The sequence below is a fragment of the Mercenaria mercenaria genome, chromosome 13 (genome assembly GCF_021730395.1).
Source record: "Mercenaria mercenaria strain notata chromosome 13, MADL_Memer_1, whole genome shotgun sequence".
Lineage (NCBI taxonomy): Eukaryota > Metazoa > Mollusca > Bivalvia > Venerida > Veneridae > Mercenaria > Mercenaria mercenaria.
Window position 1 is genome coordinate 51840083 of NC_069373.1, and position 60948 is coordinate 51901030.

A 60948-nucleotide genomic window follows, 5' to 3' on the forward strand; every position below is an offset into this window, starting at 1 on the left:
TTGACCTTGAAGCCAGTCATCCAAAACATGCGCTCTGCACGTCGCCTCAGTGTAGTGAACATTTGTGCTAAGTTTCTTTGAAATCCTTCAAGCACTTCAAGAGTTACAGAGCGGACACAGCAAAGTCATATATGACCTTTCACTCCTAAGTGTGACCTTGACCTTGAAGCTAGTCATCTGAAACAAGCGCTCTGCACGTCGTCTCAGTGTGGTGAATATTTGTGCCAAGTTTCTTTGAAATCCTTCAAGCAGTTCAAGAGTTACAGAGCGGACACGAAACACACTCATATGACCTTTGACCCCTAAGTGTGACATTGACCTTGAAATGAGATATCCAAAACATGCGCTCTGCACGTCGTCTCGGCGTGGTGAACATTTGTGTCAAGTTTCTTTGAAATCCTTCAAGGGGTTCAAGAGTTACAGAGCGGACACGAACTTGCTAACGGACGGACGGACGGACAGACGGACACCGGGACCATAACATAATACGTCCCTTCGGGTTTATAAAAAGTAACATATATTGCTCAATCAAAAAAGAAAAGAGGGCATTACTTTGTCAACAAGAGGGCTATGGTGGCCCTAGATTGCTCACTTGAGTTACACCGCTTGCTTGAACAGTTTTGGTAGATGGTTAAACAAGAACAAGAGGGTCATGATGACCCTGGATCGCTCACCTGAGTAATACGAACTACATGTTTCAAATGTCCACTTGATGCTAAAAAATTAAGAAAGTAGGTCAGTAGGGCACATTTATAGTCACTGAAAGTCAGTTTTAAGATCAATTTGCAAAACTGCATATGCCATCTATATTTCAAGACTGTATCTTAAAAAACAAGAAAGTAGGTCAGTAGGTCACATTCATGGTCAATGAAATCCAGTTTTAAGTTCAACCTGCAAAACTGTGCATGTCATCCATATTTCAAGGCTGTACCTTAAAAAAACAAGAAAGTAGGTCAGAAGGTCACATTCATGGTCACTGACAGTCAGTTTTAAGACCGGTGTGCAAAACTGTACATGTCATCCAAATTTCAAGGCTGTTTATTAAAAAACAAGAAAGTAGGTCATAGGCCACATTCAAAGTCACTGAAAGTCAGTTTTAAGATCGGTGTGCAAAACTGTACATGTCATCCAAATTTCAAGGCTGTATCTTAAAAAAACAAGAAAGTAGCTCAGTAGGTCACATTCCACATGACCCAGATTCGAACTTGATCTAAAGATCATCAAGGTTAACATTCTGACCAAGTTTCATGAACATATAGTTTTTGACACCACGTGACCCAGATTTGAACTTGACCTAAAGACCATCAAGATTAACATTCTGACCAAGTTTCATTAAGGTATGGTCATAAATGTGGCCTCTAGAGTGTTAACTAGCTTTTCCTTTGATTTGACCTGGTGACCTAGTTTTTGACCACACATGACCAAGATTTACATACCACTTGAAGACCATCAAGATTAACATTCTGACCAGGTTTCATTAAGATATGATCATGAATGTGGCCTCTAGAGTGTTTACAAGCTTTTTTCTTTGATTTGACCTGGCGACCTAGTTTTTGATCCCACCTGACCTAGATTTAAATTTGCCTTAAAGATCATCAAGATTAACATTCTGACCAAGTTTCATTAAAATATTCTTACAAATGTGGCCTCTAGAGTGTTAACTAGCTTTTCCTTTGAATTGACCTGTGGTGACCTAGTTTCTGACCCCACATGACCTAGATTCAAATCTGACCTAAAGATCATCAAGATTAACAGTCAAATTGTTGACGACGGACAACGACGACGGACACAAGGCGATCACAAAAGCTCACCTTGAGCACTTCGTGCTCAGGTGAGCTAAAAATGTCTGTGAAATTATCTTGAAATACTAGATACAATTATGTAATATCATTTTAAAGTCACAACCCAGTCTCTGACAAAGATACTCTGAAAGTTTCCACTATATACATATAGAGAACAGTGACCACGCTCCTGGGGGTCAACAGAATAACTTGAACAATCTTGATAGAGGGTTACCAAAGGAAAATTTGTGTATTTTTTTTAAATGGGGCCTGCTGTTTCTGACAAAAAGACTTTTAATATTTCCACTAAATACATATAGGAAAAAGTGACTTCGCGGCCCTGTTTTCTTTTTCTTTTTTTTTATCAAATAGGAATAGTTTGACCGTAATGTATGTGAAATTATTTAAAAATTGTGTCAGCAGCAGTTTCACATAAGATTTTTTTAATTTTCCACTGTTTACATACGTGGAAAAGTGACCATGGCCCCTGGTGGCCATATGCTTTGCCAAAATGGAACTATCTGACAATCTTGGCAGAGGTATAAAGAAGGGTCATTTGTGCGAAACCTATTTCAAATTGGACCAGTGGTTTGAGAGAAGATTTTCTTTGAAGAAGTTTTTCTATTTTTAGCTTTGGTAGCCCCTAATTGCAAATGAGCGGAACCGTTTGATCAATTCTTGAAGAAGAGCACAGAAGAAAAATTCACCAACCTTCACCACACGGTTTCCAAGGAGATGTCGTTTGAAGAAATGTGTGGACGAAACAAATCATTGAAACTGTGTGTAGCATGTCCCATTATCACAATTAGAAAGTGTATGAAGTTCAAATCCATGCTCGCCAGTGGTTACTGAGCTTACATATAGAAACAAGAGGACAATGATGGTCCTGAATCGCTCACCTCTTCCCACATGACCCAGTTTTGAGTATGACGTCGTTTTTTCTATTATCTGACATAGTGACCTAGTTTTTAAGCTCATATGAACCAGTTTTGAACTTGACCTAGATATTATCAAGATAAAAATTCTAACCAATTTTCATGAAGATCCATTGAAAAATATGGTCTCTAGAGAGGTCACAAGGTTTTTCTATTATTTGACCTATTGACCTAGTTTTCGAAGGTACGTGACCGTGTTTTGAATTTTACCTAGATATCATCAAGGTGAACATTCTCACTAATTATCATGAAGATCTCATGAAAAATATGGCCTCTAGAGAGGTCACAAGGTTTTTCTATTTTTATACCTACTGGCCTAGTTTTTGACCGCACATGACCCAATTTCAAAACTGACCTAGATATCATCAAGGTAAACATTCAGATCAATTTCCATGAAGATCCATTGAAAAATATGGCCTCTAGTGAGGTCAAAAGATTTTTCTAATTTTAGACCTGCTTACCTAGTGTTTGACCGCAGTTGACCCAGTTTCAAACTTGACCTAGATATCATCAAGTCGAACATTCAGACCAACTTTCATACAGATCCCATGAAAAGTATGGCCTCTAGAGAGGTCACAAGGTTTTTTATTATTTGACTACTGACCTAGTTTTTTAAGGCACGTGACCCAGTTTCAAACTTGACCTAGATATCATCAAGGTGAACATTCTGACCAATTTTCATGAAGATCCATTCAAGGGTATGGCCTCTAGAGAGGTCACAAGGTTTTTCTATTTTTAGACCTACTGACCTAGTTTATGACCGCACATGACTCTGTTTCGAACTTGACCTAGATATCATCAAGATAAGCATTCAGACCAACTTTCATACAGATCCCATTAAAAATATGGCCTTTAGAGAGGTCACAAGGTTTTTCTATTATTTGACCTACTGACCTAGTTTTTGAGGGCACGTGACCCACTTTCGAACTTGACCTAGATATCATCAAGATGAACATTCAGGCCAACTTTCATACAGATTCCATGAAAAATATGGCCTCTAGAGAGGTCACAAGGTTTTTCTATTATTTGACCTACTGACCTAGTTTTTAAAGGCATGTGACCCAGTTTCAAACCTGACCTAGATATCATCAAGGTGAACATTCTCACCAATTTTCATGAAGATCTCATGAAATATATGGCCTCTAGACAGGTCACAAGGTTTTTCTATTTTTAGACCTAATGACCTAGTTTTTGACCGCACGTGACCCAGTTTCGAAGTTAACCTAGATACCATCAAGATGAACATTCAGACCAACTTTCATACAGATCCCATGAAAAATATGGCCTTTAGAGAGATCACAAGGTTTTTCTATTATTTAAGCTACTGACCTAGTTTTTCATGGCATGTGACCCAGTTTCGAACTTGACCTAGATATCCTCAAGATGAACATTCAGGCCAACTTTCATACAGATCCCATGAAAAATATGGCCTTTAGAGAGGTCACAAGGGTTTTCTATTATTTGACCTACTGACCTAGTATTTGATGGCACGTGACCCAGTTTCAAACTTGACCTAGATATCATCAAGGTGAACCTTCTAACCAATTTTCATGAAGATCTTTTGAAATATATGGCCTCTAGAGAGGTCACAAGGTTTTTCTATTTTTAGACCTTCTGACCTACTTTTTGATGGCATGTGACCCAGTTTCGAACTTGACCTAGATATCATCAAGATGAACATTCAGACCAACTTTCATACAGATCCCATGAAAAATATGGCCTTTAGAGAGGTCACAAGGTTTTTCTATTATTTGACCTACTGACCTAGTTTTTGAGGGCATGTGACCCACTTTCGAACTTGATCTAGATATCATCAAGATGAACATTCAGACCAACTTTCATACTGATCCCATGAAAAATATGGCCTCTAGAGAGGTCACAAGGTTTTTCTATTATTTGACCTACTGACCTAGTTTTTAAAGGCACGTGACCCACTTTCGAACCTGACCTAGATATCATCAAGGTGAACATTCGGACCATTTTCATGAAGATCTCATGAAATATATGGCCTCTAGAGAGGTCACAAGGTTTTTCTATTTTTAGACCTACTGACCTAGTTTTTGACCGCACGTGACCCAGTTTCGAACTTGACCTAGATATTATCAAGATGAACGTTCTAACCAATTTTCATGAAGATCTTTTGAAATATATGGCCTCTAGAGAGGTCACAAGGTTTTTCTATTTTTAGACCTTCTGACCTAGTTTTTGACGGCACGTGACCCAGTTTCGAACTTGACCTAGATATCATCAAGATAAACATTCTGACCAATTTTCATGAAGATCTTGTGAAATATATGGCCTCTAGAGAGGTCACAAGGTTTTTCTATTTTTAGACCTACTGACCTAGTTTTTGATGGCACATGACCCAGTTTCGAACTTGACCTAGATATCATCAAGATGAACATTCTGACCAACTTTCATAAAGATCCCATGAAAAATGTGACCTCTAGAGTGGTCACAAGCGAAAGTTTACGGACTGACGCACGCACGCACGGACGGACGACGGACACTGCGCGATCACAAAAGCTCACCTTGTCACTTTGTGACAGGTGAGCTAAAAACGTAACCTAATCGGACTCCGAAGCCGATGAACAGCTGAATGCAATAGCTCCACCTATTCTTGGAATAGTATAACTAAAAAGAACGTTTTAAAGCTGTGTTTTCCGACGTGTCCCTCACACACGAGTACAGAAAAAATGCCCACTAAGGCGGCTATCTTTTTACAAGTCGCAACGGTCTGTGCAAAATCTTGATGAAATCTGACCAGCAGATTCACAAAAAAAGCTTTTTCTTCCGTAAAACTATATAAGGAAAAAATTCAAACTCTGAGTGGCCAAGTTTTAAAGGTACATTAGATCCTAATTGCATATTGGAAAAACAATTACTTCAAAGATCTATAGTTTATGTAAACAAAAAATTAATAAGTTTATATGTATTAACAGTACTAGACATTAGGTTAGAAATAGTACACACTATATACATGTTTAGATAAACACAGCATAAATGTGTACCACCACAAAAAAACTGGTTGTTTATTAACACAGTACATTAAATTATGAGGATAGTTCTATATGCAAACTTGATATAATATATGTTTAGTAAAGTTAAATATTGATAAGAATTTTATACATTTGACGTATAAAATATTTTAGTTAAAGATGGACATTGGATATCTTTAAACTAAATTGCGAATTACTTTGCTAGCAACAATATTTTTGATGAAATCATGTTGAAATTGAATAAACGTTTTCCAAGTACATTATATACATGTAGGGGGAAAAGACAACGCGCTCTGGTGGCGTTGCTTTTGACTTGACGAATCGTAATCAGAGATGTCGCCCAGCATTCATGTGAAATTTAATCTTACTAGGACCAGAAAATTGTATCAAGAATCATTACTAGTGGCCACTTGACAGCATGAATAATATGTCTTGGACAAGGGTCACCGACGCACAATTTTTGTAGAATTATATTACAATCGGACCAGCAATATAGAAGATGTCGTTTGATTTTGTTTTCTTTTTCTGTCTGGTCGCCCGGATTTTTAGCGGGACGGTGTATATCTGAACAACGCTGGAGGACGACGACCATCTTTAACAATATAAATGCTTCAACAAATTGGCAGACGAAGGGCGACTAACGGATAGGGGTCACAATAACTCATCTTGAGCACCATGAGCACTTGTAAGGTAAAAACTGATTATCAGTTACTAATCTATTATCATAATGCACTTACACGTGATCTATCAAAATTTAATAATAAAATATCGTGTTTTCAGTGGTTTATTGAAATACAACAATGAATTCCACCCTAAAAGGTTCACTGTTTCTAACAGCGAGCATTTCATTAAGGCGAAATGAAACACAAATATGGAATAATATGAATAATCCGAAATTCTTACAAACTCAAAAATTCTTAAGAATTAAAATGAATTTGTTCCTTTAAAATAGAAAAATGTGGAAACTCCACAGGTCGCTCAACACGACAAAAACGAATATATTGCAGTCTCGGTTTGATTAAGTCTGTTCACGGAGATAGTGGAAATGGATGTTACCGTCCACTCCCTCTAGTCCCGGGTTGAGCAGGACAAACAACGATTTAGAGACATCCGCATAATTATGTGTTCATATGGCGTGCAGATTTAAAACTAAACTTCGTTCTTTCTTTTTCTATTTAACAGTCAAAGGTATACATACCTAATAAGGATTAATTTTAATTCTTTTGTGACGTTGGCCACTGGTGAAAATGACATATTTGTCGAACTCAGGAAATATATGCGCTCTCCCAAGGCAACAACCTAATACCCACTTTATCTACACTGCGGTCAATACAAAAGAATGACAGTTAAAAACAAAACATTAATCAATGTAATGACATTTGTTTCAAAAGTATGGGACTACAAATTGTGTGCAGTAAGTGATGTTAACTGTATATTTAAAGGCAGGTGCATCTAATTTTATAGTAATTTCACAGTCAGTTAGACTGAAGTCTATTCTAAAACTACTTCAGTTAAAAGCTAGCAGTATTTATTCCTTTTCACACACTTAGTCTTCAATACCGTTCCATTAGAACAGAACAGAGGTAAAACTCGCCATAAAACAAAATTTTTACCTCTAAAATTGTATATATAAATAATACACTTACACAATAGTACGACAATAAACAAGTGAATGAAGTATTGCCGTGCAATACAAAGTCCCCTACTGGAAGGCACCTAATTTCCTCTACTGCAGTATAACATACTGAACCGATATCTGTCAATAATGTATAAACAATATTGTACTATATATACAATATGTTATTACAACACACTTGGATTAAAATGTGCATATATAAAAACCCAGTTGTTTTCATATTGAATTGTTTTGGCTGATTATAAAAATGTTATCATATAAGTTATTTATAGTAACAACAAAGGGAAATTAATCTTTAAAAAAAATCTACATAATATAAGTCCACAAGAAACTCTTTACCAGGTAGAGATAGGTCATAATACACCTAAATATTGGATGTAACATGCATGTTGTACCACAGAAAAGTGGTCTTGATTTTTCTCTACCGCTAGTAATAAAAAAGTTACAATAAAATCTATTTATAGTAATAACAAAGGGACGTAATTCTAAAAACAAGGGTGCCTCATGGTGGTGAACATTTGGTCCAAGGTACATCAAAATCCCTCCATGCATGAAGAAGAAATGCTCCGTATAAAGTCATTCTTGAATTTGACCTTTGACCTCTAAATATGACCTTGACCTTAGAGCTAGGGACATGGTTCTTGCGCACGACAATCCGTCTTATGTTGGTGAACATTTGTGCCAAGTTACATCACAATCCCTCCATACATGAAGAAGAAATGCTCCAGACAAAGTCAATCTTGTGTCTGACCTTTGGTCTCTAAGTGTGACCTTGACATTAGACCTTGGGCCTGGATTTTGCGCATGACATGTTGTCTCATCCAGGGGAATATTTGTGCCAACTGATATCTAAATCCTGTTTTGCATGACAAAGTTATAGGACGGACAGGAAAAAAATCCTCTTGATCTTTGATCTCAGTGTGACCTTGACCTTTAAGCTAGTGTACTGGGTGTTGCACACGACACGTCGTCTCATCATGGGGAACATTTATGCCAAGTAATATTGTAATCCCTTGATGGATGACAGAGTTCTGGATCGGACAGGAAAAAAACCTTATTGACCTTTGACCTCCAATTGTGACCTTGACCTTTGAGCTAAGGGTCTGGGCTTTGCGCATGACATGTTGTCTCATCATAGGGAACATTTGTGCCAAGTAATAATAAAATCCCTTCATGGAATGTAGAGTTATGGACGGGACAGGAAAAAACTCTGTTGATCTTTGACCCCAATTGCGACCTTGACCTTTGAGCTAGGGGTCCGGGATTTGCGCATGACATGTCGTCTCATCATGGGGAACATTTGTGCAAAGTGATATTAAAATCCCTTAATGAATGTTAGAGTTATGGACCGGACACGAAACAGACCCTGTTCATGCTATGTTAACATTTGGCTGCTAAGTGTGACCTTGACCTTTGAGCTAGGGGTCTGAAAGTTGTGCAAGATACATCGTCTTATTATGAGGTACATTTGTGCCAAGTAATATTAAAATCCCTTCATGGATGGGAGAGTTATGGACCGGACAGGAAAAAAAGCCTTGTTGACCTTTGACCTCAAATTGTGACCTTGATCTTTAAGCTAGGGGTCCGGGATTTGCGCATGACATGTCGTCTCATCATGGAGAACATTTTTGCCAAGTAATATTAAAATCCCTTCTTGGATGGGAGAGTTATGGACCAGACAGAAAAAAAACCCTGTTGACCTTTGACCTCCAATTGTGACCTTGACCTTTGAGCTAGGGGTCCGGCATTTGCGCATGACACGTCATCTCATGATGGGGAACATTTGTGCCAAGTAATACTAAAATCCCTTCAAGGATGGGAGAGTTATGGACCGGACAGTAAAATAGCCCTGTTGACCTTTGACCTCCAATTGTGACCTTGACCTTTTAGCTAGGGGTCCGGGTTTTGCGCATGACACGTCGTCTCATCATGTGGAACATTTGTGTCAAGTAATATTAAAATCCCTTCATGGATGACAGAGTTATGGACCGGACACGAAATTGCGGACGGACGGACAGACGGACGTTCTCACGAAACGGTATTTATGTGACACCCCCATTGTTCTCTCTACTGTTCTATCAGTCACATAAAAATAAAAAAAGGTCAGATAAACAGAACGGAATGAATGACATCAAAGAGAAAGTACCGTTATGAAGTCACTTAACCATCATTTCGCGGGCACGGACAGACCGACGGACGGAATGACAGAAAAGCGCATTCCTATAGTCCCCGAAACTGGTTTTCAACCAGTAGTGGACTAATAAATATCACATATTCTCAGGATACGCTATTACATTTGTAACTGGTCTATGATTAAATGAAAATGACTACTGGCTCTGATCCGCGAACTATTGACTGAGACCATGGCAATGTCAATATTTAACTCTTAAGAGTCAATACTAGTAGTCATTTTCCGAGGGTGAAGTATATCTGAGCCGTGCCATGGGAAAACCAACATAGTGGGTGTGCGACCAGCATGGATCCAGACCAGCCTGCGCATCCGCGCAGTCTGGTCAGGCTCCATGCTGTTCGCTTTTAAAGCCTATTGGAATTGGAGAAACTGTTAGCGAACAGCATGGATCCTGACCAGACTGCGCGGATGCGCAGGCTGGTCTGGATCCATGCTGGTCGCACACCCACTGTGTTGGTTTTCCCATGGCACGGCTCATATATCTAATGAATATATTAACGCATTATTCTGTTGACAGTATGGATGAATGAAAAAAATTAATTTTAGTCTTCCTCATTGTACATAGCTTTATATTAGTAGTAGTTTTCACAGCAATATGACATGTCGATATATACAAGCGTCAAATAGAAAATACAATTGCAGTCATTGTGACAACAGTATTAACGTCTGCTGCCCCTTGGAGACTTGCTATTTTTGATATAAGTTGTTAGACATTTGCATACGCGTTGCATTCATTTAACTAAGCACATAACAAACTGATTGAATGAAAGACTATTGACTCGTTTTCCAAAGTTAATACTTTCAGGGGTTAAAAGTCATTTCTGAAACACTATAGAGCCAATTAGTCATTGTTTTAGACTTTTTTTCTCCAATTTACAATCAATCCATATCAAAGGTGTCATTTACATACATAATAAACGACGTTCTAAGCATACATGAATTTTTATGTACTTCTTGTACAGGAGCAATCTAAATAAAATAAATTAAATACAACACTTAAGATCTAATAAAACTATGTATTTACATTCCAGTTCCACAGTATTACTGGGATAACACCGTTAAAGGCACATTGAATTATTTATGACAGCACGTGCATACATTTTCTAACTAGTATTTTACATGTATATACAATGTTTAACCACAAACGACTTTATATATGTATAACACAGTTGTGACACTCTAACAAAAAACAGCTTGTTTTAAATACACCCCACCCACCCGTATGTAATGGTCGCCTAAAATAATGCAACATATTCGCTTTAACTTCAGCACAACCTGCTCATCTAAAATAATTATCTTTCTTAGAAACCCTCGTTCTATGTCGATATCTGGCCATCCATTATACGTTTTTTTCTGCAATAATGTTTGGAATAGTCAATGATTCATTGGACAAATAATTTTTCAGTACGTTTAAAGAAAAAAGGAATGAATAAGACTATCTGGGCGATTTCACGTCATTTATTAATATATATGAAGAAAAAAAAAGAAAAGTTTTTTATTATATTTCCACTGAAAATATTACATATCAATTGAATCGCTTAGGAAATGTTCAGATTCCAACCCCCAACGAAAAGCCTTGTTTGGAAAGGTTATAATGGTAATAAATGCTACTCACTGAACCTTCAATGTTCAATCTGGGAAACATTTTTATCTTTATTCAAGAAGGAGTTACAATTCTTGTGATATTCTGTTTATTTCATTTTTATGTGTGTCTAGTTACACGGAATTCCATTAGTTGGCTTTGGATTATTGTCTTAAACCATAAAAGTGAAAATGTATATAGAAAGTATTTTACATAACAACAACAAAAATGTAACAAAAAGTCATGACAGAGTTATGGTTCTTCTGTTCTCCTACAGTTCACCGCCATCATTCACTGCGTAAGGTCGTATTAAATTCCCTTTAGCGGAGTCAGTTACTGCCTTTGAATTACAGACCAGAACAACAAACATCATTATTCAAGGCAGATTTATGGTAGGTGTGTCTTTCAACTGCTCTTAACGACATGTGTCGTTGCATCCGTTGTTGAATTAATTAAATTCTTTTCAATCCTGAATATGTAAAAAATAAAACAAGAGGGCCAAGATGGCCCTAGGTCGCTCACCTAAGAAACACACCATAACAGTTTAAAACATGTTTGACCTATTGATTTCATGGAAACAAATATTCTGACCAATTTTCATTAAGATTGGACCAAAAATTGGTCTCTTGCGATAAAACAAGCATTTTCTTAGATATGACCTAGTTTTTGACCCTAGATGACCCATGTTCAAACTCGACCTAGATTTTATCAAGGCAATCATTCTGACCAAAATTCATGAAGATCAATTGAAAAATACAGCCTCTATCACATACACAAGTTTTTTCTTTGATTTGACCAAGTGACCTAGTTTTTGACCTCAGATAACCCATATTCAAATTCGACCTAGATTTCATTAAGGCAATCATCCTGACAAAATTTCATAAAAATCAATTGAAAAAGACAGTCTCTATCGCATACACAAGATTTTTCTTTAATTTGACCTAGTGACCTAGTTTTTGATCTCAGATAACCCATATTTAAACTCGACCTAGATTTCATCAAGGCAATCACTCTGACTGAATTTCATGAAGATCAAATGAAAAATACATCCTCTATGCATAAAACTGATTATTTTCATTGCCTAGTCCTAGTATTATCCTGGATAGACCCGTTTTGAATCGGCACATAGATTATTTATCAGCAGTGCAATTTCTAACTAATTTCATGTAATACAAGTTGAACAAATACGACTTTATATTGCATACACACAGTTTTGACATTTGATATAAACCAGACCTTGTTTTAATGACCCCAGAGACCCACTTGAATTGGTCGCTAAAATCAATGCAACATCATTCTTACTCACACAACTGAACTCACATAATATCTTCTAAAACCTCGTATCGATATCGCATCATAACGTTTTTTCTGCATTGTTTGGAATAGTGACTATGTTTTGGACAATAATTTTTCAGTACGTTGATAGAACAAAAGGAATGATAAATCATCTGGGCGATTCCAGAATTATTAAATCAATATGAAAAAACAAAGAACAAAGTTTTCTTATATTGCCAGTGACTAATTTACAATGAACGCATTTGAATCGGCTTAGATTCCATCCCAACGAAAAGCATGTTGAAAGGTTATAATGTCATAAATGCTATCACTGAACATACATCTTCATCTGAACATTTTTCTTTATTCAGAAGAGTTACAATCTGTGACTTATTCTTTTATGTGTCTAGTTAGGATTCCCATTTTGGACTTTGGCTATTGTCTACATACAAAGCTGAAAATGTATGAAAGTATTTAATTTAAAAAAAAAATGTCTAAATCATGACAGAGTTTGTTCTTTGTTGACCTAGTTACCGATTTCACTGCGTAATGGATCATTTTCCCTTCGGCGATTCATCAAGTTACATGCCCTTCATGAAATTACAGACAGAACAGCCCATCCAAACCATCTAATGTTACAACGACAGACGCCACGACGGACGCCGGTCATTGACGATCGAAACTCACGACTGGCAGTTGCATCGTTTTGAGCTAAAATAACCTGAATTTTGTATAAAAAGCCAAGATGGAGGTCGTCACTAGCACCATACAGTGTCAACGTTTACCTTTTTTCATGGAAACAAACTGAAATTTCATATCCAATAAAATTGTTTTTTCATTAAAACAACTTTTCGAGAAGACTGTTTCCACAATAAATGGTTAACTCGACTTTAAAAACATTTACCAAAATATAGTTCATGAAAATTACAGTACCAAACAGTTTAATGTCATTCTTTGACCAATTACGGCCTCAGAAACCACATATTAACGACTAAGATTTCATAACAATCATCCGACAAAATTTGCATAAAAATCAATTGAGATAAGAAGTCTTTGATACAAGATTTTCTTTCAATTGACTTGACTAGTTTGATTATAATAATATAGAAGGAAATGTCAATTTTCAGCAATTTTCAAAAGGAAAACAATTTTGTCAAAACAAAAGTAAGAGTTATGGGACCCGATAGGTGAACAGGTCTTCTGGTCATTTCAACCTGTTTTGAAGTCCCAAATATAATACATTCATTTGTTTCATTAATGTTCAAGTAAAACACCAATTTAAAAAAAAATGGGAACACATTTGTCAAAACAAAGCAGAATTATGAAACTTGGTGTGTAAACTTAGTATCATGCTCTTCAATTTTTGTGTGAACTTTCAATCAAATGCATGAATAGGTTTCAGAAATATGGAAAGACATGTAAAGTTTGGGAAATGGGACAAAGGGACAAAATGATTCCTATACACCTCCAAACAAGGTTTGATATGGATATAAAAACTCATCAAGAGTATAAATCAGCATACTCATAGTGCTTAATGACAGTTAATTTGTCAGTGCACATAGTGAGGGCTACTAATTGAGGTACAGTATATCTTCTGATATATTTTATGACACCGATAACATAGTATATTTTATGAGGGTTACGGCTGAAGCTTTAGCGAGATATTTAAGCACATTGTAGGTGCCAATTACGTGTCATCCGGTTGCAGTCGTCTTTGGTCGCTGTCAAGTGAGCCCTCTATACGAAGGTTAGATGTTTCTGATAGAAACCTGCAACATAATAACATTCTTAAATACAATGTGTAAAATGTGAAGCACAAACTAAACTGATTGTAGAGTAAAAACTGTCAGGAGCACACAGTCTATTAAGAAGTAATAATTAACTAAAAGCACTACATGCCGGGACCTCCGGGACCGAGTGGTTTAGGTCTCTGACTTCGAACCACTTGCCCCTCGCCGATGGGCGTTCAAGCCTCACATGGGCATTGAATTCTTCATGTGAGGTAGCCATCCAGGTGTCAGGTCGGTTGTTCTACCGAGGTGCCCGCCCGTGACGAATAAATGCACAAAGTTTGAAAGTCGCCATATTACCTATAATTATGTCGGTGCGACGTTAAACCCGACTAAATGGCAACACATAGTTCATTCATTCAAAAGGCTTGGAATGAGATTTAATGAGCGCCTGTGAACTAGTTTAAATTCCCCAGTGTTGGTCTGGTCTTGTTTGTTTATGTTTGTTATTTGTATGGTTTTTTCGGAGAAGGCCGTCTAAATTCGTTTTCGTTACCTATGCCACGTGACTTCAGTTTGCAAATCAAACTACTTGATAACGCATTATAGATGATTATCAAAATGGAAGATTTAACAACACTCTGCCTGACTGGACGAGAGTGTCAATTTCTTTCACTCTGTTGATTGTGCTACGCTGAGTGAAATGTAGACAAAGCGTTTATCCTAAACGACGCTGTTCACAGTTTTAAAGCTAACTTTGGCTCAGTATATTTAGCAAGAATATTGATATATCTCAAAATGATAAGTAAGTTTAATAAATATGATAAAAACCTGTTCAAATACCAACATATGTCAAATTAAAGAAAGAGCTGAATACGGTCAGCATATCACATGAATAAGGGTGTGATAAGAGTCTTTTATGTAGAGAAGTGCTTTTTAAAAGATTTTCCTTGTTACTATTGTCGTCTGTATATGAAAAGGTTTCTTGCTTTTGTGACTTATTCAGATTGCATATTAAAATGAGTACTTGTTTGCTTTGATATATTTGTTATAAATTATTTAACTGATTTATTATATATGAATATTTTTATTTAGTATGGTATGCAAATATTGAACTCAGTTGAAATCTATTTTATTATATATATGCTATATAATGACTGAATCTCATTACACTGAAATGAAGGTACGCTGCATACAGTTTATCTCGTCACCTTGGCGCAAAAAGTGAATAAGTCCTTCTTTAAGTCAATGCAGTTATCCACTTCTTGCGCTGAGGTGACGATCTATGTGATATGACTACGGTCAAACTTTGTTTATGAAACAGAAATATTAAAATAATTACAATTGTATGTTTTGCTTGACCTTCACTTTTATATAGGTGACGTCATTGTCCAAATATTCATGAATAGCGAATATGCATTTGTTAAAGCGGGATCAGTTGGTCTATTTTAGAAATAAATAAAAATAAATAAAAAAAATCCTTTAATTGATTTTTTCTCATGTATTCTAATCAAACTTGATTTGTAGCATCTTTATTAGGCCCGCAGCCAACTTTGTTCAGCTGGGACATTTGACCCCTTTTAGGAGCTGCTAGAGCTAAACTAGAAATGCCTTTATACAGCGTCTCATGAACAGCTTGGTGGATCTTTGTCATACTTGGTCTGGAGCATCATTATAAAGTCCTCTTCCAAATTTATTTATATAGGAACTTGTGCCCTATTAGGGACCACTATAGCTAAAAGTAGATATCCCTTTCTTCGCATTAACCACTAAAATGTAATGGATTTTATCAAACTCGATGTGTAACAATATCGTAAGGTCTCCTGCTATTTTGTTACAAATGGGGATAGGGACCAATTTAGCTAAAAATATAAACACGTTTGATGACCTCTTCTTATGAACCGCTTCATGAACCTTCATCAAACTATTGCTGTAATTATTCGTCTAAGGATAAACGAAACAAAATTGCAACCCTACGAAACCTTTGCAAAAAATTAAAAGAGAACCATTTAAATTGTTAAAGTGCGGTGTTTAGTTTTGCAATTTGAAAAATGTTAGATGAAAGATGAATGTTAGATGAAAAATTCATAAACTTCTTTCCTTATTACAATTCGCCGACTATCATTTTTAAAGATATTTCTTGTTATAAGTGCACTCATTCGTGTTTATGAATACATGTGCCCAGCTGGTATGTGTGAATACACCTCTACATGTACCTCTCTTTCCCTTTGGGGTGCTAAACGGGCAGATGCAGCTTTTATCTATTTTTTCGTTTGCGGGGGGTGGGGGACGGGGCTTTCTTGCTGGACTTATTTCATTGTCTTTTGAATTTGATGCAATATTCGAATGTATATAAGTCCATCCTCCTCTATTCAGTCAATTATTATTCTAGGCACTGATTTACATTTCAACGTCTCCTTCTGTGACCAACTGTGATCGCTTTTCAGATGTACAGTTTTGAAAATCAATCGGTCTTGCGTGTGTTTCTAAGACAAATCTCACTGTAGCCAAGACGATAACATTCTATAAACATCCTTCCCTTGTAACTTCATCGTTTCCAAGTCATTTGTCATAATCATTATTGTTAATTGTCATTCTACTCGATTCATGAACAATGATTTAATTCATTCTGGGTCTAACAATCCATTCATCTTTCAGATAATCAAGCGAATAGTCAACAAGGATAAAAAGGCTTGACAAAGATATTTGGATCATCGATCCTCTCTCTTGTTTACTCGATAACAATCAAACGTGTTTTTAAGATATATGTTATTCGATTTATGAAGGCACAGGTGCTCCAGTAGCAGAGTTAATGACGCTGTTAATTGTAGACTTCTTGGAAATTTCTTACTTGTTAACATTATGTATATTTGAGAGAATGTGAACATTATTGAGAGAGTATGAAATTATCGCAGTCAATTAGCCGATGTAAATGTTAGGTTTGGTGAAGTTCCCTACTGAAATAACGTCTTGTTGGTGTATAATTGCGCTTCCAATACACAGAACATAATAAGACGTTGAAAACGAAATATTAACCGAGTTAATTGTATGACGTACTTCTTTTGTTTCTTCTAAAGGACAACATAATCTTACAAATGCGAAATATATGCTTATGATGTCATCATGCTTATATTAACCGGATTAAATGTAAAGGAAATAAGATTAGGATGTAAGAATTATGTTATGCATAAAAACAGTCATAAAATAATCATATGTCAGTGCTCTCACTATGTAAAAGAAATGAAGTAATTTTCATTGTAAATATTAAACAATAAAGAATAGATTAATATTTCATCAATTTACTCATATTATACCAACTTTCGAACCTAGATTGAACGAGTGTTAAAGCAAACAGCAGACTAGGTCTCACTAAATCTGTTCGCAAGAGGTAATAAATTGCACAATACCTCTCACGGCTCCTAGTAACTGTTTATGTAGATCTCTTTTGTACAGATATATTGAATGGACTCTACAGAAATATAAGAATGCATTTAAATATTTAGGACACTTACTTCTGCATAACGTCTCCGCTCTCAACGACCAATTTCTTCAACTCGTCACTATCAGTCTTCAATGATAACAATCTGTAAACACAAGGGGCTTTAACAAATATTTATGGATAACAAATGAAAAAGTTAAATGAAAAAGTTTGTTTATACAAACAATGGTACAATGGTCATAGATAAATAACAATACAATTTTCGCAAAAAATACTAGCTAATAATTATTCAGCGTTCATAACTATTGTGAAGGTATGCAAATAAAAATTGAGCCGTGCCATGAGAAAACCAACATAGTGCCTTTGCGACCAGCATGGATCCAGACCAGCCTGCGCATCCGCGCAATCTGGTCAGGATCCATACTATTCGCTAAAAGTTTCTTTAATTGCAATAGGCTTTGAAAGCAAACAGCATGGATCCTGACCAGACTGCGCGGATGCGCAGGCTGGTCTGGATCCATGCTGGTCGCAAACCCACTATGTTGGTTTTCTCATGACACGGCTCAAGTGTATCTAAAGTTACAGATACTTAAATAATGTCCAACCATAAATACTACAATTTCCATTGTTTTGTTATATATATAAAGCATGATCTTATACTAAGACATAAAAATTAGAAATGGTTTTCAATATCAAGCCCATATTATGAAGGCAATTTCCTAAAAATTCATAAGAATTATCACTTGATTGTTTATATCTCTCAACATCACATTTAAACATACTCTCTAGTTAGTTTATCAAGCAGCACTGTCCTTTGACGTTTGGGGGTTGAGCTGCCCTCTCGTCCCGAAGAATCACTTTCTGATGTCACGGACTCTTGCATATGTAACTCGGAGCGGATTGGTTCATATCCAACCTGTTCCTGCGTCTATGAAAAAAAACAACAAACAATATACCAGAATCAACTAACACTTACAGTTCAAAAAATAATTATTTCAACTTTTCAGTGTAGAAAATGTACCTAAAATTATACAGAAAATACTTCAGTTTAGTATACAACTGTGGCTGGCTTTGACGTTTTCGTGGGGTGTTTCAATAGGAAAAAAGTGTGTGTTAACAGAGAGATTCTCACACCCACGCGCTGTTAACACAAGTTTTTACATCTGTGCGTTCCGAGACAAAGCAAAACGTAAATTCAAAACAGAAGGACGTCAACGTGATCAAACAACGCTGACATTCCCGCGCATTTCAAACATATTATAACGCTGGTACATGTTTTTAAGCTTTCTTACACGATTTATGCTAAATCAGCGCATGTTCATACTGTGTTAAAACATCTACAGAATACATCGCGATACGCTGATACCCTCGCCCTCGGGATTCTGCAGATGTTATAACACGTAAAAACATGCGGTTATTCCTGCACTTTAAAATTCATGAGATAAAAAGCCTGGCCCTAATATGATAAGTTTTATATGTTTTTACCCTGTTTACAGACACAGCTAATACCATTCAAATACTGTTTAATGTAACCTACACTTCATTTGTAACATACGTGCTTTTTTATCAAAAAAGTTAGGGGCCTACGTGGTCGAAGTGGTTTAGGTCGATGACGAGAAATCACTTGCCCCTCACCAACGTGGGTGTAGAACTTTGAGGAAGCCATCCGGTTTGGTTAAAGAAGGCCGTTGGTTCTACCCAGGTACCCACTCATACCTGAAATAATGCCTGGAAGGGCATCGAGGGTTTTCCTTCAACAACAAGAGGACCATGATGGTCCTGAATCGCTCACCTGTCCCCATCCACATGAACTGAATATGCAGTCCGTTTTATTTACTAACCTATTTAGTTTTTTTTTTCTCATGAAATCCATTGAAATAAAATATGGCCTCTAGAGAGGTCGCAAGGTATTTCTATTATTTGACATAATGACCTAGTTTTTGACCGCACGTGATCCAGTTTTGAACTTGACCTAGATATCATCAAGGTGAACATTCTCACAAAAAGGTTTATCTATGTTTAGACCTAGTGACCTAGTTTTTGACGCAGTTGACCCGGTTTCAAACTTGACCTAGATATCATCAAGATAAACATTCAGACCAACTTTCATACAGATCGCATGAAAAATATGGCCTCTAGAGTGGTCACAAGGTTTTTCTATTATTTGACCTACTGACCTAGTTTTTGACCGCATGTGACACACTTTTGAACTTGACCTAAACATCATCAAGGTGAACATTCTGACCAATTTTCATGCAGATCTCATGAAAAATATGACCTCTAGAGAGGTCACAAGGTTTTTCTATTATTTGAGCTAATGACCTAGTTTTGGACCGCACGTGACCCAGTTTCAAATTTAATCTAGATATCATCAAGTTGAACATTCTGACCAATTTTCATGCAGATCCCATGAAAAGTATGGCCTCTACAGAGGTCACAAGGTTTTTCTATTATTTGACCTACTGACCTAGTTTTTGACAGCACATGACCCAGTTTCGAACCTGACCTAGATATATTCAAGATGAACACTCAGACCAATTTTCATGCAGATCCCATGAAAAATATGGCCTCTACAGAGGTCACAAGGTTTTTCTATTATTTGACCTACTGACCTAGTTTTTGACCGCACATGATCCAGTTTCGAACCTGACCTAGATACCATCAACGTGAACATTCAGACCAATTTTCATAAAGATCCCATGAAAAATATGGCCTCTAGAGAGGTCACAAGGTTTTTATCTATTTTTAAACCTACTGACCTAGTTTTGGACCGCACATGACCCAGTTTCGAATTTTAACTAGATATCATCAAGATAAACACTCTGACCAAATTTCATGAAGCTCTCATGAAAAATATGGCCTCTAGAGAGGTCACAAGGTTTTTCTATTATTTGACCTACTGACCTACTTTTTGACGACACGTGATCCACTTTTGAACTTGACCTAGATATCATCAAGGTGAACATTCTGACCAATTTTTATGAAGATCCATTCACAAGTATGGCCTCTAGAGAGGTCACAAGGTTTTTCTATTTTTAGACCTACTGACCTAGTTTTTGACCGCACGTGACCCAGTTTCGAACTTGACCTAGATATCATCAGGATGAACATTCAGACCAACTTCATACAGATCCCATGAAAAATATGGCCTCTAGAGAGGTCACATGGTTTTCTATTTTTAGACCTACTGACCTAGTTTTGGACCGCACATGACCCAGTTTCGAATTTTCACTAGATATCATCAAAATGAACATTCTGTCTAAATTTCATGAAGCTCTCATGAAAAATATGGCCTCTAAAGAGGTCACAAGGTTTTTTCATTATTTGACCTACTGACCTACTTTTTGAAGACACGTGACCCACTTTTGAATCTGAACTAGATATCATCAAGATGAACATTCTGGCAATTTTTTATGAAGATCCATTCACAAGTATGGCCACTAGAGAGGTCACAAGGTTTTTCTATTATTTGACCTACTGACCTAGTTTTTGACGGCACGTGACCTAGTTTCGAACTGGACCTAGATATTATCAAGGTGAACATTCTGACCAATTTTCATGAAGATCTTGTGAAATATATGGCCTCCAGAGAGGTCACAAGGGTTTTCTATTTTTAGACCTACTGACCTAGTTTTTGATCGCACATGACCCAGTTTCGAACTTGACCTAGATATCATCAAGGTGAACATTCTGACCAATTTTCATAAAGATCCCATGAAAAATGTGACCTCTAGAGTGGTCACAAGCAAAAGTTTACGCACGCACGCACGCACGCACGGACGACGGACGCTGCGCGATCCCAAAAGCTCACCTTGTCACTTTGTGACAGGTGAGCTAACAAAAGCTTGAAAAGCTGCCATACGACCTAAATTGTGTCAGTGTGACAAATAAATATCAAAACTAGTTCACATTTTCTCAAAGACAAAAAACACAACATGCAATTATCGAAGTCAATCATCCAAGATACAAATGTAAATGAAATAAACACATGAATTATGTAAATATACATAATACAATGTCCGTTAAATGTTGTACCTCTGCCCCTGGAGGCTGTCCACGTATATCCCCAATCGCAAGGGGTGAAATCTTCTTTCCTTTACCCTTCACTAATGTTTTCTCTAACAATTTTGTTATCCTTTCAACAATACCTCTGCATTTTTCTTCTTTCTGAAAGCATATAATGTTTTAAATCAATTCCAATTCAAAAACAATACGTCCTCAAATTTACTGACTTCATCAAATGCGGTTGACCTCTGTTGTATACCAAGCCTGAAACTTGATTACCTCCTGTCGTTTCTATTTTGTGTTTTCATCTACAGTTATCGTGCCTGTCAACAACGTGTTATAATAGGAATAGCCTGTGCACGGTCAATATGTACTTTAAAAATACTAAAACAATGAATTTGTATGAGAAAACACTGTACATGGGCGGTGACTAAGTGACGTTTTGCGCACAATTAACAGGCTTAGAACTGTGCATATGTACTTGTTCCAGATACCTTTTAGAGAGGCCGTTCTTTTAATTGTTAAAACAGATTTCAGTGAGAAACTGATGAGTTTCCACTTTTTCTATTTAATTCACTATCTATTTAATAACATGACCATTAACACGTGTCGATTATTGATGAACAAATTATGAACTCCTTTTATCATTTTACTTCTTTTCTGTTCATATCTAAGACAAGAAAATTAGTTATTGTATGTATTCCGTTAAAATTTAACATAATTGATCCATGTAAAGAATATGCATCAGATGTTTTATTTTCATTTTTATTATTTTTAGCACACGAAATCTTCTTGGTTTATTTAGGTAGTGGGCATATCACACATTTTTGTGATACGACCTTGAAAGGTACCAGAGTTTATAATGTTTTCGTGTGATATAACCATATTCGTGTGTGTAAAATACACATAGTACAAGGTCGCGGTATGGACTTGGTCACGTTAGGGGGAGAAGATGTACAGACCGTGTACTCGCCCTGTAAGCGAGCGGTCCTGGGTTTGGGCCCCGGACGGGACTGGCTGCATATTTTTCTCACCCTGTGACAACAAAAAACAGGGATCCTTTTCATGACAACAATCATCGTATCCTCCTGTAAAAAGTACTAGATTTCCTTTAATTTAACTTGTAACTACCTGTTTCAGCCGGTCGCTAAGTTGCACCAAGCTTTCTTTTACGGAAGAAATGTTTTGTTCAACTTTTTTAGTTCTTGTCAAATGTTTGGTCAGGTTTCTGAAAGTAAAAAAAGTAATTCTTCTTATCTTTGAAAAACCTATACAATAATTCACTTATCGTAATATTTATGAATGTGCTGAAGTTAAAACTCATGCAATAAACAACCACTTCTTTGGGGGCTTGTGGCTATTTTACAGCAAAATAGAAATGTTTGGTTGGGGTTTAAGTTATATCGACACGAATTGTATGTTATTGTGGAGACTTTCCGTATGGGGGAAGACTAATAACCACAAAGATTTTAAAGGAACAGGAAGGTCCAAGGTTCCACTTCGGACTTCATTTAATTCAATGGCGGCTAGCTGGCTAAAAGACAGTTGGATTGCTTCATCAGAAAGAACTCAACCACCCAAGCTAAGTTTCGAACCCACAGCCGTGATGGACAAGAACTTCGAAGTCAGCAACCTTCACCACTTGATAATGAACCCTAGTACTCACGAAGTACCACATTTTGCATTTAAGAACAAAAGTGATACCACCTGTCGAACAAATCTTTGTTGTTTTTATTTATTTTTTTTTTGACGAATGAAATTGAATATACTTGTTGTGTATACTTATATTGTAAAAGCTTTTATCATGTGAACGCGTTTCCTTTTAAACTTCTTACTCGTTCCAACCCGGCTCCTGTATTCATTTTCAATACTTTGTTCAGGACATATCTACAACTGTTATACAATAAAGGCAGACAACACCTTCATGTTCACAAACAATCAAGAAGATGCATTAAACAAATCTGTCATTTCTTGACTTACCCCATTTCCCGTTGCGTGCTTCGAAAGCAATTTTGGAGATTTTTCCTGCAATGCTCTAATGCTAGAGACCACATAAACATGGTGTATTCCTGGAGTTTCTGTCTGAAAATGAAGATAAATTGCGGCTTAATACAACAAATCATACGTTTAAATCAGAACAAAGTATTTTATTACTCGTAATTCACTCTTCGTTCTATCCATAATCTGGACAGAAAGGATCAAGATACTATCAATTTCGACGGAAACGGAATCCAGGTTAATGTGAACTGAAAACAAAGAAATATTGATGTCTCTAGAATCGATTACACGAATTTCACAGCTAAAACACGTAGCACATTTTCGTGGTCATTCTAGAAAAAATGTCTTACCAAATTACCTTGAAAACTAAAAACAGGCCAATATATTTCAGAGTAGAGGATTTTCTACGTTTTTCATTTAGCCATACAGGGATGTCTAGTCCCAACTCCCTCAAAAGACTATGTTTTTCACGAATCGGTATTTGATTAAACAATTTGATATAGTTAATCGTGGACAATTACTTAGAAATGATTTTGAAATAGGACGCTCGATTTCTCACAAGAATATTTTTCAAGCTTCTATCATGTATACAAAGGGAAATGTGATCATCCCCCTATTGGCCATTAGTTTTGAAGCATCAAAATAAAATGAACAGCATAAGTAAAGGGGTCATCCGAGGACAAATTGTGGTAGCCATTAGTTTATGAATCGGAATAATTTGAAGAAAAAAAACAAGTACTGGTAAGGGTTAACAAAATGGAGCCAGAAATACATGACATGGATATTTTTTAATTTTCCACTATATCATGTAGGGGAAAATGGCCTTTGGTCAACCTCTGTATGGAACCACCAAAATAACACTTATTTATACTAGAAACATATAAGGGAAAATACAATGCGGCAATTTTTGAAGATCGGAATGATTCGAACAATGTTGGTAGAGGGTCACCCAATGTACTTTAATTTGAATAATATTAATTGGTAAAGAGTTAACCAAGGAATATATAAATTTCTGAATACAAAAGTTTACATTCATGTAGGGAAAAGTGACCACGATTTCGGCTGTCATGTATTTTTCTGCCTTGTATTATTCTAATTGATTTAAACATAACTGGTAAAGGATCACCAAAGGAGCACTGGTATGAAATTATAAAATGTATCTTGAAATATTTTTAATAGTTTAGGCTATTCACATAAAGAGACAAGCGGCCACGTCCTCTGTTGAAATGTCTTTTATGAATCGGAATGATTTGTTTTTTCTTGGTAGCGGATCATCAAAGGGAAGAGTATAAAATTCAGGCCCGCAATTTCGCACAAAAACATTTTAATGTCCACTTACTTAAAACAAGTTCACAACAGATCATCTTGTCAACAAGTAATGTAAGGTAGATGACCACTGTAAAAGTGACTTCAACCATGACAGAGTTGTCTGTTTAAATTTTCTTAAAATGTAAAGATTGTGTTGTTTTTTTAGCAAAACCTGGCCTAATATATGTTATGCGGCGTCACTTTTTTATTTTTAATGTGGAGAAAACCCCAAGGTGCCCCCTCCTTATACTGTCTTGGTCACGGGCGAAAACCAGCGTTGGATCACTGATCTTCCGAAAGATTGAAGTCTTCTTATCAAAAAGAAGTCTATGTCTGGACTGGGCAAAAAACTAAAGCTACGTTATAAAGCTACGCAAGCTGTTTTCAAAATATCCATCAAAAAAAGCTGATTGATACCAGTTTTGTACCAAGGAAAAATACAAGTTTTATTTGCCCTGGCTTACTTTTCGCACTTATGAATGAACTGTTCATGACTATGTAAGTCGCCATATTTGCGATGTTTCACCATCGTAGCTGACACGCCTGCTATCTTACTTTTGAATGTCTCTGCTTTTGAAAGACTGAAAATAACAAAAATTTATACATTTATAGGAAAAATACAACATATAAACTGCAAGACATGTATATCATTCCAACAAAATTCATAATTCTATTTCCTTATTACTTTGCTTCATCAGTCTTTGTACAGAAACATATTTTGAAAATGTATTTAAAACTGTATCAAAGCTTACGGAATTAGGATACATTTTACATTGGGAATAAGGTTTAAAATCGACAAACCATATTTACATACAAAATACAAACGTAAAACGAGATTTTTTGAGTTCTTTAATTGTTACTTTACAACATTCTGAGAATACCTAAAGACGCATTTGTATTTTAGAGTTGAGAATACCTATTGACACATTCATATTCTACAGAGTTAAGATGTACATAAGTAAAATCTTACCAATGGTCCTCCTCCAAACAACTGTGCACATGTTTTAACCTTTCGATCTCTTGCTCCGATATACGTTTACTGAGTACACTGACATATACCTCGATCTCATTTAGGCGCGTGAATATCTGAAGATAAAGGATCTCATTAAACATCTGAAGGTTAAGGATCTCATTAATCTGAAGATAACGGAATTCATTAAAGCGTATAAATATCTAAATATAAAGGAACTCGTTAAGATGGGTAAGATAACTATACGATGATAAAGGGTCTCATTAATGCGTATAAATGTATGAAGATAAAGGATCTCATTTTGACGAAAATATATCTGAAGATTAAGTTGTACAGCGTAATAAAGTAAAACATCTCTATTTCATCAAAACAGACAAATATCTGAAGACAAAGCTTTATTTTTGAAGACAGAGAAACAAACAAAGCAATATGTTTAGCGTGTAATTAACTCTAAATTAAACACATGCCTTTATCTATCAACACCTAAGTGGGCCGTGGCCTAAAGACCTTGCTTCTGATCAAGTTTGATTAACATTCATTAAGCAGTTCATTACAAGTTATTTAAAAGGGTAAGTGACAGTCACTAAAAGCAGCTAAGCGGAATTATTTGAAAAAAAAAATGTGAGAGATGTCCATACAAGGATGCTACAGACCAAGTTTGATGATATAACATCAAGAAGTTGTTGAAAGACTTTTTTCTATTTATAGTTAATGTCTCCCTATACTGCTAATATAAATGATACTGCTTTGTTGAGGTGAACTGGCAAACGTTTAGGCATTTAGAGTGGGAAGAAGACCTAACAAGGATGCTACAGACCAAGTTTAGTGATGATCTATTAAGCGGTTCATGAGAAGTTGTTAAAAGATAAAAAGCTAACGCCAGACGACGGACGACGAACAACAGACAACGGTCACAGGCCCATCACAATAGCTCACCCTGAACCTCAGGTTTAAGTGAGCTAAAAGACAAAGAAGATGCTTCTACAAATTATGGACTTTTTAGCATACTGTAGTAAACAATCCATTACAAATACAATTTTTTCCCATTTGCTACGTGCTTTACTTTCATATCATCGGACATTTGTATGAAGAAGGACAATAAACCTGATTTGAACCGCAGTCCCACCCCACTCAAAATGTCTTTCAGCAATTTACAACTCAGCGTGATCAGAGTTTGACCATGGAGCATGTCTAGCTTCCTTGCGAACATTTCAAACGTTTTCTAAAATATGTTTGCAAATGCAGAAAGAGGCGGTACCGTCAGTCTCTGTCCATTCTTTGCTCAAACGGCAAATATTTATATCCTACCTTCTCATAAAACATATTAAGCGATTCATCCCGAAGGCATTCTAACAGCTGATTAACTGTTTCTCTCAACTGCATAGATATCCCTACTTTAGAGGACATCATTTCATCCACATGAGTCACTGAATCCAAAGTATTAAATAATGTCAATAGTAAATTAAAGGTCTTCGAGAATGACTCTTGATGCATTCTGGTTTCATCCAGTCTCTGTCGGATTTCTGGGACAATCCACTCAGAATTGCAAACAATGCCCTTGATATAACGTCTGGAAAGAGGAAAGTACATTCTTAGTCTGTAACAATATTTATAAATCCTTCAGTATGGGTGTACACGAAAATCAACTTATTTTTGTTACTCCATATCACGAATGCAGTCTAGGCCTTGTTTAGACTCTACAACATTTCTTTGTGAAGGCAGTAAGAAAATTTCCTGATGTACAATGAGCCAGTGGTTAACTCACCCACAAGCAGAGCTTAGGTCAATTTTGGTGAATGACATCAATATAAAGTAAAAAAATCGCACGATCTAAAATAAACAAAGTTTAACCTGAAAAGAAGTTCCCCTTTCGAAATGTGTTTCTGTTGTTCCAAGAAGATACCCACTGCAGTACATATCAAGTAGGCCACAGCGGCTGCTTTCTTAGAGGATTGTGCATCCAATTCCAGGTTCTCCATTGATGGATTTATCTGAGGAAAGTTTGCTAAAATAAAGCATATGAACATTTTAGCAAACACGAAAAGCAGCGCGGCCGTTTATTGATACAGGTACTGCAAAAATCACAAATGATGTCATATATGTATGAAGTTAACGGTATTCAACTTGAAAAAAATCTAACTGCACTAATTTTAAAATCGTCCGACAAGAAGTGCAGTAACAAAATAACTGCCGGTTCTCAAGATCCCGGAATAGATGCTGCATAGACTCATAAGCGTAACTTTCTGTCTCATGGGCTTGTTAATTTACTCTTTTGATACAACCACTTCCTATCTTATTGGGTAATTCAGTAGACCAATGTTCTAATAAAGCTACTAAACTCAAGATAGAGACAGTCAGTCTTGCCTTTGCAATTGAAAATGTCCCCATTTACGAGTTAACAGAGCTTACGATGAAACAAAAAAACATACGTATTGTTAACGTTTTAAGTGAATAATTTTCCATCGCGGCTCTATTAACCAAATACAATCGAGCCTTTATCACAGATTTCGGATAGGTGTGTATCTGGGCGGTCTGGTCTATAACGTCAGCCAGCTGCTTATCATGCCACAGTATCAGCTGGTTTATTGCGGGTAGTTCTGTTTCCGCTGCCAGTCTGTCTTGTAGTTTGGTGTACCTGTGAATATTCATCTTTTATATGACATTCTGAAACGGAATTTAAACTAAAGTCAATTTTCACAACCTAACACGCATGTCCCTTTTGTGACTTTCTGCGTAGTAATATTATTTGTTTTTGTTGTTCTTGTTGTTGTTATCATACCATATTTATATAGCACTCACGTTCAGTGCATACACATTCAATGATATATGATTTACAGAATACATTCCAAAATTAATAACGATTATGAATTAAATAAAAACAACTAACAATTAGATTACCCAATTATGAATGTCAAAATACAGAAATATACTCAAACAAGGCTTTTAAGAATGAAATACTTTTCTACACTGCAATACGAAGATATTACTCCAGACATAATCTATGTAAATATATACTACTCACTGTACAATGCTGATCTTCCTAGCAAGCAGAAATAATTTTTTGGTTTGGGTTTAAAGCCTTTTTCAGCAGTATTTCAGTTATGTAACGACAGGCAGTTAACCTAATCAATGTTCCTGGATTCTGTACCAGTACTAACATGTTTTCTACAGGTAACTGCCAACTTCCCCACATAAATCAGAGGTGGAGGACGAAATGAACTAAAACAAACTGTCTTCTATCAAGACGTCACGTCAAGAACTTGCAACTCACCCGGAGATCGCTCTCACGACCCCGTGATCCTTAGATCTACGCTCTCCCTATTGAGTTAGGCGGGAGGTCGCAAACAGAAATAAGGAGGATATGTCCGTATGCAAACGACAGTGCAAATCAAAATGTCTGTCTTTGAGAAATATGAACTAAGTGACGAATGACAAAATAGTTCTGACACTCTAGACCCCAGTCCATCCAAATAATCGTAAAACTATATCAAAGGCCACCATTAATAACAATTTTGAAGGACTTTATGTTTGCTCCACATTGGGAACGAGACTTTTTTAAGCGATACGTATACAATACAATGAATTGTTCGTGGAAACATAAAGTTACTGTCAAAGTTATATACAAAAATTACGCTTACGTTATGGACAAAAAAAAAACATGCTTACGTGTCGGCATTTTCAACATACAGTCGGATGTGTTGTGCTGTGCAACACGAGAATATATTCAGTGTAAGTCTGTTATCAAGTTTATGTGCCATGTTAAAAAACTGATCAAACGTCCACATCTTGCTTGCGTCAATTTCCATCAAACCAGAAAACATTTCTATCAGTTCTTGCTTCAGATAACTGCAAACAAAATGAATATGATACAATTCAGCAAAATAATTAGCTGTCTAAAATAGCGTAACAATAGACGTCCGGTCCATATAAAGCCCTTTCAATAATATAGAAACTCTGTATCTTATGGTGGCTGATTTCTGCCAGTGTCGTTTCGTTCTGTCACGTTGTATTCTTCGCTATGTCGTTTTGGCGGGGGCGCCAGAACGACAGAACGAGACAACGCCAAGAACGACACTGGCAGAAATCAGTAGCCATAGTATCTCGATATCCAAGGAAACAAATGTTTTACTCCGAGATAGCCGACAGTCGACTTTAAAATGATAGGCTACTTGGTGCAGTTGTGTTTCATTACAAGTGTTGACAGCCTCCTATAAGTTACATGTAAACATAGCACATGCACGTAATGTACATTTCGAGATTATACATCAATTTGAAAAAGCATTTTGTTCATAGTTTCTAGTTTTTGTCCGCAACGAATGAATTTGCCTTCAGTAAGGTAATTAAATATACTGACACATTGTGACGTGAATACTTGCGTGATTTCAATTTTACTTCGACTTAACCAATAAAATCTGTAAAAAGGTCCTTTGGAAGCAAAGAATGCAACCAAGAAGAATAATAACAATATGTCCAATTTGACTAAAACGGAGTGTAAATACATTCATAAAGACGGAAGTTAGGCGGGACTGGAAAAAATCTTCGAGATACCCGGAATTTTCGAGATAAGCGAGTTTGAGATGCCGGGTTTCAACTGTAATCTATTACGAAACGCATACCATGGTACTACATATTTGCTGATTTTTTATTTCTTGAAGAAAACTAGTTCCCTATAACGAACATTACTTTACTTTTTCAACATTCTAAACGTATTCATTATATCCCTACTATCTAAAACTTTAAAATGCTTTAGTTTGAACAATTAAGCGAGGTGACAATAAAACACTTCTGCAAACAAATACAAATGTATAATCATACAGAAGTTTGTAAAAATCTTTTTAAGAAACACTCTAGTCTAAGATAAAAAGAGTTTTACAAAACTCTCACACAAAGCTATACATGCATTGTTGAATTGTTTCGCAAGGGAGGTTATAGCTTTCTTTTTGCAAAGATATGGAATACAAACTGCACGTGCGTTCTAGTTAGCATAAAATAATTTTCACGAGCATGTTTATATTTTACACACTGGCGACTTACGATCGAGTGTGTTAGGTACATGTGGGGAACTGTTATTTAACTTTCGAACATGGTGGGAATAAAGAATGAGGGCTTTTGTACAACTAACTGGTTTGAAATATTTCTGTATTTGTTACTGACCGTTCTAAGACAACGTTTTGACCTCGTTGTCCAAAACGTGGCTAGAGCTGTAAGTTTAAAATGGGTCAAAACTTTACCAGCTCACTAGTACAATGATAAACATACTATCCACTGTTGTTGCATACCGTACTGTTAGTGTGCTGCATAGTTTGGGCCCAAATTAAACTCACAGCTGTATGTTATACCTCCCTTGTCGTTGTCTATACATTTTATTTTTCTATGTATTGTTGTGTATAATTATAAATGATACACACGCTGTCAATATTCTACTTTATGATTACAATTTATTTATCGTTGTTTCGCCATCTTGCTTTCATTACGAAATCATTGGAAGATTTTTTACGCGCTTAAAATCACATATGGTCTATTGACAGACGTTCGGGCGCCCCCCATGTAAATAGATTACAGATACCCTTTAGATATATAAAACAAAACATATTCTGATCATACTCTGAAAGCTGGCAAGTGTCTGGAAGTGTGTGACTCCACTCAATTTGTCCATTTAACGTTTTCTGTACACCAGATATTGCTCCAGTGGGTTTTCGTGATGTGATTAAATGCCTGCAAGGGTAAAATACTGAAAGTAAACATTCTGACTACTGTCAAAGTATGAGCTTCAGAATATTAGAATTAGCTAAAATAGTGTCTTATCAAGAATACAGGCATGAATTTGTAAGGCAACCCCGCACTGAACACGTGAATTCCCGCAAGATATATCTATTATCAAACATGAGATATTTAATGTATATGCGTATACAGATTTGGCTGCGAAAATCTTTTCTTTGTATCTCTATAAATATTTAAGTCAAGTGCAATTTTATATCTAACATCTATTATATTTATGTATACTTCCTGGTTAAAGTTGATACCTGTTTAAATAAATATCGTTCTTATCAAAAGGTTTTAAGTAAAGCTAACTAAAGACTGAGGTCATGTTCCATACATATTAACGTCACAGCGACTGAGTGACTTACATTGTAGCTGCATTGCTACGCCCGCCGTATGGCTGGAACGGCAATTGCCCCGTTACCACGTGATACAATGTGACCCCCAGACTCCAAAGGTCAACCGACGCATCAAACTCGTTTACACCTGGTCGTCGCAGTACCGCTTGCTCGTACATTTTAGGGTACTGAAAAAATATGAAGATATAAGCAATTAGAAGTTTGAGTAGACGTGCTTATTAATTTATAGCAATGAATATTACATAAATACACCAAATAAAGGGTCATTCGACACTGTATGGCTTATGGTATCTTGCCATCCGAACCCGGTCCATGACGGTTTTTCGTATCTCTCCCGCTCTGTTGTACATAACACGTAAAATAAGTGTATACGTGAAGCGTTCGTCTATTATTACAAACCACATTCCAAGTTATTGCTGCATATCATTACTTTGGTATTTTTTGAATAATTAAATAATACTTTAAATATGCAATTAACCCAATGAATTTGGGAAATAACCTTAACTTGTATGGGAAGATAAATACATGTCAAGGCCCTGGCGTATTTGTCCGTTAGCGTTTATAGATTTTATCTCTAAAACTTGGCACTTCTGCAAATAAAGCAATCTTTTAAATCATGCTAATGTAACTGCACCAGGTAAATAGATTGTCGTCTGGTTTAAGCCTCATCTTGGCTAATACCGCTGTCGGCAAAATCCGGGCAAATTATGAATCAAATATGGAAACAACCTGCTAAAATCCAGATTTCATATAATGATATGACTAATGAACCATTTTCAACGTATTCCGTTTCAACAGGAAATAATACTGCGTTGCTAGTGTGACAAGCATAGTCCTGCATGTAACATGAAACACGTCATACTATCATAAGGTTATTTTCATTGTTTTCCTTCCTAGTCTAAACAATAAAATTTATGAACAGTATTATCACCACTTCATAAACAATATCAAATACTTTCACATTTCATTATTTAAATTGTGGTTATTTCCAACAAGGAAACACTGAAAAATGTATCAAATGTCATTACATTAATGTGGCCTAGCTGGTATCTAGATTTGTTTATTGCAAACATTTTTGTGTTATGCCAGTCGTAACATTTTTTTCTCATAAAATGATTGAATTACCTAAATACGTATGCAACTTTTTTTTCAATACCTGGGAAACAATTCCTTATTTTAAGAATGAAAAAATCTTAGATATCTTTAAACAAATTTGATACAGTTTCGGTTTTCAATATAAATACAAAATTGCAAGATCAAGTTATCTGTTTGTTTCCTTTTCTAAAAAAAATAAACGGTCTCGCGAACGATTTTCGCTGGTACGCCTTTAAGTAAGAGGTCATCCCAGTATAATTCGAGTATAATGTGTGCCATACATCGCACGGTACAGACATTTGACGGTATATATCAGGTGTATATACGTCGAAAAAGATGTAGCATTTTCGTTTGATTCGCTGATGTTTCTCTACATCTTTAACAAAATGACAAAACTATAGTTAGACAAATACTGACACACTCTACAAACAAGGCAAAATGTAAACTTACAGACATACTGTACGAAAAACGCACCATTGCAGACGCTCTATAAAACTAAGGAAAACGCAAAAAGCTAAAATCATGCTCAGCAAAACAAGGGAAAAAACGTTAACATAATGTCATACTTAATACAAAAAAGGAAATAACGCAAACATAAAGTCATATTCTACCTAATATTAAAGGGAAAATACAAACCTAAAATCATACTCTACAAAACAAGAGAGAAACGCAAATCTATACTCCTCACAACAAGGGAAATAAGCACACCTAAAGTCACACTCTACGAAACAAGGGAAAACGCAAACCTAGTGTCACACTCTATACAGCAAGAGACAAGAGGGCCAAGATAGCCCTAGGGCGCTCACCTGAGTAGCACACCATAACATGGAACAACAAATGTGGCCCCGTGAGTGTAAACAAGTATTTTCTTTGATTTGACCTAGTGACCTAGTTTTTTATCCCACATGACCCAGATTCGAACTTGTCCAAAATTTCATGAAAACAAACATTCTGACAAAGTTTTGGGAAGATTGGAGCAAAAACGTGGCCTCTAGAGTATATAGACGCGTTTCCTTTGATTTGACCTAGTTACCTAGTTTTTGACCCCAGGTGACCCAGATTTAAAATCATCTAAGTATTCATAATAAACATTCTGACCAAGTAGTTTTATGACGATAGAATCATAAATGTGTCCCCTAGGGTGTAAACAAGCTTATTCTTTGATTTGACCTGGTGATCTAGCTTTTAACCCCAATTGACCCAGTTTCGAATTTGGTTAGGAATCATCAAGATAAACATTCTGACCAAAATTCATGAAGACAGGATCATAAATGTGGTCCCAAGAGTGTTAACAAACTTTTCCTTTGATTTGACCGGGTGACCTAGATTTTGATCCCATATGATCCAGTTTCGACCTTGGCCTAGAAATCATCAAGATAAACATTCTGACCAAGTTTCATGAAGATAGGGTCATAAATGTGGCCTCTAGAATGTTAACAAGCTTTTCCTTTGATTCACAAAAGCTCACCTGTCACGTATTACTACGTGACAGGTGAGCTAAAAACACAAACCTAAAGTCATACTCTATTAAAGAAGGAAAACCGCAGACCTAAAGCCATACTCCATAAAGCAAAGAATCCCTACACTGGCCTGCAACCAAACTCTAAAAAAATAAGGAAAACCGCACTTCAAAAACCTAAAGAAACCCGCACTCTAAAAAAACTCAGTAAAACCGCACGCCTGCAAGCATTCTCTGGAATTTAGAAATAAAAATGCAAACTCCCAGTCAAAAAAAGCAAACAATGTATTTTGGTTATATCTGCGGTTTGAAACTAGGACTACGAAACCAAAAGTTCGCGAGAAGCGGACAATATAGAGGATTTAATCTGGAACAACACTCTAGTGTAAGACGCTATGTCTTAGGTAAGACGCAACGAGTAGATCATAAACAATTAATTTTGATATCCAATCAAATATACTGATACATATTACTGGTGTCCCTTATTTTTTTTTTCGCCCCGCTACATAGCTAGGACCATGCAGTGTTCTATTTAATTGTAACTACCGTGGACCAGGAGAAAAATGAGGATCATGCAGTGTTCTGTTGAATTGTAACTACCGTGGACCAGGAGAAAAATGATACACCATGCACATACCAGGTACTCCTCAGTGCCGTAGATTGACATAAACGTTTCGTCATCTTGTAGTTCCCGCGCTGCCCCAAAATCGGTTATCTTGTACAAAGATCTGTGAGATAAAAATACAGGAAATTAATACAGGAAAGAATGCGAAACTAGCAATCTCGTAATCGTTTAAGTTATTTGTTTGATGTAAATATTTGTCGAACTTTAATTCAGGAATTTCTTTAATCTAGTAAAGACAAACATATATTTTTTAGAAAATTAATCGTGCAATCCAGCAAGGGTATGACTCAGCATTTTGTTTAGTCACGAAACTTTAGAAAAAGAAGTACGCATGGTTTTACATTAATGATGTTGCCAGGTTACCTGAGCGTTTTATGCAGGATGCTTAATTGCCATGGTAATGCTACAGAAAGAAAACTGTATTGAGAGACGTTTTATTTTCTGCGGAAGTATTGCAATACTGAGTGAAATACACACCTGATATTTTTCTGACTGAAAATGTTTTAAATATACTTGCACAAAAATGAAAAACGAGTAAAATATATAATTAATGTCTTGTAGTTTATTTTACATGTAAGATCATGAAATCCTTCATTAACACCAAATCTCACATTCTCGTTCAACACGTGCAAATTAGGCATCTAGTATTCCGTCGGTGTAACATATTTCGTACCTTCACCGATCTGCATGCCCTTCCACTGCAACCCCATGCACACAGCGTTACCCATACTAACTGTAGCGTGTTTCGAAGGACCCATAATTCTTTTGGCAGAGGATCGCAAAGCAATCCGTTCTTACAAATTAACTGAATTTTTCGCAATTGTGCTCATGGCTGTTTTATTTGAATTTTACTATCCACATCCAACCCAACTTGTTGCGGGCATGTCTTAGAAATATAGCTATTATTCGCCCGGTTTCTTTCTTTTTTGGACAGGGGCCATGGCAATCACTGATGCGGAGTTTTTTTGTTTCGGCAATCATAATGAATTCTTCAAGGACGCATAATTATTCCGTTAGTTTGGTACAAGGTCAAAAAGTAATCGAATCATAATAAATTCTCAGCATGACTTTTGAAGAAAATGTTTCCTATTTCTTTTATATAGGCTTATACTCAAGACTGGAATTGCACCCAGGCAACCATGCTATAACTTCGGACTTGCTATTTCGAAGGGTTTGAGCTGCAAACACATTATTAATTGCCTTAAAGCTAATATTAGAAAAGTAATTAATTGCCTCATAGTTGTGTTTAGTATTTAAATAGACTGCCTCAGCTTCTTTATTTCCTCATATTTATTTTTAGAACATCACTTTATTGCCTCAATATCATACCTTCCGTCCTCGGCTATGAACCTCATGATATTCCCAGGTTTAATGTCTCTGTGTATATACCCTTGTGACCGTAAATATCGCATGCCATCAGCTGTAAATCACGTATAGTAATAATGATGATGATGATAATAATAATAATAATAATAATAATAATAATAATAATTATAATATCAATAATAATATCAATAACAATTTTAATTAAATATTCTCAGCACAGGTCTCATTTGTAACAGAGCAGTGATAGACATGTTGAAATTGTAACAAAACAGGTTTCATTATTGAAACCTGCGCCAAGTTCGTATTAAAATTCTAAATGATACTGACTGACGTAGTCCCAACATGTGTCTATCAACTTCCCCTGACGTTCCGTATAATTATTACGTAATAGATAAAAGTGGTAACCCCGCGTTGGTCTAGCAAGGACCCTGGAGTGGGGTCCTGACCCCAAGTGTCTGCGGACTTGGACATAACTTACGTTTAAATCTTCCAGTTTCATCAAGAAAAAAAGCGCAGTATATAGTTTTCATCCTGATTATCGGATAGAATATTTGAACATGTTTTGCAAGTCTCTGCTGTAGTTTAATATTTCAAGACAAAAAGCCAATGTATTTCTGATAACCACTGACATGAAAGTAAAAAATAGACATACCAATATGTCTGAGAAGTAAGAGGAATTCGGTTTCCGGAAATCCAAAAGCATACTGCGGTTGTTCCAACATGGTGTAGAGAGAACCGCCAGAGCAATACTCCATAACCAGAACCTCATTGCTAGAGGCAGTCTGTAATATAATACAATAAAACCACTTGTTAATTAACATAATATCTGTGACGATTTATGACTTACGGTATATGAAGTAAGCTTTGATTCTGATACCGGTATCTTTTAGGTATATTAAATGAAATTCTTCACGTTTTCCATCGTCTGCTAGTTAACTATTTTTGTCTCCAGTTCCCGGGTAGTTATTTTACCGCGTTTTCTTCTTGCAATACCCGGTATTCACGATTTTCTCAAGTAAGATTGTTATTTATCTATGTTTCTAAAACTATACTGTAAGGAGATTGACTGTATAAATCTGCAGATGAAGTTGTAAAAACACATTATTTCAGGGAGGGCCTAAATTGTCCATCTGTTATCCTGTGATATAGCTGTATTTAAACCAGTACTATTAGAATGACCTTCATGATGTTCATGTGGGTGGAAAAAATATGTCACTAGGTCGTGGTGGGACTTTAACTGATAATTCCTCACTCGAGGTTGAATATTTGACCAATCTGACTAAAGTACATCTCCTATACGCTACGCATAGGATCTGATAACGAGCTATTCATGGCCTCGTTCTGACAACCCTTCTGCTAGCCAATCAAAAGCTACCTTACAACATCCTGCAAGCTTTAAAAAGCCATAGGTTTTGATATCAACAATTTTTATGTCGACAGATGTCAGATAGCCGGTTAGCTCAGTTGGTAGGGTACTTGCTTTGTAAATGAGAGGTCCCGGGTTCGAGCCCTGGATTAACTGCAAATTTTTCTTACTCTTTGACATTCGAACAAATTGTCTGATTGGTTCAAACCAAAATAGATTTGCGAAAATAAAAATAGCAATATTGGAAATCCAAAATATACAGAAGACGAATGTGAATGGGTCGTTCTCAGATCTTCGTTTAGAAGATCAAGTACTTTAGTCAGATTGAATATTTGACAGCATAACAAGTATTCTGATTATTTGTTTATTACCTCCCAACCACCCTTACAGTAGTTATTGCTGATGGCTTATAGCAGTATTCGAATATCAAAGGCAGATTTGACTTGACTGTGATTTAAACAAGAGTATTCATTTAGTTCTAGAAAGATTCCTCAGGCCAGAGACTAGGCTACATCTCCTTTAAGTTCTTATTTTTCGTTCACAATTACTTATCTTAAATGTATATATATATATAGTTTTTCATTTTGTGATTGTTCAAAGAAGCTAAGAGAGAGACCTGAGTGGCCATCTTATATGCTGTCTAACTATTCTAGATAAGATGCATTCAAGTTACTACATTTTTCTGTTTAATTCGGGACATAATAGAAAGCCCATTTTTTCTGTTTAGATTTTCATGAACATCTGATTGTATGTTTGCCTTAGATTTTGATAGTATGTTTTCAGTCTGAGTGGTACAGTCCATAAAATAAACAAACGTGTTTGTAAACATTGACGGATACAAACGGAAGGGGAAGAAGCATTTTATAGAAATATTTCGATGGAAAAATACAATTACATATATCGTAGTCTGACATGACCGACCTATAAGCCGGGTCAGTCTATTATACAAGTACAACAACACGGCTGACCCATTTAAACGAGCTATATACATTTGTGAATAATTGATTTACTCACGACATAGAGTGAGTAAACACTTATTGTTGTCTTGTGCAGAGGTCAATGCGAGGATTTATTGACCTTTGAAAAAAAAGTTAGCAAGGTAATATCGTAGTTACGACGAAACTGCTGACCCATTCCTAAGACCAAGATTAATGAGCGTTTAAGACTCCACCCACGGATCAATACGATGTTTTATCATTAACCATGTGACTGAGAAATAAGTACAACTTAGATTTATTAACAGACCTTTTCGGCGTAAATGTACAAGTGTACGACTACGTACATGTATTATGTAGTGGGGTTGTCTCAAGACAACAACGAAAAACTAGCTTTTATACAAAGTTTCATAGTCATGGCACAGCTGAGTCTGACCACCCTAGGAAATGGAGTTTGAATATGGAACATTCTAATACTTCCACAATGATAGAATATATCTGCCTCCTCTAATTGACATTAAGCACACACGGAAGGGAAACACACTGTTGTAAATATATATTTATAGAACATTTTTGTTCATATATATTTCAAATACATGTATACATTTTAATAAAAACTTTGCGTCTGTCTGTGAATGACCAACTGTTTCGTCTAAAGAATTTTGCAGATGTCAACGTAATCATTTTTTAAATATATGATAAACTCACTGCTTCTGATACACATCTATACATGTGCGTTTAACAGTGTTGGAATACTGAGAATATGGTTTATTATAGCCAGGAAGGAACATGAGACTGAAAGTTGAAAACTTTACAGTTACTGTTGTTCCTAAATATCCGTTATAAACAATTATCTCAGTTATCTAGGAACTTATGCAAGATCAAAAGACGCCGCGGTAAGCCATGTTGAAGTGTCTCAATGTCAAATCTGGTCAAAATGTAGGAGTATTATATGGTATGTCCGGGTTCAAGAGGTACCGGAAAAAAACACAGCTGTCACAGTTTCTGATATCAATGTGCCCTCCCTACCGGTAATATTTCATATTCTCCAATATTCATACTATGTTTGTAATGTGTAACAAATAAAGAATATAACCCAAAAGGATATATAAATAGCACAAGGACCAAATGAAACTGTTCTAATGCCCCAATATAAGGATATTAATTTTTAGTCTGTGAACGTCTGCCGATTAAATCTTGAAAAAAATCACATCGCTATCAACATGTCCGAACCGGCTGTCTAGGCCTAAGTATTACAAATTTCCTGTGAATTTACTACATATATATCATATATGAGCCGTGCCATGAGAAAACCAACAATGGCTTTGCATCCGCGCAGTCTGGTCAGGATCCATGCTGTTCGCTAACAGTTTCTGTAATTGCAATAGGCTTTGAAAGCGAACAGCATGGATCCTGACCAGACTGCGCGGATGCGCAGGCTGGTCTGGATCCATGCTGGTCGCAAAGCCACTATGTTGGTTTTCTCATGGCGCGGCTCATATAATATATTCCCTATGATTACTTAATATTTCAAATATTTATTTCGTATGTTTTGAAATAATAATAATTAGCTAGTTCTAATAACATATCTTACTGAATGGTTTGCCGGTCAGTAGTCAAAACTATTGCCCGAGATCCGAAGGACAAATGACAAATAGTTTTGACCATTGACCGGCAAGCCATTTGGCGTTTTAAAACATGATGTCTATTTTTTCTCCAGGATTTAACTTAAACCCATCAAATTTAAAGGCACTGGTCTCCAGATCGTACATTCTACGACAACAAACAAAAAAAGAAGAAGAAAAATAGGTATCAAGAAATTAATGCCTGCTTTGAAGCTTAATAACCGACGGACTATTATGTTATGAATTAGTTGTTTTTAAACTGCCTTAGTTATAAATATCTATATTTAACGGCCGTTAGATACATATTCCTCCGTGGCGGTATTAGTAAAGACAGCAGAAAAGTTTTTTATTGCTGTGGCGGCCCGGGTTCGATTCCCGATGCAGGCATCTTTTTTCCTTGATTTGGCATTTTAAGACAGTTTAGAAAAAATCATATTCTAATGTTCGTAATATGATCAAACTTCAATTTCAAAGAAAGATCATTTTTAGCCAAAATCTGGAGGTCAGTGCCCTTAAGTGTTGAACTACAGACTGATCAACAGCACAAACTATAGACATGTGATTTATATAACGAGGCATGTAATAATATAGTTTGTTAGATATTCCTTATGGGACTGAAAAAACTCTCTAATGAAAAGGCCTGAACTTTTATATTAGCCTAACTACAGTTTCCATCCTAAAAAAATGTTCTGCCAGAATTCGTGAAAAAATGCCTGTCTAGAAGATACGTATCTCGTTAATACTAGTAGTGAAGCGAACTGTAGACCGGTCACATAGCAGTCATGTTATGATATAAGGTGGAATATTCCTGAGGTTACAACGAGTAGTGCTATAGAACCTGTGCACTGCATGTCAGATTATCACAGTGAACAAGTGTGTGAAGTTACAATCCATTCCCATTAGTATGTACTGAAATACCAGCTTACATACAAAAACTTAACCAACAAGAGCTGTCAGTTGACAGCGCGCTCGACTATTCTCAGTGCTTGATAGTATAATATAAGCTATGAGTAAAACTTTAATATAACAATAAGCATATTCTAAGTCGAAAAGGGGCCATAATTCAGTCAAAATGCTTGATAGGGCTGCCTCCTCCTTTTTACAGACTGGGGTCATGATGGTGAACAAGTATGCAAAATATCAAAGCAATATCTCAACGGACTTTGAAAATATTTGGGGTGGTACGCAAACTTTAACATTTATTCTAAGTCGAAAAGGGGCCATAATTCAGTAAAAATGCTTGATAGAGTTGCCTCCTCCCTATTACAGACTGGGATCATGATGGTAAACAAGTATGCAAAATATCAAAGCAATATCTCAATGGACTTTGAAAATATTTGGGGTGGTACGCAAACTTTAACATTTGTGTGACGCTCACGCTAACGCACACGCCGACGCCGGGGCGAGTAGGATAGCTCCCCTATTCTTCGAATAGTCGAGCTAAAAACTACCAAGTCAAAAAAGGGGCATAATTTTCTAAAAATGCAAAGAAGAGTTATGCAACCTGTGCACTGCAAGTCAGATCATCACAGTAAACAAGTGTGTGAATTTTCAATACATTCCCATTAGTGGGTACTGAGATACCAGCTTACATATAAAACCTTAACCAAACATTTCTAAGTCGAAAAAGGGGCATAATTTTCTAAAAAAGCAAAACAAAGTTATGGAACCTGTGCAATGTAAGTCAGTTTATCACAGTAAATAAGTGTATGAAGTTTCAATCCATTCTCACAAGTGGTTACTGAGATACCAGCTTACATACAAAAACTTAACCAAATCGGGACGCCGACGCCGACGCATGCGCGAGTACAATAGCTCTACCTTTCTTTGAATAGTCGAGCTAAAAATGGAACCATTAAACGATTAATTACTTAAGTGGCCATATTCTCTTCCATTTAATACAAACAATATAATTTTACCCGTTGTGAAGTATCGCTTAAACAAAGAACTTTTTCTTTCAGTCTTAATACCTCAGTTTCCAGAGCAATGAGTTTGACAATATTCTCATGTCGCAAGGTGCGTAATGTCTCTATTTCCCGCTGTCGTGTGGAGAACATGTGCCGGGCAATCCGTTCATGGAATACCTTCACCGCACACACATCTCCGGATTCCTGGAAAGATAATAATACGATTCTTATACCAAACTCATGAGAAGGAAATGTTTGTAGTTTTAATAACCTTGAAAGTAGTGTCTTTTTAAAGGTCTGGCCATTCCTATCTGAGATATAAAATAAAATATGCTTTTTTTACTTAAGAGTTCAGCCTGAGTGTCCGATCCCCTCGTTCTGACAATACGGCGGTCATTACAGCATTTCCGGTTCTTAACTGGGGGTCACCTCGTACTCATTTCAGTAAAATTACTCCGAGTTCTTTTTTTATTAACTTATGGATGGAAAATGAATTAAGTTTTTCCTTTCGGTTCCCACAACAACTGCTACTGAGCAGAAATCCATTTCGTTTTTTAACTATATTATCGAAGTCAGCAGCATACAGAGGCAGAGGTAGCGGCACAAGAGATCGCCTAATTTACAATGTCTGTAAAGGCGTATCAAATTCTGACCAAATGTTTAGAAGAAACGGCTTTCTTTTTTTTCCGGCTAATGGATCCATACAGGGAAGACTGGTCTCCTATAAAGGCGGCTACGTTGTTTATGGGGGCGGACTAAGTAATGCTTTGGTTATTTTCAAGAACGTCTACTTATCGTCCACCTCTTATTATATTCAATAATTTCAGAAAAGATGACAGTTAAATTGTCATGGTCGTTTTCTCTTAAGGATCCACTTCATTCAAACCTTCTGTAATAACCCATACAGTAACTCATATATGAACGTGAAAGTAGGTCGTATGAACGGGCGGACGATGACGGCCATTACTAATCCTTCGTCTCAGTGGAGCTACAATGTGATTTGTCATAATACAGTTATTGCGTTATCTCTGATAACAAACTGATAAGATTATGCATTTTGGGTAGCTTCCATATAAGGAATGGTATTGCATGCATAAAAATGCACGCTAATAATGACACAATACAAATACAATGTATAGATCAAATACTTATATCAAAACCTAAGAAAATCAGTTAACGGTGTTCTTTCAAACCACACATACATGTATACAAGTCATGTAAATTATAAATATCGACAGTTAAAAGTCAATAACAAGTATAATACCATTTCCAATTAAAGAAGTTTTAACAGGAACCAAAGATTAAAAAATTTAAAACTCTGAAAGCCGCCTATTAACCGATATTTTGCAAAATTTGTATTTGCTGAAACAGCATTCGGGCTGAAGCGGCCCTCAGGTTGAAGCAGCACTCGAGCTGAAGCAGCCCTCAGGTTGAAGCAACCCTCATGTTGAAGCCGCACTCGAGCTGAAGCAGCCCTCAGGTTGAAGCTGTCCTCATGTTGAAGCAGCACTCGAGCTGAAGCAGCCCTCACGTTGAAGCAGCCCTCATGCTGAAGCAGCACTCGAGCTGAAGCAGCCCTCAGGTTGAAGCAGCACTCATACTGAAGCAGCACTCGAGCTGAAGCAGCCCTCAGGTTGAAGCAGCCCTCATGTTGAAGCAGCACTTGAGCTGAAGCAGCCCTCAGGTTGAAGCAGCACTCGAGCTGAAGCAGCCCTCAGGTTGAAGCAACCCTCATGTTGAAGCAGCACTCGAGCTGAAGCAGCCCTCTGCATCAACAAATTGACACAAAACCAACTGAGGCAGCATGGCACAAATCCAAGTGACAACATGCTACTTTTAACTTTGTAAAAAAATCATCATTTTGCAAAGTAATTCACTGTTTTGTGTTTGATATGTAAACTATTAAATGTATGAGACAGACATGAAAGAATCCATCCTAGACAAAACTCCATCCTGCTCATTTTTTTAGCAAGGCAGACAATCCCGTCCCCCTCCCCAACTTTGATTTTGTTAAATAAAAACTTAAAAATTAAAAACAAGAGCTGTCACTAATGGTGACAAATGCCCCCGCAGCACCTTGACCTTTGACCTGGTGACCCCAAAGTCAGTAGGGGTAGTGTACTCAATAAATACTATCAGCATGTGAAGTTTGAAGTTCCTGGGTGAAGTGGTTCGCATGTGAAGTGCCTTCATGCAAAAAGTTAACGTTGGCCCCTGTGACCTTGACCTTTGACCTGGTGACCCCAAAGTCAGTAGGGTTGGTGTACTCATAAAATACTATCAGCATGTAAAGTTTGAAGGTCCTGGGTGAAGTGGTTCACGAGTAAAGTGCCTTCATGCAAAAAGTTAACGTTGGCCCCTGTGACCTTGACCTTGACCTGGTGACCCCAAAGTCAGTAGGGATGGTGTACTCAATAAGTACTATCAGCATGTGAAGTTTGAAGGTCCTGGGTGCAGTGGTTCGCAAGTAAAAGACCTTCATGCAAAAAGTTAACGTTGGCCCCTGTGACCTTGACCTTTGACCTGGTGACCCCAAAGTCAGTAGGGGTGGTATACTCAATAAGTACTATCAGCATGTGAAGTTTGAAGGTCCTGGGTGCAGTGGTTCGCGAGTGAATTGCCTTCATGCAAAAAGTTAACGTTGTGACGGACGAACGAACGAACTAACTAACTAACGGACGGACGGACAGTTGAAAACTAATATGCCTCCCTTCGGGTGCATAAAAAATCAATCGAAATAACAATTTTTGAAATGATAATTATCACGTTAATGTTTATAATAATAAAATTAGGGAAAAAAACACATCAAAAGTAGGATTTAGTCTACCTTAGTCAAATTGAGCAGGGGTTGGGGAGAGGGGTTGGTGTGTCCAGTGGAGTGAGATTTCTGTTCGTATTGAATGTGGAAGTGGATTCAGCACATGCAAGTACCAGTTTTCAAGCACATTTGCTGGAGAAAAAAACTTTAACGAAATTCCCTGCGGCAAGTATGTAATATTCTCATATATGCAAATGAAAAACTTCCCAATAGATAAAGAGCTGAAGAGTATTTAACCTGACAGAAAGTTTTGGCGAGTTTAAATGTGTTGATTTGAGGGTTTACGCTGTTATCAAATAAATGGAAACGTTGATAACCGACATAAAACTCAACGGGAAAATAAATAAGATATTGCAGAGTACTAAACAAGAGGGTCATAGTGGCCCTAAGTCGCTCACCAGACCTTTACTATTTGTCCTCGAATATACGTATGACACACTGAATTATGAATGGTAATATTTGTGTTTAGCATACAAAAACCTAAAACAAGTCAAGTGCCCCCGTACGTACCAAGTTTGATGGGCAATCAATTGATTCAAGAGACGTTGTTTAAAGGTGTTTTTTTTCTATTTTTAGCTCTAACTACCTCTAAATGGGGCCAAGTGTCCCAGTTTGAAAAAAAAAAGTTGAGAAAGGACCTTGCCATGATATAACAGACCAAATTTGACGAGGATCCATCCAGCAGTTTATAAAAAGAAGTTATTTAAAATGTTTTTTTCTATTTATAACTTTATAACTAGCGGTCCCCAAAAGGAGCCAAGTGCCCCTATTTGAACAAAATTGAGAAAGGACCTTACAAAATGCTACAGACCAGGTTTGTTGAAGATCCACTCCAGCAAAGCGAATCATAAAAAAGAAGTCGTTTAAAGGTATTTCTATTTTTAGCTCTAGCTACCCCTAAAAGGATTCAAACGCCCTCATTTGAAAAGTATTTAGAGAGGACGTTGCAATGATGCAACAGATCAAGACTGATGAAGATCTATCAAGTGGTTCATGAGAAGACATTGTTAAAGACTTTTTCTGTGTTTAGCTCTAGCGGTCCCTGAAAGTACTTCAACAAAGTTGAGAGGGGACCTTGCTAGGATGCTAAAGACCAAGCTTGATGTAATTCTGACCAGTAGTTTCAGAGTAGAAGATGCTTAAGTAATTTGTTGATAACAGCCGCAGAACGTCTGACCATCCGCCTGTACCTATTGCTCACCCTGAACCCTTGATTAAGACGAGCTAAAAGTACAAGATCGACATTTTAATCGAGTATCAGAATTATTTGTACTTGATAAAGACTGATTATACCCGTGACCGCCTACGTTTTAAAAAGATCATGATTATGTACTATTTTGTATTCTTAATAGTACACGTATATTCATTTTGAAAATGTTTTGCTTAATAACCAGGTATATATAGGTCATACATCAATGGTGCGTGGCGGATATAAAATGGGTAAGCTTAAAGAATAAGTGAACAATTTGCAGTTTCAAATATTAAATTTCGGTGACCCGTAGAAACAGCCGCTGTAGCGCTTTGACCTAATTACGACCTAATGTGTACTTATACAAACAATTTCAATAAAACAATATTTTGTATAATGACGCAAACTTGACAATTCAGTCAATTTGAAAATGAAATTGAGATTTTTCTCAATAAGGATGTGGTATAGCGTTGTGCGTTTTCCGTACACGGATGCGGTCACTGAGGGGAAAAAAAGAAAATTTATCGTCTGTCCGACTAAACAAAAACTAGAGTTAAAATGACTATAAAATACTATATAGTCTCATATGGCGGAAAATTCGATCTAGACTTTAAAACAAGAGGACCATGATGGTCCTGAATCGCTCACCTCTTCCCACATGACCCAGTTTTGAGTATGACGTCGTTTTTTCTATTATTTGACATAGTGACCTAGTTTTTGAGCTCATGTGACCCAGTTTTGAACTTTACCTAGATATTATCAAGATAAAAATTCTGACCATTTTTCATGAAGATCCATTGAAAAATATGGCCTCTAGAGAGGTCACAAGGTTTTTCTATTTTTAGACCTACTGACCTAGTTTTTGAAGGCACGTGATCCAGTTTCAAACTTGACCTAGATATCATCAAGGTGAACGTTCAGACCAATTTCCATGAAGATCTTGTGAAATATATGGCCTCTAGAGAGGTCACAAGCTTTTTCTATTTTTAGACCTACTGACCTAGTTTTTGATGACACGTGACCCAGTTTCGAACATGACCTAGATATCATCAAGGTGAACATTCTGACCAATTTTCATGAAGATCTTGTGAAATATATGGCCTCTAGAGAGGTCACAAGGTTTTTCTTTTTTTAGACCTACTGACCTAGTTTTTAAAGGCACGTGACCCAGTTTCGAACTTGACCTAGATATCATCAAGGTTAACGTTCTGACCAATTTTCATGAAGATCTCGTGAAATATATGGCCTCTAGAGAGGTCACAAGGTTTTTCTATTTTTAGACCTACTGACCTAGTTTTTGAGGCACGTGACCCAGTTTCGAACTTGACCTAGATATCATCAAGGTGAACATTCAGACCAACTTTCATACAGATCCCATGAAAAATATGGCCTTTAGAGAGGTCACAAGGTTTTTCTATTATTTGACCTACTGACCTAGTATTTGACGGCACGTGACCCAGTTTCGAACTTGACCTAGATATCATCAAGGTGAACGTTCTGACCAATTTTCATGAAGATCTTGTGAAATATATGGCCTCTAGAGAGGTCACAAGGTTTTTCTATTTTTAGACCTACTGACCTAGTTTTTGAAGGCGAGTGACCCAGTTTCGAACTTGACCTAGATATCACCAAGATGAACATTCTGACCAACTTTCATAAAGATCCCATGAAAAATGTGACCTCTAGAGTGGTCACAAGCAAAAGTTTACGGACGCACGGACGCACTGACGCACGGACGGACGACGGACGACGGACACCGCGCGATCACAAAAGCTCACCTTGTCACTTTGTGACAGGTGAGCTAAAAAGCATTACATCTTTGTAAAACCATACATTTAATCCATAGAAAATAATTCTTCAAACTGAAGCAAAATATAAGTGTACATATATTTTCCAGACGTCTCTCGTCATACAATACCTTATGCCGTCCAAAATAGACAACGGCCGTGGCCCCTCTTCCAAGAGCGTCCGCGGTATTCCAGATGTAGCTCTCTGTCTGTTGCAATGACCCAGTCTTGAAGCTGGTCGTATATCCCGCCGCCGCTTGGACGCCACCGCGCTTCATCTGTAATTTGAAATGATCATTTAACTACATTCTCACTCTCGACTCTTCCCTAGTGCTGGGATCAAGTTGGTCGCGGTTTCCTCAAGCACCAAACCATGGCCCTAGTGCGGTTAAATAAGTTCTACGATTTCATATATATATAAAGCTTTTATATAAGATTTAACTCCAAATAATAATTAAAAACTTCCGCATTGACCAGTGAAGATAGAGGTAAACGCCCAATTGTGGGCACCAAACGCCATAGCGCAAACATGGCAAAATAACCCGATGAAATCTAGACGGCATCGAAGCATTTCGCCACTTCGAATCTTACCATCAAACACTGCACGTTATGCCTAGCGAAATAGTACAACAAAGTTCTTTTTAATATAAACTACAAAACTCTAAAACCACTCCTAATTTTTACGTACTGAGGGTTGGTCATAAATTTTCTATGAAATAATATACACTTTATATTAAACCTTTAGCCTGCTGGCGGCAACTGATTTTTCCTTTGTGACCAGAGCAGACCAAGATCAGCCTGCACACCATGGTCTGCACTGTTCGCTATTCAGTGAATAAATTTTCAGCGAACACCCCTTTGAATAATAAGTGGTGCTGCCCAACCTAAATGATGGACAAGTCCATTTTAGAAATTTAGCAGGCTAACGGTTAAATCTTTAAAACCTGTATTGACATCATAACTGCCGTTACGCGGGATGTTTCTTTTAAACTGGTTATTGCGTAATCCAGAATTTGTGTCTGTTCAAATGTGTAGCACTATTCTAAAAAATAGAATGTAACATTAATCACTGGTCTTTCTAACCCTAAAGCAAGTCCTTACATCTTTCTTATCCAAAATAACCTATACATTTACTCTTTACAGAACAGAACAGAAACCGTGTAAAAAGACTTTATAAAAATGTTCATTATCCATCCGGTATACAAAATTCAGAAACATAATATACAGCAAACACATACTGTTTACAAAATTAGACTATGTTTCAAAACTAAGACGTTACAGTAATATACAAAGAGGATGTATGTGAACTGTAGATAAATAACTGAAGTTTTCCATGAGATGGTTGTTTGAATATGATAAGAATAAGATTAAGAAGTCCTTATTATCAATTAATACCAAATCTATGAATCTATACAAATTAGGTATCCCGTAGCGAGTTTATATTCTTATTTCTTACGTACATCATTGCATCAGGGAAAATACATACAAAACAGAGTGATACTCATCCTCAATATCACTCAACGTACAGTATACACAAGAGTGTTCCCTACTTTACCATAAAAGCAGTAATCATTCATAATTAACTCCATCGAAATCGCTTAATGACTTTATTATTAAACATCTGTCACCTTTGGCTAGAGGCTGATTATGCAATAATAACTTAAAATTTACATGTCGATGTGGACTTCCACAGACTTGACGTTATAACTGGGAAAAAATAGAAGCTGGTTCCGACAGGAAAAGTAAAGTGAAATAGTTTCCTTAAAATGTAACGTTTGATTTACTTGTTGTTGTTGTTGTTTTTTTTCCAAAGATAAGCCTGCTGTGAGAACTGCCGCATTTAAAATACTTTGTCAACATCCCCCACGCACAGATGAAGTTTAATTTTAATACTGACAGATATTACGCTACAATTCAAAACTGTCCAGAGTTGTCCTTTCCATGAAAAGGTATAGGCAATGTCCGCTGGGTGTATGATTTCGGGCATTCAATGCAGTTGAAATGCATTAATTAAATCCCCTATAAACGTTAGGGTATCTGATTAGCTGTTTTTATAAAAATTTACAAGAAGCCTTCCTCTTCCTTGTTGGAAAATTACACGGTTTAAACTCATGAAAACAAATCTTTAAAGGTAAACCTGAAAGACTAGGAAGTTTCAATATGTTACTTGAACTGACAGTCTGTCAACAAAGGTCATCAAAAATATGTTCATTTAGAATCTAATATCTTGATATATACGGTCTTCATTCAAAATATATCCATTCATTAATGCTGATTTTAGTACTTAGATCTATATTTAGTTATTAATGTATGTTTAAATAATAAACAAAATAACAAAGTGCAGTCGCACTTACTCGTATGACATTATTCTGTTCACATTTTACAGTATGTACGGTATCCAATATTGGGGGTTTCCCATGCTTATCCGTCAGGCTATTAATAGATCTGTATCAAATATAATTAAATATATTAAGCTATTAACCAGCTGAAATATTAAGCCATGCATTAACTGTGTTTTGCAGAGTTCTTTGTACAACACCATTTCAATGCATCAATATAAACTCACCAAAATCGAATGAAATTCACTTTTGAATTTCAACTGTATGCAAAAGTAGGCCATACACTGTTTATGTGTGTTTACAGGAGTGTACAAACACTTGCAATGCAATCGCAAGTTTTAGTGTGTTGTGTTCAACTTATCCAACTATTTGCGATATAAAATAAAGATATTTACCACAGTGTTAGGTTATCCAAATACATTTTCCCTGCAAAAGGTTTCAGTTTCGTAAAATTGTATGTAAACATGTATGCCAAATATTGTAATACCGTAATACCTCCAAAATTATGTGATACAAAAACCAACAAAGTAATTAATCAGTTGCACCGTTACTGAAATGTCAGTGTTGACAGTATTATGTATTAGAGCTATACATTTGAGTTCGTATATGCAATTACGTTTTACACAGACATAAACATTTTTATTTCTTCTCACCATTGGGATCATTTTGGTAAAATCATCCTTCACATCCACCTAGGCAGAAACAGCACCACCAGAATATTCGTTATCATCATCATCATCATCATCATCATCATCATCATCATCATTCCTGACCTGCATAATAGTAAAGCAGGTTCAGATAAAATTTGTAAAACTTTACGTAGCTCTGTAGGCCTATCACGTTTTTTCCCCAGGATTTCACCATTATGATTTACTAACAAAACTTTTGCTGAAAAAAAGCAAATCATACAAACAGAACTTTTCTTTTTAAAGTCGCTTGTTGACCCATTTTTTCTCAATTTTTGAGAGAAAAAAATCCGAAGAAGTATGAATCATATTTGGTGTGGCCTTGACACATCATTCAGACAAAGAAGTATAAATACATTTTTTATAGCTCTTTGATTTAGAGTATAATTCAAATACAGATTATCAAAGTAGAACAACATAAAGCGTCGGTCTCGTGCTAATTAAACTTAGAAGATGCAGCCGACGAAGTGGGTTAATAAATACATATAATATCATGTTATCGAATAGTTTAAAATTCTGGCCGCGGGTGCGATTGAACTTGTTTCTAGTTCAAGTATAATGGATAAGCACTTAAATAATCGAAACTTAATGTTGCACTGGCATGTTAGCAGCAATAAAAAATACAGTACAAGAATAACTAAAACAATAACGATTATTATTATAAACTTATACTCGAAAATCATAACGTTGCAATTATGCTGGTGCGAAGCTGCAAAATAGTAATATTCTTCAAAAAAAAAAAAAAATAATAATAATCGGATAATAAGGACGTCAATTAATGTGATAAACATGTTTTGAGAATGGCATAGTCGCGGTTTTGAGTAGTTTTCATTTGAAATACGCGAAGGTCAAACACAAAAAATTTCATACCAAATGGAAATAACTAAACTTAAGAACTTTGTCTTCTCTTTCTTTTGATCCATTGCTTCACACTTTTCATGTTATATATCTCTGAACACGGCTACTGAAATGTTTTTTTTTCTACAAGAAATGTGAAAATGCTCCCATGTAGTGACGACGATGTGTATTTCAGGTTGTTCGCTGGTTTCCTACGAAAATTTCACAGTATGAGATATAAGACTTATGTCAGGTCTGTATGTACTAACATCTCTGTCTGTATGTACTAACATCTCCTGTCTTTTATTTGGCGAAAAACGGCGATTTCCTTTGAGAAATACATGCACCGCCAGGGGCGCTCCTCAGAGGAAATGTGGACCAGGAACGATTTTATTTTTCCGCCAAACGAAATAGTAGGCCTATATACATACCTGATCTTATATTGTACTTCGAAAATTCTGTAGGAAACCCGCGAACAACCTTAAACAATCCTGACCGGTGGCGCGATGTGTCGCCTTTGAGGTCCAAATGCTTCGAAAAGCTTTATACGGCCGGAATGCTAGATTAATACGGTGCAATTCGCTACTGAATAGAACTTTACTTACTCTGATATTTTCTTTCGAAAAATGTCTGTCAAATATCAACATATACACAACCTGCAACCATTTCCACAGATCCGAATTTTATACGTCCTCTGTAATTTAAAGTTATATATGAAATACTTAATATCTGAATTTGCATCATTTCTGTAAATGGATATATGTGTTGGTCAGGGGAATTTTTAAGTTTGTCCGTGACATCAGCCAGATATCTTAACTGACATAATGTTCTATTCAGTAGTATCAGGAATAATGTTATATCCCTAGCGGTATCAGACTTTGTAGAAAATATTTATTATTTGTAAGAGTTCGAAATTCAATTATTATCAAAGATATTAAAATTCTTACACGGCCAAAACGAAAGTAGAATTTTTACAAAATCAGGTGCGTAATTGGTTCAAATTGTCAGTCTGGTATCAACATATGTAAAATGAGCAAAATGCATTCAGAACTAGACTTAGTCTAAGGTGTTTTGCGTACAAAACCAGTTGTATAGGCTACGTACATAAAACGTAACTTAAATCGTGCCTATATGCCCTATATATTTCGCTATAAAACTATTACAAATATTCTTTGGAATAAAATGCGAAAGAACTTCTACATTATGCTAAGACAATGTTGTTTCTTGGTGGCAGAAGATTTTGCAGTGGTCACGAAAATATGGGGTAGGTCAGTCGTAGAACTTGCCGCCAATAACAAAATTGTGGTATTTAGCCTAGGCCCAAAACAGCAATCGTGATATTTACAAATTGTAAAATTTCAGTTCGCTCATCGGACTTACTCGGAATAAAATGATGTTGTTATTAGTAATATTGGGGATACTTTTCTGCATAGGGTCTTTAATGACCTTCAGTCTTGTATCAGATGTACAAAATAAACCGTACATGGATGAAGTCTTTCATGTACCTCAAGCGCAGCAGTATTGTTCTGCGAATTTTACACACGTAAGTGAAAGTTTCGTACCCAATAGTTTTCGTACCTAATAATTTGCGACCAGTCTTAGCGTACATTGATAGAAGGAAACGGCTACAGTTTTCTCTTAATGTAAAAAAAGACAAAGCCACAAAACAAACTGGAAGAAATCAGAGTTTAGAATTTTTTTAATTAGGAGGGTAGAATGCACTTCTGTCTTAAGTGGTCCCGGTTACTATCAAAGGCATATGAGGGGGCCCCATGTGATAATTGCTACTGCACAATAACCTGTATTTTTGCAAATATTTAATTGCCATATGTTTGTGACAGTTTGCTACATGTAATTGAATAGTAATTTAATTGACAATCATTTTTTTTTATTATTATTTTAATTAATTAATTACAATTAAAATAATTGATTTTTGTCTCGATTATTAATTATTTTCAATTAATTAAAAAAAAATGTAATTAATTATAATTACTGGTACTGATGATAAACCCGGACAGATGATAAAGTCGACCACCTTGGAAATATTCGATTGCAATCGGTTATTTATAAAATTGAACACACCATCTAATAGTTTCCACTTACAACACCAACTGGTGTAAACAAAAACAAAATTGGTAAATATTCTGTATAAATAAATGACTTACATAAATTTGTATAAAAATATTTATCCAAAATTACTGGGGAAGAGGGTGTTTTTTTGCGCATGCTTACTGTCGAAACATGAAGGCCTGACATTTGTTAACTTTTCATTACTTGATCAGGAATGACTGTTGCAGCTTTTTGGAGAAAGTTTCAATATAATAATGCCAAGAAAATTTTGTAAATGACAAAGTGTTCGAATTTATCATCAGTCAACGTTCATACAGTCCCCTTTTTACATACCCCTTTCAGATCTCACTTTATGTGAGTTTGCTTACTAAATATAAATTTGAATTATGTAAAGTTTTCAGCAAAGGTTAAGCTTTATTTTGATGCCGACCATTGATTTCAATTTGCAGAAATAAAAGAGTTACAGGTAAAAAACCTCATTTTCTGTTCGGGTTTATCATCAGTACCAGTAATTAAATTATAATTGTAATTGGACCCAGGTCTGTACGGGTAAGGCTTCGAGGGACGGCAACTATAAAAACCAGGTTAAAAAGTAAGCCATCATGGTAAGCGGAAAGAGTAAGGCTAGAAGAAAGCGGTTATTAATAAAACCGGGCCGCCGACGCCGTACAGATAGCGATACCGTTGTACGAAACACGAACTAAGAGTTAATATATTACGATGAATCGTGTGTATAACTTAGATTTGAATTAGAAAAACACTGGACTTTATGGTGCCAGGAGTTTCTTTGTGATGAGTTAGACTGCGTATTTTTGTGTATGCAGTGAGCCTTAATAAAGTATACATGTGTTCATACGTGTTACAACAGAATATATGCAAAGTACCTTGCAGTAAAAACTCTAGAATGCCTATGAACTGATCAGACTGCTGAGGGCAAACTTTGACTTATGCACAATTTAAAAACAGACAAAATGATGAAGCTATTTCAACAGATTCTTATTTCATTCTTCACCTAAGTTTACGGTAAATTCTCTTTTAAATATTGCAGTTAGGAAAATGTTGTAAGCATTATATTGAATTCTAGACCAAGTTATTGCTTGCCATCTGTTGCATGTTTTTGGTATCACAGTCGTTTTCCTTTCAAAACTTCAAAACAGTTTCAGAGAAATGAATCACTACGTTATTCGAAACCATCAAGTAAATAATTATACAGAGACAAAAGTCTTGTGACAGGTGTTAAGGCTGAAATATAAAATCTATATCACGAAATAATGATAAAGGAATTGTGCAGACGATATTAGTAATTAAATATTCACTGGTTCTGAGTATTTATTGCACAGATAGATAGATAGATAGATAGAGAGATAGAGAGAGAGAGAGAGAGAGAGAGATAGATAGAGAGATAGATAGATAGATAGATAGATAGATAGATAGAGAGAGAGAGAGACAGACAGACAGACAGACAGACAATTTATTCAAACAAAAGGCAATATGCACACATGTATATCCTAGGTTTCTAAATTACTTTCTGGTATTTATAACATGTGTAAAAATGTTTAGTTTTGCTCATCTCGGGACTAGAGGGCTTTCACTTCCACTACCGTCAATCAAACCGAACCTGCAACATTTTCGATGTCGTGTTGGGTGACCTGTGGTTTTCCACTTTTTTATTTTAAAGAAATCAAGGTATTACCGTATTTCAAACGTATTAAGGTGTACGACATATTTATAATCATTTCGCACGTTACATGCCATGAATATACTATCATTTTAGATTCCCTACAGTTTGTTAACTCAGCGCCAGGTTATAGTGATTAGTACAGCCAGTCTGCCTAACCCTCTGACCTGTGACATTCCGTGCAAAGCATAGTTGTAAAGTCGTATAAATACTATAGCCTACTTATTAACGGTTAATAATGTTACACACTGATAGCTGCACGAGGACTACATGCAGATATAGACTTGTCATAGTGCACTACTGGGGGAAATATAAAGTGGAAGTATTGGACTGGGAAATTCATGGCATGATTAATTTTGATTGATGTATTTTTTTCTGCAATAGATTTTGGGAGATGAGTGTAAGGGCATAAGAAGGCGGCTGGAATTGAAATTTGGTTTCTTTATACTAACCCCTCCCTCGACAGAGTGATGTAGGGTTGAGTAAGTGCTTTGCAGTATAATGACACGGAAATATATAGTCATAACGGTATGATTTCCATGTAGAAATTAATGAAGTGATAGTTTATATGACTGAAATTGAGTGTTATACTATGCCAATGAGGATAAAAATATAGGGTACCGTGTGTAATACTTCTCAGTATTCAACGCTGCATTCTTCGTGCGTAATCGGTATCCCGACCTATCCTAAATTTTTGACCAGACCCTAAATGTTTTTTGGTCTTTGAGATTTTTTTTTTTTATTTTTAATAAAAAGTTTAAAAAACTGCTCATTCTATGCTTTAAAAATGGTCAGTGATATTAGAAATTATTCGTATTCATTTTTTCTTTTTGACACAAAAATAATTTCCGGAAAGTCTCACTGAATAAAAAAAGAATTAAAAAAACTGCGGCTGCCTACTTACTACCTATTTTTTTAGGCATGTTACCGGACACAAAGAATTATTTAGGCCTTGGGAATGTACATGTGAAACAAAAATTCTTTTTTGTGTGTGTGTGTGTGTGTGTGTGTGTGTGTGTGTTTATAAAGTAAGCAAATTGTGGATTAATAGACCAAGCCTTTTTTCGATGTCCGTCATTTCTTTACCGACATTGTGGAAGTTAAACTACAGAAGAAAAAAAACTAACTAAGAAAACACTGAACTTTATGAGGCCCGCGAGGAATTCCTTTCTTCAAAATATAACAACTTCTTGCACAAAACGTGATTATGATATATAGTATATTATGATAACGATACAAAATTTCAGAAACTTATTAGAAGGCTCGTCCTTGCAATAGAAAACAACGCTATCTATAACGACTTCCTGTGTATAAGTTTACAAATAATATAACCAGAAAGAAAACGCAGTCTTAACTCATTCATCAAAGAAATACCTCGCGGACATCATAAAGTCCAGTGTTTTTTTTTCTAAATTCTAAATATCTAAGTTGATATCGACACGATATCATTCGTAATTATATTTTCCTTCCGTAAGTTTCCGTACAATCGGTATCGGCTATTTCCGTGGTTTCGGCCGGTCCGGGCCGGGCCGGGTTTTATTAATAACCGAAGAAAGCCAACCTTGAAAACATTGTCATTAAATAAGAATCTTCTGAACAATGCAAGTCCCTCCTAGATAGCAACTTTTCACCTCTTGGTGGCATGTGGATAGCCTTTAAGTTCAGGATCATCAGCATTGTTGAAAAGCATGTCCTAACCAGGCTGATCTCAACACACTTTGGGTCTCAAGCTTCTACAACTGACTACATTGTATCATAGTATGAATTGATAGTTACATGTAGTAGTAAACAGACAACATGAAAAGTATAATAAGCTGTAAAAGAGAATTTAAGGATGATCTGAGTTACAACAGCAGCCAGTTATAACACAAATCTTTAGACACATTATTTCATATTCAAATGATATTAAGATAAGTACAGATGTCAGCACTGGGTTGTTACGAAAAATGTATTTGTGCTAAAAAACAGCAATTAGGCATAGTAAGATATTCATTATACCTAGTTAAAAGTTTTCCTGAAATTTAAATTGAATAGTGATTTACTAAAAGAATACAGACAGGTGATGTTAATAAGTTGAATGTTGATTTTCATGCATTCACTCTGTTGAATTTCAGTGGGACCCAATGATCACCACGCTACCAGGACTGTACCTGATGTCGGTTGGTGTGCTGAAGCCAGTAGCTGCTATCTTTAACATCCCAGTAATGGAGCTTTGCACAACCTACTGGTTGAGAACCACCAATATTCTATTCACATTTGGCAACTTTTACCTGATCTATGCAGTCCTTAGGAAACTTCACAATCCAGTTTTCGTAAGTTCTTTAACCTTTACCCTGCTAAATTTCTAAAATGGACTGGTCCATCATTCAATTTGGACAGTACCACTTATTATTCAAAGGGGTGTTCACTGAAAATATTCTGACTGAATAGCGAACAGTGCAGGCCATGATTAGACTGCACGGATGTGCAGGCTGATCTTGGTCTGCACTGGTCGCAAAGGCAAAATCAGTTGCCGCCAGCAGGCTTAAGTTAAGAAGTCTTGGTATTTTGGAAAGGTATACATGTGAAGTTACTATCCTTTGACTTGGTAGGAAAGCAAAATTCATATTCTAAAAGAAACTGAAAATGTTGTAAGCAAAAGAGGAATATAGTCAGAAGTCTGTACTCGGTCAAGAACAACATTTTGTTCTTCTGTGTATTTATATCTTTAAAAGAATTGTTCGTGCTAATTTTATCAGTTGCTGCAAATTTGTATTCGTTTTGATTAGCTTCATTATCATGCATATTGTAATATTTGTGTAATATTATATATTTCTAGGACCCTGATGGAATCAAGATTGCTATGACGACCTTAGCTCTCAGCTTGCTCCCAGTATTGTACTTCTTCACCTTTCTGTACTACACTGATCCTGGATCTACATTCTTCGTCCTTATTATGTACCTCTTTTGTCTCCATGGCAACCACTTTATGGCAGCCATATTGGGTACAGCAGCCATATTTTTTCGACAGACAAACATTATCTGGGTTATTTTCATGGCAGGATTGGCTGTAAGAAAGGAGTTGAGCTTATGGCTTAAGCAAATTTGTGATAAGAAAGATATGAAATTGGATGATTTAAATGACCTTGACCTTTTGAAGGTCACTTTCACAGTTATACTTGATTGTGCAAAGAAGAAAAGAAATTTGTTGTTTTCACTGTTGCTTAATATTCTGAAAAATGTATGGGCATATTTGTTAGTTGGTGTAGGATTTGGAGTTTTTATCATTTTGAATAAAGGAATTGTTGTTGGGGATAGAACTCAACATGTGGCTGTGATGCATTTTCCACAGCTATTTTATTTTCTCACAATGACAAATTTCTTTGCAATGTTCCACTTGTGTTCACCATACAAAGTCTGGGAATTTTTGAAATTTTGCATTAGGCATCCATTATTTTTATTGTCGTTTACTGCTGTAGCTTTTTTAATGATACATTATTTCACATATGAGCACAAATATCTCTTAGCAGATAACAGACACTATGCATTTTATGTGTGGAGAAAACTATATCGTCGGCACAAGTATGTGAAGTACATCTTAATTCCAGCTTACCTATATTTTTTCTGGAGCGTTTTAGATGAGTTAAAGGGTAGAGATATATACTGGAAAACTGTATATTCTGTTTGTGTAATAACATCGGCAGTACCGCAGAAATTGTTAGAATATCGCTACTTTATACTACCTTTCCTTATCTTCAGAATGAACATGCGTCACGGAACCGCGGTGGGACTATTTCATGAAATTTTGCTGTATACAGTGGTAAATGTTTTGACTGTTTACATGTTTGTTGAAAAACCTTACAAATGGCCTCATGAAGATGGAATACAGAGATTTATGTGGTAGTAAAAAAATGTAATGCATTGAATTGGAATTAATACTAGTCAGTTTTTAAAGAAATGCTCAATGAGAAAGATGCAGTAATTATAATGTCTCCCCATATGTGCGAAGATATATTAATTTTGTCTTGTCCAGCAGTGCAGGCTTTCAGGTTTGTCCAGGCTACACCGCTGAAACTACTGTTGAGATTTCAACCGAACTTTGTAGGAATGACAAGTATCATGGCTAGTTTTGCAAATTGATGGCATTTTAGATTGAAATGCATTTTGGTGAAGTTATTGCATGGCAGGCTTGGGTATAATTACATGGGATTGTGTTTGAGTAAATTACAATTACATTGCCTTTTCAAATGTAATAAATTACATTGTGGTTACTTCTGTGGTTACTAACTTACTTCTGTTAGTTTAAACAGTATTTTATTGCTATATTATTATTTATATTATTAAGTAAGTGATTACATTAATAAACAATAGTAATACTAATTCTTGTTTGTGAATGTTATCAGTTACATTACAGTTACTTTGTCAATGTAATCATGATTACTTTATAATTACTTATATTACTTTATAAATGCTACTAAGAATGTCATACTCAAATATGTAGAACTATTTATTGAGATACACATGTAAATGAATTAGAGATGGAAAAAGGAACAATGTTAACTGCTGTGGGGAAATGTAGCCTCGCAAGTTTCAGACAGATTGCATGAAGAAAACGAGATTTACAGCCCTTTATACTTAGCCCTTTATACTTTAATATCGCATAAACAGTGTTTTCTTCCATTTTCTGTCTGTCCAGAGTCATATCTCAGACATGGTTTGAAGGATTTTAATAAAACATGGTTGTAATGTAAACTGGCTTAAGAAATAATTTATAGCAAAAGAGTGTTTTATCACTATTTATGCAATATGGGCGGTTATACGTTGCCAAATGTGAATAGAATATTGGTGGTTCTCAACCAGTAGGTTGTGCAAAGATCCATTACTGGGATGTTAAAGATAGCAGCTACTGGCTTCAGCACACCAACCGACATCAGGTACAGTCCTGGTAGCGTGGTGATCATTGGGTCCCACTGAAATTCAGCAGAGTGAATGCATGAAAATCAACATTCAACTTATTAACATCACCTGTCTGTATTCTTTTAGTAAATCACTATTCAATTTGAATTTCAGGAAAACTTTTAACTAGGTATAAGGACTGCATAGATCAGGTAAAAGTTGGGCGTAATAATTTTACGAGGGCACAGCCCGAGTGAAATTATTTTTACGACGTATTACCGCCCGAGTGTATAAATAGTGTTAAAACACGGTTTTGCTATAAATTATTTCGATTCTAATATGCCCTTAATCTAAAACAGTAGA

At 36.1% G+C, this 60948-nt stretch overlaps 2 protein-coding genes across 3 annotated transcripts; one reads left to right on the forward strand and one right to left on the reverse strand.

Annotated features, from left to right (window-relative positions):
* Window positions 1-13505: 13505 nt before the first annotated feature.
* On the reverse strand, window positions 13506-51187 carry LOC123528692 (serine/threonine-protein kinase TBK1-like). 2 transcript variants are annotated; one of them, XM_045308619.2, is made up of 20 exons: window positions 51093-51187; window positions 48232-48378; window positions 42370-42510; window positions 37126-37255; window positions 36477-36567; window positions 35160-35250; window positions 31978-32135; window positions 31454-31564; window positions 29516-29695; window positions 28279-28484; window positions 27701-27854; window positions 27158-27419; window positions 25850-25965; window positions 25344-25460; window positions 23554-23655; window positions 22705-22801; window positions 21604-21735; window positions 18351-18496; window positions 17642-17713; window positions 13506-14168 (listed from the first exon to the last, which is right to left on the reverse strand). In XM_045308619.2, exons 1-20 carry the CDS (start codon window positions 51102-51104, stop codon window positions 14087-14089), a joined length of 2547 nt encoding a protein of 848 aa, XP_045164554.2. In that variant the 5' UTR covers window positions 51105-51187; the 3' UTR covers window positions 13506-14086. The 2 variants fall into 2 exon arrangements, with proteins under 2 accessions (XP_045164554.2, XP_045164555.2); XM_045308620.2 differs by lacking the exon at window positions 51093-51187 and adding an exon at window positions 50835-50931.
* Window positions 51188-53037: 1850 nt separating this feature from the next.
* Window positions 53038-60069, forward strand: LOC123528693 (putative Dol-P-Glc:Glc(2)Man(9)GlcNAc(2)-PP-Dol alpha-1,2-glucosyltransferase). Its single transcript, XM_045308621.2, has 3 exons — window positions 53038-53505; window positions 57825-58022; window positions 58529-60069. The coding sequence occupies exons 1-3, from the start codon at window positions 53353-53355 to the stop codon at window positions 59591-59593; spliced, it is 1416 nt and encodes a 471-aa protein (XP_045164556.1). The 5' UTR covers window positions 53038-53352; the 3' UTR covers window positions 59594-60069.
* The last annotated feature ends 879 nt before the right edge of the window (window positions 60070-60948 follow it).

What these genes read in the sequence shown, in the direction of transcription:
- LOC123528693 (XM_045308621.2), top strand. Translation starts at nt 53,353, where the DNA reads ATGATGTTGTTATTAGTAATATTGGGGATACTTTTCTGCATAGGGTCT. An exon ending in GTTCTGCGAATTTTACACAC is followed by an intron (nt 53,506 to 57,824) that starts GTAAGTGAAAGT and finishes GTTGAATTTCAG; the next exon opens with TGGGACCCAATGATCACCAC. An exon ending in AACTTCACAATCCAGTTTTC is followed by an intron (nt 58,023 to 58,528) that starts GTAAGTTCTTTA and finishes ATATATTTCTAG; the next exon opens with GACCCTGATGGAATCAAGAT.
- LOC123528692 (XM_045308619.2), bottom strand. An exon ending in CTTACTTCTCAGACATATTG is followed by an intron (nt 36,568 to 37,125) that starts GTATGTCTATTT and finishes CGTGATTTACAG; the next exon opens with CTGATGGCATGCGATATTTA. An exon ending in TTCATAGCCGAGGACGGAAG is followed by an intron (nt 35,251 to 36,476) that starts GTATGATATTGA and finishes TTTATCTCACAG; the next exon opens with ATCTTTGTACAAGATAACCG.